We start from the raw sequence: 72089 nt of genomic DNA on the forward strand, positions 1-72089 counted from the left end.
AACACAATTGCAGTGATCTGCCACTCTAATGTGCAACAGGGGCTATGCTGAGCACCATATGGAAATATACGCATACCACCTCACTTGTGCTGTTCACCCAAGTGTTCAATGTCCCCTGCAGCCATTCTGGCTACATTTTGTTTTTCTGCCACTCATAAAGGCCTAGCCTGCTGGGTACATGGCCTAATGGCCTTTCGGCCATGCACCCAACAGTCTAGGCCTTGGCCACACCCACCACACCTTAACAGAGCCATGCTTGCCACCGTATAGGCATGTACCCAAATAACAAAGGCAACATAGCCTCCAGCACTTCCACCCAACCACCGCACCGCAATGCAGGGATACAAGGAGATGTATTCCACTTACTGTAGCACACAAACTTATGACTGTGCTGTGTATCGCTACCCACTTGCAATCACAAATCATTGCAAGTATGGCACCCTAGTAGCACATTCCACACAACATTCAGCCTGCTCTGAACACTGCACTACGTGCACACAAGCAATGCTGCATTGCGAACTTGAGCACTTACTACACTTACGCACACTAGGAACCACATAGAAGAAACAGTACCACCATAACAGCATCCATATGTACTGTATCCCATTGTAGCACGCAGCACGCAGTACATACACTGCAGGACTGCTCACTGGAACATCTCCACCCACACACATCTACAACTGTATGTTGTTCCAACAATCACCACACCCATACAACCAGCCACAAACCCACAATGCACCACCTACTTTGAACCGCTGGACATACCTTTTCAGGCAGTGGACATACTTTCCTCACCTACGCCTGCAGCCATGCATCAAAGACACTACAGACTTACCTCTCACAGCATAGTGCACCCTATCATTAAATTATATTGGCCCTCATTACGAGTTCGGCGGTAGCCATGCCGCTATTGGCGGCATGGCTGCCGCCGAAATCGCATCCGGGTCTGGGTCCTCAGAATGAGGAATAACCGGGCTATTCCGAGTTCAGAAGGCCCGGTAATTCCTCCCTCCAAGGACCCGGACCCGGTCCTTCCCCATTCCCATTTCAGCCCCCATAGGGCTGAATGGGATTGGGAGAGGGAGCAAACAACGGGCCATTACGAGTTGGCCCGTTGTTTGCTCCCTCTTCCCCTGGCGGGACCCGGTAAGCACGCCTGGTTTGACCAGGCATTGCTTCCTGGGTCCCGCGAGGGGACCTCGTAATGAGGCGGTACGGGGTAAACGATGCCAGCACCTTTTACGGCACCGTTTACCCCGTACCGCCCGGGTCGTAATAAGGCCCTTTGTCTTGTGCAATGCACTCCCCTTTTCTGAATGTGCCTACTAATACTCTTCACATAAACACATCGCCCCTGCAGCTACCATGCCATACCTAAGGCTCCCTCCAATCTCCACACAAGTTTCTTGCCTACTCAGGTAACCTCCCATTTCCATACGGTGCGCCAATACCGCTGGCACACCACCCTCCTCTTCTCATAACATTTCTCAGACAAAGCGCTGCTCACTCGTGCCCCCTTTCCATCCTTTCTTGCACCCACCTCATGCTGTGCACTGTGTTCTTCAGGCCCTTTCGCTGCCGCATTGTCTTCCCACACAACATGCTTCCCTCCAGCCAGCCACTGGCCGCGTCCACTCTTCACGCCACGACATCACGCCGTACCGCGCACCAATGAAACTTTGGTCCACGGAGCGAACAGGGAAATGGGTCCGTGGATCCAGATATCACAGATTTTTTGGAACATACATTTCAATAGTTTGCAACAAAAGTACTGGTCCGATTTCCACCAAACACACAAAAGCACGCTTTCTGGCCCAATCCCCAGCTCCTCCCACAAATTTGGTGAAAATCTGTCCAGCTGTTCGTCTTGTAGCCATGCGCAAAGTTTTCACCCCATTCAGTCTATGGGAAAAAAAAGAATTGGGACCCCACTATAACTTTGCCCCCCCGCACAAAACCTCACCCAACTTGGCGGAAAAATTCACAGCCAGCCATATACTTTTTTTTGCAAAGTTTGGTGAGGATTCCTCCAGGGAGAGCGAAGTTATAAGCCACCGAAAAAGTGCTCTTCCTATGTGTTTAGCAACTTAACCATAACTACACGGCCGCTACCACGGGGCGTGTAATATAATTGGTTATTTATAGCACGCTTAATGCCCAGAAGTTTCTAAGCACTGTATGAAATGGAGGGAGAGGAGGAGGGCGTTCCAGACAGTGGGTGCTAGGATGGAGAGGGTTGAGCCTACTAGTCTGGAGAACTTGAAAGGGGGGACTACCAGGAGGTGTTCTGAACCTGATTTGAGGGATCAGTTGGGGTGGTAGCATGTAGGAATCAAAATGCTGTACTTAAATTCCAATTCATACAAACATATTAGGGAGGCAACAATAACATTTGTCCTCAGCTAAAAGAGACTTTCTAATTCTCAATAAAGTGCTAAGGAAACTGAACAATGTATATGGTATTAGTGTTGTTTCCACCTTTAAAGGAAGACTAGAGCTGATATACAATGCCTGAAGTTCAAACACTTAAGCAACAGGATTAAGAAGTGCTGACAGGGTTTTGCCTAGACCAGGCAAAGGATAACAGATGCAACAAATCTCCAATAGCCCCATTCCAAATTGTACAGCTTTTGTTGGCATCTCTTTTTCCTGTCCACTTCGCAGTAATCCTCTTGAGCCAGATGGCATTGTAACTTGCTCTGGTAATAAGAACCCGTTCAGTTCTAGTCTTATAACCAGGTGGCTGACCATCAACCAGGACTTTGGGCCTCACTACAAATATGGCAGTGTGGTAAACAAACGGCTGTAATGTAGTGGTCATTCTGTCAGCACTTTATTTGACATTTATATGGCACTGCTTTACTGCACTTCCATACTACAAGTTCAGTGGTAAAGTGGTGGATTTACCTGCAGCAAAGAGCTGGAGATAAATCCACCCCTTTACCGATGGAAATTGCTAAAATCTGTCGAAATCCTATGGACTCCAAATAAATGGGGACTAACACTGCCTAGCACCACTTGTAATCCGGCAGTAAATCCTCTGGACCAAGTGGTGGTAACAGCAATTCTGTTTGGTAGTATTCCCGCGGATTCACCACCAGAATACTGCCAAACTTGTAACTGATTAGCAGGCTTTATAATAGCCAAACGTCCTTTATCCAAACTTCTCCAAAAACTTAAGTCAGCCAAAATTGTACAAGTCAATTATTTTGTTATGCCGCTAGGATTGAAAAAAGAGGAGACAAAATGCACCTCCTGTAGGGATTTCAAAATGAACGCCAACCACACGATTCCCAATATATTTTTTTCCCTACCCACGATGTTGCTTAATATTTCTTTGGTCAATGCTGCCACGTCACTAGACCATACCCTAACCTGAGCCTAACTGGTTCCAATCTTAGATCATCTTCAAGAAATAGACCAGCCAGCTCTTTGTGGGCTGTGTAGTTGGGTATAGAAATAGGATGGACCAGAATGTGCTTCAGGAATGAGTTTCCCAGTGTTATAAGCGGTGAGATATTGACAAACCTCCATATGCTCGCCCCATACGTGGCTATTGCTTTGGATTTGGCTCTATATACTCGAAGCATCATTTGAATAGGTTAAGCTTTATTGGATGTGGCAAATCTCTTCATTCCCCAAGTACACCGTGACATCCTGGCTGCCAGTTTCCCAATATGGATATTTCAATTAAAGCTGCCAGGAAATGACATGGCCAGATAGTAAGAGGATCCCACAATATGCAACTTTTGTCCATCTATAAAAAAGGACAAACATCTTTCATGAAATTGTTAGTGTCAAGCAATGTTTGGAGTGCGCGTGGAGTCCCTGTCAGTAGCACGGTATAATCGGTGTATACTAGGACAGCGATATGTTGTGCGCCAAAAGGAGGGGTGTCCGCATGACAGTTCTTTAAGTGACCAGTAAGGTCATTAATATGAAGGGAATATATTAGGGGCGTGAGCATGACGCACTGCAGTTTCCACTAGGAACCTAGTTGTGCAATGCCCATCAAAGCCAGATCAAATATGCACATGAGGATGTGTTTGCATGGAGGCTAGAAAGACTATGGATGAGGTCCACTGGGCAATTCATTTTCCCGAGACACTGCCATCATTTTACCTTATTAACGTTGTCAAATACTGCACTCAGGTCCATGAATGCCATGAAAATGACCTCCTTTTGCAAGTAGATTGCATTGACATCAATCAAATATAAATTGAGCACCTGCTTGTCCATGCCACTCCCTCCCAGAACCCCAATTTGCTATCTGCAAGAAGAATCTGTTTAATATCCACCCAATTTTGCAGTCATGCCAAACCTGTCCTGCCAAAATTTGAACTAGGACTTCAGCAGGGAGATAGGTCTATAGGCTGATGGTGATTCTCTATTCCCTTTCTTAAAAAGGTGTAGATTATTGCACAACCCCAAGACAGAATGAATGATCCTAACGCCAACGTACAATTAAAGGGGCATGTGAGAACTGGGGACCAGAATACATCTAGAGAGTGAAAAACAAAACTGAAGGAATGCCGTTTATTCGAGGAAAAGAGATTTCCCTGTCACAGACAGCTAAAATATTGTATTTTGTTTTATTTATTTACTTAGGAGGAACAATTTTCTTTTTATCATAAAAGAACTTACAATAGATAAGAAATCATACTTGATGGAAAGCCCTGAGCTTCTTATAATGGGGTGAGCTTGAGGGACATTCTGACAAAGTCATGTAAGGGGGTAAATGGAACAGTCACTGGTGACAATACATAAGTGGACATACATAGATTCACGACAACCAATATTGGATGTTTTTAAGTGCAGGTAGCCCGTACAGCTAGCTGTGCTCGGGATGTGACCATGATGGGTGAAGTGCTACAGTGGAGGCAGAGGAAGTGAGGGACCGACATTGGTTAGAGGCAAGGGAAAATGTTAGCTAGCAGGCTGATGAGAGCTAGGTTAAGAGGGTAACTCAGGGGCGAGGAGGTAGACTTTTAGTATGGTTTTTAACAGATGCTTGTGAACTGTTTCTTGGATGTCTGGAGGAAGAGAATTTCATGTAAATGGAGCAAGAGGAGAGACAGGGTGGAAGCAAGAGGAAGCACCAGGAGGGCGAGGAGCCACAAGGGTAGTCGAGGAGGCAGGGCAGAGATTACGAGAAGGCATGTAGAGTTGGATAGAGGAGGATAGATAGAGTGGTGCTCTACAGTGGAAAAAATTGTGAACCAGCAAAATACATCTAAATCTGGCCCTGGTTTGCATTGTCAATCATTCAGCCTGGTGACAGTACGAGGAGGAAGTTGTGAAGTGAGGGAGTTCAAGGAGAGTCCTGGTAGTGAAGTTAATGATCTTGTCAATAGGATAAAAAGCAATGTTGGAGAGACCAAAGAGGATGCTGACACAGTAGTCGAGTTTAGAGAAGACAAGAGTGGTTAAGGGATGCTTTGCAGTGTTAATAGGAAGGAAGGGTCTGATTTTCCTAATATTTAGGGGTTAAAGCGAGGTGCTGTTCCAGTTTTGGAGATGAAAGTAGAGGAGGTGTGAGAAGGGTCATAGATGACGCTGAGGTTTCTAGCTGAAGAAGAGTAGGGGAGAGTGTCAGGTGGGAACTGGATAGACAGAGGAAGATATGAGAGAGAGCTTTAGGCAGGTCAGACGAGCACCTCTGTTTTGGTAGAGATTAACATCAGGTAGTGCAAAGCCACCAAATATTTAATGCAAGAAAGACAGTTGGACATTTTGACAGAGATATCAGAGGAGATTTCAGAAAAAGAGACAAATATTTGGAAGTTGTCCGCAAAGAGTTGGTACAAGAACCCAAAGGAGGAGATTAGTGCCCCACGAGCAGAGGTGTAGAATGTAAAGAGGAGCGGACTCAAGACAGACCTTGTAGAACACCAACTGTTAGAGGAGTGAGTTGAGAGGTGTTTTTGCGCCAGGAGATAGAGAATTGGCGAGGTGCAAGGTAGGATTCAATCCAAGCAAGGGCTTGATCGTGAATCCCAAGAAGAAGGAGAGTATTAAGGAGCTCAGAGTGATGAACAGTGTCAAAAGTAGCAGACAGGGTGAGGAGAATTAGGATAGAGGGTAGGTTGGAGTGCTTAGCAGAGGCGATGAAGTTGGACACATTCATGAGAACAGTTTCTGTGGAGTGACAGGAGCCGAAAACTGCTGCTAGGGGATCTCTAAGGTTGTGGATGGCTAAGAATTTGGTAAGATAGTTGAACACAACCCTTTCAAGCAATTAAGCAACGGTTTTAATGAGAATGCACACAGCTTAGATTTAACCATCTTCAACACTGTTCTGCAACCTCGCATCTTATCTTGCATACTCAATTTACATTTTACCATGTGCCCTTTGGAGGCGAAAATGAACCCCAGGTAACACAGAGATTCAACTCTCGAAATGATTGCATTGTTCGATTACCAAACCACCCACCTACATTTCCTCGGGAACCAAAGGTGATGAAGTGCGATTTACCTGGATTCATCACTAAATCATTCTTTTTCAGGTAAGTGTCTATACCACCTAACAGTCTTTGAAGCCCAGACAGCGTATAACATATAAAGATTATACCGTTGGCATATGAAATGCAATTTACCTTCAAGTTTCGCCATGTTGCCGAATACCCGCTACAAGTGCCTGCCACCTCCCACACATCTGCAAGATAGAGATTAAACAGGGTTGGGGCAAGATCACACCCATGATATACTCCCTTCTCTAGGTGAAAACAATGTGACAGCTGTCCCAGGCTGCAGCCTTCATAAGTTGAGATAACACTTTAGTATTAGTGTGACTAAAGTGGGAGTTAGAGGCAGAGGATGATGGTAGGGTTCCATGTCATTTCATTGCGGGATGTTTTTTCGCAGGCTTTTTTACCGCAGATTTTTTTTTTTTTAAATCATCGAATTTTTTATTTTTTATTTTGGGGGGGATTTCCCCCCAAACCACCCATCCCCTTTATTTTCCATAAAATCACAGTAAAAAAACTAGCGAAAAAACATCGCGCAACGAAAGGACGTCGTACCGATGGTAGAGTAGGCAGAGTGTAACATGCTGGATGAAGGAGTGTAAGGACGGGGGGGAGAGAGTCTCCAATTCTGGAAATGTTTGCAGTGAAGTATTCAGCTAGGTCATTAGCTGTGAGAGTGGAGTTGATAGTCATACACTTAGGAGGAGTGAGAGGTGGGAATGGCAGAAGGTTTACGTTTCCTTTTAGTAATAGGTGAAGTAAGTTGTGAGGAAAGGTCAGAGGGTGGAAAGGAGATGGTGGTGGAAACCATTCAGTGATCACATATGGATGCTGTGACAGTAGTATTAGTGGCTGAGAGAGAGGTGGAGATGAATAGGAGTTACCCCCTGTGGGGGGTAGGTAGAATATAGATAGAGTGGAGAGCATGGTCACTAAGAAAAGACTGAAATTCAGATTTCTGAGAAGTGGTTGGAGATGGAAGGTTAAAGTCACCTAAGAGAATGAAGTGATGTTTAGCGGAAAGAGAATCAAGGAGTAGCTCAAGTTCATCAAAGAATGGTCCAGTGTGACCCAGAAGTCTATAACTGGAGATGATGTGAACCCGAGTGAGGGAGAGCAATAGCAGAGATGCTGAATTCTAAAGAGGTAGGAGAGGAAGTGGCATTGGAGATTTGAGAGGCATTGTGATGGAAGAGAGTCAGTGTCCGACATCTCCACCTCTGTCAGTCTAGGAGAGTGAATGAAGGATAGTTTGGAGTCGTTTAGGGCCACCAGAGTGGCAGTGGCAGATGGAGAAATATATTAAACGTGTACTGTACATACTAGCAACACTGGGAATCTTTGCTGCAATGGAGTGTGGTGTTTTCCTAACAACAGAACAACTGGATTTCTTCATGAATTAACCCTATAACTAACTTGCTCAAATATAAGTAGGTAGGGTAAAAGTGCATTGGTAGAACAAAGGCATCTAAACTTAGGAAACATTTTAATTTAGACTCATGATAAAGCCCTTCTGCAACATGACTTCCATACCAGCATTGTTCGTTCCAGAGGGATTGAAGAGGAGACATATGCGAAATCTGTCTAATGATGGCATTTCCGGAAACCGCTCCCCTCAGCCAACCATGCCCTGCTCTATATTCACCCTGTGTTTTCGGTACCTACTCTCTTGTAAGTGCTTATTGATGATGCCATGTTTTCCAGTGTCAGGATCAATACATTGCCTAGATAAAAGAACAGAGCATGAATAAACATTACAGTACCTACTGTAAAGGTTCAGTAGTCTGTACACACCAACTGACAGTACTAGGTAGGGTTGATTCCACAGACAATACACTTTTCCAGAATCAATCCTGAAATACAAAGACAGCTTAGAGGCTGGTGAGCAGTGATTTTTACATAGGCCACTGATGGTCAACATCTACTCTACAACTCAGCAACCATTCCACACTTAAAATGCTCTTGAGTTAGCAGTAAGATACAGCTTCAAGTTTAAGAGAGGGACAGAATTAAACATAGAGTAGCAACCATGGTGGGCACTGCAGCAAATCAGTTTGCTCGGAACACGGGCTGAACGTTACAGTATAAGCCCATGTTCTGAGCAAACTAACAGCTGCGTGCTTCTGGCACACCATCTTCTCTTCTGCTCCCCAGTGGAGCGACTTCTTTCTCCCATACCCCTCGCGCCACCCAACTCTCCCCCCATCTACCTATAGGAGTTGCGGTGCCTCTATGCTGGCAGCCGGGCCATCATAGATATGGAAGAGGGGCTCCGCTCGGAGCCTCATTTTCATTTCCATGGCAGCCATGTAGGGTGTTTTTTTAAACAATGAGTTGTGCGCTTGACGCAATCCACTGTTTTAAAGAAATAGAGTCCAACTAGCTCCTGAATGGTCACCTGGGAGTTAATACGCCAGATGGACTGTTCATCAAGCATTGTCATTGGACAATCTGCTGTCTCTGTGAAGTGGTAGAGCACTCTCAATGTTCAAGATGCCACATTCCAAGTCACCTGGCAGTGCAGTGCTTCAAAACAGAAAATTCCCCACGACAGTCCTAGCAGATTTGTGTATTATTAACGTCCCAGTGCTTAAGTATCAACAGTCGATTGGCTGTGACCGCCAAGGTGGATTTTTGTACTAGCAACAGGCCCATGTATTGATACTGGTAGCCAATTCTCCACAATCGCCCAGACAGATTTGTGTACTATTAACAGGCCAAAAGCAGAGTGGACTTTACCCCCAGGAAGTAAAAAATATTAACCTGCATATAACAGCATTACTTGCATCCCCCCGGCACTTTCCCCCTTCCCCATTCCCATGCACTTGCGCGATCTGATTGACACCTGGCCTAGTAGGATCGCTGTTTGTCTTCCCTCTGTTCCCCCTCACTTGCCTCGTCATGCCTTGAATCACTCGTGTATGGGTACGTCGTAAATGCCATATCATATCACATCATATCCACCATTTGAGCCTTTTTGACTCTGTTTCTTTCAAATCAAATGAAGAATGATACGGGCTATGCTAGCTTTATAGAGAACTCCATTGGACAGTTTATTTTATTTTTTATTGGTGTTTATGGTTTGTATCAAACCTTAAATAATTAGAAAAATACAATCTTTACAAGGACATAGATAGCTAAAATAGACATCAACATGTTCATATACAGTACACACCAAGAGTACATCCATAGTGTAAAAACAAAGTAAACAATTAAGATTTTTCAAATAAAGTATACAATTTCCAGATAAATTTAACATCATCCATCAATACATAGTACCAGGCTGTACAATTGATTCATGTCAATTTCCTCAAAAATGCCTTTGAGTAATGTAACTATGGCCGCACATATCGATATTGGACTACCTTCTGTTATTCTCCACCATAAATATCATGGGAGAACTCCGGCTGTAGCATGAACAAACTTCCCTATATAAAATAGAACGATGCTGAACGAGAGCTGGAAAATCCTAACCCACCTGCAGATTCTTTTTTTAAAAAAAAAATGTTTTTATTTGAATTTATATAGCGCACATCGGCCCTGAGGCATCGTGCCTTAAGGATAAACACTGCACTCACCAACAAAATCTCTCGTCTCCAGACTAAAATTGCCAACAAACGGCACCAAATAACCACCGGTAATCTACTCAGTCCAATCACGCCTTCCCCCAAAAACCTTAGTTCAGGCTTTAAATGCACAGATCATAAAAGATGCGGCCATAGATCTTGCCACTTTTATCCCCAAATGAATCAACTCATTTTTCTCTAGCAACTCAGCACCATGCAACTTAAAGGAATCATGGGTGCTCCCATTACTCAAGAAACAAACGTTAGATCCATCGATACCCACAAACGACAGACCGATTACAACGGTCCCCTTTCTTTTAAAATTATTACATAGGGTTGCATATTTGCAAATCCAAGACTAAGGCCCTCATTACGACCCTGGCGCAAAGCGAAAAACTATGGCGGTAAACGATTACCACCATCGTCTTCCGCTAGGGCCGATTACGACCTGTGACCGTAAACTACGATGTCATTAGCGGCATCGTAGCTAACGCTGCCGCTGACTGCGCCAAGGGCGCGCGCACGCGAACATCCACACCGTACTTAGCGCCATGGCGGAAAGGTACGCGAATGCCGACCCAAGCGGACATGCCCCTAACGCCAACACCCAGCCCGTTAAGTACCTTACCGCCATGGTGCTAATTACGCCATCGCGAACCAACCGTAAAGGGCCATGTAAAGTGAATGCAGCTGCCACAGGTGCACAGAAACAGCACAGGTGAAGGCAATACAGACTCAGGAAGTACAAAAAGAGCACACCCCACCCCTTCCCACACCCAGTCACACTCCACAATGATACCAATAGGACAAGCAATGTTGGGGCTGGAGGACCTGATAGCAATCCGAGTGCTACAACAGCAACTACAACAACAACAACAACAACAGGCTGCACAGAGGAGACGCAGGAGGAGAAGGAGGGCAAGGCAGGCCCAGCAAGCCCCACCAGCACAGCCAGTGCCACCACGCAGGCAGCCCCCAATCCCACGCATCAGAGCCAGCCCATTCAACCTCACCGCTGAGCAGATCCACACCCTGTACCGACTGGACAGGGACACCATCACCACCATTGTGGACATGATACACAACGACATCGTCAGCATGATTGAAACACCCACTGCCACCCCCCCCCTACTGAAGGTAGTGTCTGTGCTCCACTTCCTGGCCACAGGCAGCTACCAGCACACAGTGGGGCACTTGCATGGCATATCACAACCATTATTCTCGCGTACACTGATGCAAGTGCTCGATGCCCTCCTCAAGCACACAGATGACCACATCTCATTACCACGGTCTGCCCAGGAGATTGCCAACACCAAAGTGGGTTTCCATGCACTGGCCGGCATACCTGGTTGCATTGGTGCCATTGACTGCACCCATGTTGAATTGGTGGTCCCACATGCCATGGAGGTACCGTACCGCAACCGTAAACATTTCCACTCAATCAACGTGCAAATGGTCTGTGACTCCAACAGGAACATCACACATTGTTCTGCCAGATTCCCCGGATCAACCCATGATTCAATGGTCCTTCGGAACTCCACAATACCACGCTACATGGAGCGACATGCAGGCCCACGATCCTACCTACTCGGTGAGTCTAATGTCATGAGCATGGAAATGCAAAGTGGGTGTTGAATGACGTACCAATGCATATTTCATCTGGCAGATACAGGGGGGTGATGCATACGTCACATGGGTGCAACTAGCAGTAGCCAGATCATTCCCTGTGGCAGCACCGATATCAACAGAGTAGTGTACACATTATGCCTGACCTAATCATCCCAACATGTGAATGAAAGTGTATCCCAAAAACGACACAACGATCTGCAAGTGCATTGTGCAAATTGTGACCGCATTGACCCTCTAGAAAACCACCAACATGCACGTCACCATGCACCAACTACTGAAAGGCCTGTCCCCCACAACTGCGCACAAAGGAGTCACATGACAGACAGGAACATCAATGCACCACTACAAGACCCACAAACTGTCCCCATTGACACCAGTAATGCTCACTGGGGTCATAATGAGCCAGACATCAATGTTGCTATCATGTGAGCTTCTAGCTCACAGGACATGTGCAAGGTCACATGAATGACGGCCTGAACGGACACAGTGGATGGCCATTCACAAGGCAATCGCCCCCCCCGCATTGTGTTTTTGCATGCAAAACAGTACATGAGAGCCATGAACACATACTGGTTGCACAGTGTAAATCCATTAGCACAACTCTAATTGGTGCACAGTAACAGTCGGAATCAAGGCATGGTTGTGCGTCATGTTCACAAATCAATCTCGTTCCTGACACATTCATTTCTCACATTTTACAGGTGATGCGGGCTATCCCCTGAAGAGGTGGCTCCTCACACCAGTGCGGAACCCATCGAACCAGCATGAGGAGGACTACAACCGTGCCCATGCACGTACCCGTGTGGTGATAGAGCAGGCTTTTGGCCTACTGAAGGCACGTTTCCGCTGCCTCAGCAGGTCTGGCGGGGCACTCCTGTACCGCCATGAGAAGGGTGCAAAGATCGTCATGGCATGTGTCATGCTACACAATATGTGCATCAGACGAAACGTGCCTCTGCCCCCTGACGCAGAACCACAACCACCTGATGATGGGGATGATGATGATGGGGATAGGGCAGCACCTCAGGGAGGCAGCGATGCACAGGAGGGGCATATAATGCGTCAGAATGTCATTGACCGATACTTCTAGCACACACAGCGTGTGTGTAACATATGGATGGCACTTGGGGCACTGTGTGTGTCTGGTATGTCAACACTGTGGACTGTAAAACAATAAAGCACACATACGCAATGAGCAATGTCCACACATTTCGTTTGTGAGAAATGAAAAAGTGTATTGTTCTTCTGAATAGGTATAACAGAACCCCTCCCCCCCCGAACACTCCAACACACCCAATTCCCCCCTCCCCCTCCCCCCTGAACACTCTAACACACCCAAATCCCCCCTCCCCCTCCCCCCTGAACACTCAAACACAACCAATTCCCCCCTCCCCCTCCCCCCTGAACACTCAAACACACCCAATTCCCCCTTCCCCCTCCCCCCTGAACACCCTGCAAACATGTGACAGTGCCCGTGGTGAAGTGTGTATAGTTTTCACACTATTGACTGCCCCCTCTCCCGGAACCTGGGGCCCCCCTGCCTGTGCTCCTCAGGGTCCTGGATGACCTGCGGACGGGAGTGGCTTGTGCTGAACTTGCAGCTGAGGATGTACCGGGCTGCTCAGTACGGCATGTTTCCACAATTGTCTGGATGAGCTGGCTCATCATCTGCCGCACTGCAGCAAGTTCGGTGCATATGTCCCTGCTGGCAGTTTGGATGGCAGACCTGATGCCATCAGCACTCCTCTCCATGGCTGCACTGGCACTTCCACATTCTGCAACATGCTGCGTGAGGAGTGTGCCCAGTACTTCCTGCCTGTTGGCAATCTGCTCCAGCGACAGCTGGAAATCTGGCCCAATGGAGGGTGCCAATGGGGGACCAATGGGACTACTCCCATCTTCCCCAACTCCCACTGGGCTTGGAGTTGCTGGCCATGAATTAGCAGGCGATTGGCCCTGGGTGTCATCTCCATGATGGCTGATTGGTGATAGGTGTGGTGAGTGAAGTTGCGTGTTGTGGTCAAGTCCAGTGTCATCCTCCACATCACTATCGGAGCAGGCAGCGATGGCTGCAGTCTCCCCAACAGTACTGCTCCCTGCTGACACATTGCCCTCAGTGGGCAACAGTGGGTGTTGTTGGGCTGCAGGCGCTGTCACGACCCCTTCCTCGGGGGACTTTGCTGCCCTGGCCTCTTCAGCCTGGCGTGGTTTCTGCCTGGGTCCAGCAGAGGTGGATGCATGGTTCCCTTCTCCCACTTTCCTGGCCTTCTTGGCTGGGGTGCTGGTGCTGTCGTCCCTGCCAGTGTCCGATTGCGAGCCTGTGGTGGAGCAGAGGAGGGTGACTGTTATTGATGGTTCAGCGGACATTGAGCAGGCATTGTGAAGAGTGTAATGGATAGATGGTGGAGTTAGTAGCCCGTGACATACAGGTTGCCTCCCTTTATGTTCGGTTTTGCATGCAGGTGTGTGTCTGCCTACTGTACAGTGTACATGCTGCATGTACGCAGGGTGTGGCTCATCTGCTGATGTGTTGCGTCTGCCACATTGTGATTGTCACGTGCAAGTGTATCAGGGTGTCTTGCAAGGCTGGATATGAGGCACCTACCTGTGTCTCCAGATGTCGGGGCCCCTCTCTCCATTTCGCCGACACCTTTGATGCACTCAATGCCAATCAGAGAGGCACATGTCTCCTCCCATGGCTGCATCTTCAGTGGGGAGTCTGCTCCCCCGCCAGTTCCCAGGGCCAGGTTACGGTTGGCAGACATAATGCCCCGGACCCTGATCCGCAGGTCGTCCCACCTCTTGCGGCACTGTTTGGAGGTGAGTGGGGTGGTTCCAACAGCACTGACACGTTGTGCCACAAGTTCCCACACCTCCTTTTTGCGGCCTATGGCTGGCCGGGTCATTTCAGTGGAGAAGACAACATCGGCCTTCTCCTGGAGCGTGTCTGCAAGCATTTGCAGTTCCTCACGACTGAAGCGCTCCTGCCGCTGCCTGTCACATGCCTTCTTCACAACTTTCGGCATAGTTGGGTGAGGAAATGGGTGGGTTATGGGAATGACAGGGTTTGAGGGTTGGTTGTGGTGTGGTTGGGTAGGATGGCAATGGATTGTGTTTTTTAAGATGGCCGCTGTGCTGTTTCCCGTTCCGCTGCGATTACGCTATTTCCGGTTCCGCCTAATTGCGGTCACCGCTAATTACGGTGACCGCTGACTACGGTCGGCGCAATGATGGGTGGCGGTAGGTCACCCTGCGCTGTTAACGAGGCCGGTAAGGGCTATTTACGGCATGGCGTAGTTTACGTTACCGCCATGGCGTAATGCTCGTGCGCGATGGGTCGTAATATGGCGCTCTTATCGCTATCGGACCATGGCGTTAACGCTCATTACGCCATGGCGGTAATTTCGATTACTTACCGCCTGGGTCGTAATGAGGGCCTAACTTGAGACTAACAAACTACTTGGGTCACGACTATCTGGCTTTAGACCGCAACATGGAATGGAAACCACCCTTGTTGACTTCAAAAGCCAAATTGACGAACTAAAAGATAACGGTAGAGTGGCCATCCTACTCCTCCTTGACTTATCGGCGGCCTTTGACCTGGTCAACCACAAGGTACTTTGTGACCACCTTGCATCGGCAGCTAGTTTTTTGAGCTCAGCTATCAAGTGGATTCAATCATTCCTTGATAACAGGACCATGCAGGTCTTCTCACCCTCGTCAGCTGCCGACCTTATACCCATCACCTGCGGCGAGCCACAAGGCTCATGTTTTTCACCTACCTTGTATAATATCTTTACAAAGCCCCTATTTGATAAACGGGACAATCTGGGTGTCACCTACACCAACTACACAGATGACACCCAGATACTCCTACCCCTATCAGGTACCTACGACTCAGATCTAGCCCGGATCAATGAAATCTACACAATCTTTCAGGCATGGAAGGCCCTCCACGGCCTCTGCCTGAATGATGATAAGACCGAGATCCACCTGGTCGGATCAAATACCAACCTATAGAAACTCAGCCCAAAATATATCAACATCTGCATAGATGGGAACTACATACCCACTGCCAAAGATGTAAAAACTCTAGGTTTTTACTTTGATGCAAACGCCAAATTTACTAAACACGTAAATATGACTGCTTCAGCCACCGCCTACATAGGCAAGCTAATTAGGGCATGCAGACCCCTACTATTACCTAATAGTTGTCTTATGCTAGCTAGAGCACTTATACAATCCAAGCTGGACTACTGCAATGGTCTCTACCTAGGCACCAACAAGTCCAACCTGAACAAACTGCAGATACTGCAAAATAATGCTCTCAGAGCTGCCCTAAACATACCCAGAAGAGAGCACATATAAGCAACCAGAAAACCTTGCAAATGGCTCTCCATACAAGATAAAATCAACTTAAAAACTCTCTGCCTCACCCATAAAGCATTGAACCACAGAGCCCCACCATACCTGACTGGCAAATTCACCATGAGATCTTCCACCCTTACCACGAGATCCACTAACACTTCCTGCCTTTTGGTACCAAGATACAACCTCAAAAGAGCTGGCGGCTCAAGTTTCTGTTATGCTCACCTGGCTCCCACAGAGGCATCGATCTGAACTGGACAGCTGCGGTCTCCACCAATGTGATGTGTAGGGCCGAGATGACGGACTGGACTGTCCCACCTAGCTTCGTTTGCTTGGCCCGTAGAAATATTCTTCTGCAAATGGCGAAAGGGAATTAACCACCCATGGAGTTGTGCGTGAATCCCCTCACCCCTGCTGTTCTCCCCACAGATCACCTTTGATGTCCCCTCTTATAGTCCCACCTGATGGTTTGAAAAGATGAGCTCTCCATCCTGCATTGAGCGCAGCGGCGCGTTGATAACCAGTTACTTCACTGGCTCGAAGGAATTGGTGAGTTCCAGAACAATATTGACTCTGAGATTCCCGGCAAGATGCTGTAAGTATGTAGTTCATAAGAGTTCAAATGCCTGACTTTCACTCTTGTCCGATTCCTTGCAGGTTGCAGCTTGACCCTAGTGAAGAGTTCCTCGTGGCAACCGGTAATATCCTGGTATGGATTTGTATTTTCCAACACAGTTCGATAAAATAATGTCAACATGTAACCTGTTGTTTTCTCCCTTATTCAGGTGCTGAGAGAAAGTATGAAGTCTCGGGGAATAATACCTCCGGCGGTAAAATTAGGTAACTCTATTGTGGTGAGGAGGGTTCCCCTTGTTAATCCCTTTGTTTCACCTTGCTGTCCTTTTGTTTCCCCTTAGGGGCCGGGGTTCGGCGAAGATGCAGTGGAAGCTGTGCCGACCCGTGAAGAGGAATAGTACCCCCGGTGGTAAAATCAGGTAAGTCTATAGGGGGGTAACTAATATTCCTCTGTGTATTCCCTTGGCTCACCTTGCTGTTCTTGTCTTCTCCTTAGGTGCCGGAGTGCGGCGGGAACATGCAGGAGGATGCGGTGGATTGTGAAGATGCTGCGAAGGCCGGTGAGTTCAGCGCGGCGCTGCAGCAGGCGAGGCGGCGCGCATAAAATAACTTCTTTCTTCCAGCTCGAAGGCGCGATGGATCGGGAGTTCAGGTAAGGATCAAAGGTATTGCTCATGTTCTAACCTTTTCTTCTTCTTTCTCCCTTTTTCTAGGAGCTCCAAAATCGAGGCGGGCGTGGCAGAAGACTGGATGCAGACTTGCAGGCACGGTGAGCGTTACGCTGCTGGATGCAGAATAACGCGAAGCGTGTGCTGCTCTTCGGGCATGGTTTAAATAGCCTCCAAAGTAGTCCCAGGTAAGTATTCCTCCCCAGCCCCACCCGAGTAAAAAAATAGTCCCTAGGTAAAGTAGTCCCTTCCAAGCCTCTTTTGGCTTGGAGCTCTTGCAGCATGGTCTGCATCAGGTAACTTTTAATCTATGAGCCTGGCGCCTATGACTCCAGGAGTGCACCCAAATAGCCCCAAGCAAGCCCCTGGGCTTGCTTGGGATAACTTGATGCCTGCATCCGGGGTTGCTGGACTTGGTCTGGGTCCCCGGGGTAGGCCTCATGACAGCACTCCCCCCCAAGGCCCCTCCTAAAGTCGTTCTTCCCTGTGGTTTCGGTTTGTCTGGGAAATTTCGGTGGAATTTTTTCACCAATCGGGGTCCATGAACATGGTCACTAGGTTCCCATGACCTTTCCTGTGGTCTGTAACCTTTCCAGTCGATTAAATAAAAAAGTTTTGACTTTATCAGCTTGGAGTCCAGGATGTTCTTAACTTTAAATTTGGGTTCTCCGTCTACAAGGACGGGGTCTGGTGGCTTGGTTAGTCTTGTCCCTGGTTGCACTGGCTTCAAATGTGAAACATGAAAGACGGGGTGAATTCGCATATTAGCAAGTAAGTCCAACTTGACAGCCACCGGGTTGATAATGGCCTTAATGGAGTAAGGTCCGAAATATCTGGGGTTAAAGGTCCGTGTTCCCTTTAAAGGTATATGTTTTGTGGCTAACCATACTTGGTCCCCTATCTGGTATTGTGGAGTATCACTTCTATGCAGATCAGCATCTTTCTTGTATTTTTCTTTCGCCTGTTTTAAATGTGTAGTTGCTTCCTTAAAAGCTTGTGTAATCGTAGCGTGCAGATGGTCCACGGCGGGCATTTCTAATTGTTGGGGTGAGTCAAGGTCTGAGGTTCGAGGATGGTGCCCATATAAGGCATAAAAGGGGCTTTGTCCAGTTCCAGAGTGTACTGAATTATTGTATGCATATTCGGCGATCCAAAGAATGTCTTTCCAATTACTCTCCGTCTGATGTAACATACAACGAAGGTATTGTTCGAGAGTCTGGTTGGTCCTCTCCGTTTCACCATCGGTCTGGGGGTGTTGACTGGTCGATAACCTTGCATCAATTTGCGCCAATTGACAGCATTTTTTCCAAAAATGTGAAATGAATTGACTGCCCCGGTCAGAGACCAATACGGACGGAAATCTGTGTATGCGAACAATGTTTTCGAAGAACTCCTTGGCCAGGATTGAAGCTGAAGGTAATCCCTTTAAAGGAATAAAGTGGGCCATCTTGGAAAAAAGATCCACAATAACTAGAATGGTGTTAAATCCATTGCATGGGGGTAAATCAGTAATAAAGTCTAACGATAAGGTGTGCCATGGTGTAGACGGAATGTCTAAAGGTTATAAGAGTCCAGCTGGCTTTTTCTTTTGAGTTTTGTTTTGGGCGCAAATGCCACAATACATCACAAATGATTTAATATCCTTTCGCCTGGTGGGCCACCAGAATTGTCTTTTAATTTTAGCTTCAGTTTTTGCAATGCCTGGGTGCCCCTCCATTAGGGTATCAGGATAACGGGAAATGACTAGCTCTTGTAGTTCCTTGTGTGGCAGAAATAGCCGCCCTTGGTAATAAGGCAGATCATTGGTGACAGAGTAGGCCGGGCTTTTCTTTACCCAGTCCTGCAGGGCTGTAGGATCAAAGAGTTGCTGGATCTTTACCTGAATGTCCTCTAGTGTCTGTAGAGTAGTCATGCCAAGAATCCTTTGTTCGGAAATTATAGGTACTGGTTCTGGGTTCACTTCTGCCTCCCCCATCCCTATTCGGGATAAGGCGTCTGCTTTACCATTCTTACAACCTGGTCGATAGGTTATCACGAAATCGAACTCGGAAAAGAAAAATGCCCATTGGAGTTGACGTGACGATTGGGCCTTGGCTGTCTTTAAATACTGTAAGTTCCGGTGATCAGTGATCACAGTAATGCTATGCCTGGCACCGAGAAGATAGTGCCGCCAAGCCTTGAAGGCGGATTTAATGTCTAATAACTCCTTGTCGGTAACCGCATAGTTTAACTCGGGTGCCAAGAACTTTCTGGACCAAAATGCTACTGGATGAAGCTGGCCAGTTTCAGGGTCCTTTTGAGACAGGACAGCTCCCATGCCTAGACTGGATGCATCAGTTTCCACTATGTATGAAAGTTCAGGGCGCGGGTGCTTTAATACAGGTGCAGACGTGAATTTTGCTTTCAGCTCTTGGAAGGCATTTTCAGCTTCTTCAGTCCACATAAAGCGTTTATTTTTTCGCAAGAGTGCTGTGATGGGATGTACAACATGTGAGAAATCCGGGTTGCATCTGCGGTAGAAATTGGCAAAGCTGAGCATGCTTTGTACTCCTTTAACTGAACTTGGTGATGGCCACTTAAGGATTGCGTCCACCTTTCGTGAGTCCATTCGGACTCCCTATGGGGTCAGGATAAACCCAAGGAATTCAACTTCTGTGGCATGAAAAATGCATTTTTCCAGTTTTGCATATAGTTTGTGCTGGCGCAATTTCTCAAGGACTGCTCGGACGTGCTTCACATGGTCAGATTCTGAAGAGGAGTATACTAGAATATCATCGATATATACGACAACACAAACATCAATGAGTTCACGAAGGACATTGTTCATGAAGTATTGGAGGGCTGCTGGTGCATTGCACAACCCGAAAGGCATCACCTGGTATTCGAATAACCCATACTTAGTGTGGTAAGCAGTCTTCCATTCGTCGCCCTCTTTTACACGTACCAGATGGTATGCCCCCCGGAGATCTAATTTAGTGTATATACAAGCGTCCTTCACATGGTCTAGTAGTTCAGGGATCAGAGGCAATGGGTATCAGTTCTTAACAGTTATCTGGTTCAATGCGCGGTAGTCTATGCACGTTCTGAGGTCACCTTCCTTTTTGGGCACAAAGAACAAAGCTGAAGATGCAGGGGACTTGGATGGGCGAATAAAGCCATTGGCAAGGTACTGGTCTAAGTATTGTCGTAGGTGAAGGTTCTCAGGTTCCGTAAGGGCATAGATCCTGCTACAAGGGGGTTGTGCACTGGGTATGAGATCGATTTGACAATCGTACGATCTGTGAGGAGGTAAGGTGTTTGCCTGTTCTTTTTGGAAGACATCCTGGAATTCTTGGTATTCTGGAGGTAGTTGCATGATTGTTGTGGTTACTGTGGCCAGGCCTGCGTTCTGATTTTTCTTTGGGTAACAGGTATGTGCACAATCCGGGAAGGTTATACTCTTCTCTCGCCAATCAATACAAGTATTATGTGTTTCCAACCAAGGTATCCCCTGTATTATTTGGAACTGTGGGGCTTTGATTCGATCAAACACAATAGTCTCTCGATGCCCATCCTGACCCAATAGTGTCATCTCTGCGGTGGAATGAGTTACAGGCCCAGAGGCAATTTCAGTTCCATCGACTGTGGTGATGACATCTGAGGTGGTTTTTCGGCAGAGAGGTAGATTCATCCTGGAAGCCAATTCATAGTAAACATAGTTTCCTATGGCCCCGCTATCAATGTATGCCCTTAATGCGTGCATACGCGATGGGTGCCCTGGATCTATGAGGACCATTGGTATGGTGAAATTCGAGGTCTGAGTATCCTTCTTCAAGCTCGGCATGCGGACCTCTAGGCTTGTCGGGCGTGGTTGTTTCCAGAGTCTGACTCCATATGTTTTTTACAACAGCTCCTACCACCTTTTTGGGTGGTTGTACAGGGCAATCCCGTAGAAAATGCCCAGAAGTTCCACAATATAGACACAATTGCATTTGCCGTCTCCTTTCTCTTCCCTTCTGGGTTAAGGGTCCTTTAACCCAATTTGCATGGGTTCTGAAGCATCTGCTCCTTTGGGGTTAGCGTGGGTTTTGACCAACACCCGATTCTCAAACTTGGCTCAATCAGCCTTTCTGTTCTGAAGTCTGTGGTCTAAATAGACCACTAAGTCTATATATTCAGCGCAGTCTTGAGGTGGGTTCACGACTTGAGCCAAGACATCCTTGCGTTCTCCTTGAAGCCTTCGATGAAATAACGTGATTCGTTTTACCTCAGGCCATCCAGTTTCCACTATCAACCCATTAAAGGTTGCGATGTAGGATAGAAGGTCCTGGTTACCCTGTCGTAAGGACAAAAGTTCGGTATCCAGGGCCTGTCCTTGAGAGTGCCAGGCAAATAGTCTTTCCATGCTCGTTTGAAAGCCCTGAAAATCCAGCAGAATTGGGTCATCCTGAGTAACTAGTGGAATTGACCAATCAGCTGCACTGCCGCTGAGATATGACAATACAAAGGTTACCTTGGCTTGATCATTTGGGAAGGCTCCAGGTCTGCATAAAAAGTGCAGGCGGCATTGGTTCATAAACACGGCGAACCTTTTGGGATCCCCGGCAAAGCGTTCGGGTGGAGCTAATGGAATATTTCCTGGTAGGTTTTTTTGCACAGGGTTACCCGATAACACAGGAGCTGGATTTCCCTCGGGACCAGGTAGGGGTGCTTGTCCAGCCTGGCTTTGCAATAGTTGCCTAGCAAGGTCATCAGTTTGCTCCTTTGACAAAATCAGTTCTCTCCTAAGAGCATTGGTTTCTTGGCGTGCGGAATTCACTTCAGCCCTCAGTTCCCTTAGTAATTGGGCCAATTGGTCAGTCTCTGAGGTATCCATAACGCCAGGGTGGGAATTTGTGTGTAGGCTTTGCGTTCTGTTACGCTCACATCGCTCCCACAGAGGCGTTGAACTGAACTGGACAGCTGCGGTCTCGACCAATGTGACGCGTAGGGCCGAGATGACGGACTGGACTGGCCCACCTCGCTTCGTTTGCTTGGCCCGTAGGAATATTCTTCTGCAAATGGAGAAAGGGAATTAACCACCCGTGGAGTTAAGCGTGAATCCCCTCACCCCCGCTGTTCTCCCCACAGATCACCTTTGATGTCCCCTCTTATAGTCTCACCTGATGGTTTGAAAAGATGAGCTCTCCATCCTGCATTGAGCACAGGGGCGCATTGATAACCAGTTGCTTCACTGGCTCGAAGGAATTGGTGAGTTCCAGAACAATATTGACTCCGAGATTCCCGGCAAGACGCCGTACGTATGTAGTTCGTAAGAGTTCAAATGCCTGACTTTCACTCTTGTCCGATTCCTTGCAGGTTGCAGCTTGACCCTAGTGAAGAGTTCCTCGTGGCAACCGGTAATATCCTGGTATGGATTTGTATTTTCCAACACAGTTTCGATAAAATAATGTCAATATGTAACCTGTTGCTTTCTCCCTTATTCAGGCGCTGAGAGAAAGTATGAAGTCTCGGGGAATAATACCTCCGGTGGTAAAATCAGGTAAGTCTATTGTGGTGAGGAGGGTTCCCCTTGTTTGTCCCTTTGTTTCACCTTGCTGTCCTTTTGTTTCCCCTTAGGGGCCGGGGTTCGGCGAAGATGCAGTGGAAGCTGCGCCGACCCGTGAAGAGGAATAGTTTCCCCGGTGGTAAAATCAGGTAAGTCTATAGGGGGGTAACTAATATTCCTCTGTGTATTCCCTTGGCTCACCTTGCTGTTCTTGTCTTCTCCTTCGGTGCTGAAGTGCGGCGGGAACATGCAGGAGGATGCAGTGGATTGTGAAGATGCTGCGAAGGCCGGTGAGTTCAACACGGCACTGCAGCAGGCGAGGCGGCGCTCATAAAATAACTTCTTTCTTCCAGCTCGAAGGCACGATGGATCGGGAATTCAGGTAAGGATCAAAGGTATTGCTCTTGTTCTAACCTTTTCTCCTTCTTTCTCCCTTTTTCTAGGAGCTCCAAACTCGAGGCGGGCGTGGCAGAAGACTGGATGCAGATTTGCAGGCACGGTGAGCGTTACGCTACTGGATGCAGAATAACGCGAAGCGTGTGCTGCTCTTCGGAGGTGGTTTAAATAGCCCCCAAAGTATTCCCAGGCAAGTATTCCTCCCCAGCCCCACCCGAGTAAAAAAATAGTCCCTAGGTAAAGTAGTCCCTTCCAAGCCTCTTTTGGCTTGGTGCTCTTGCAGCATGGTCTGCATCAGGTAAGTTTTAATCTATGAGCCTGGCACCTATGGCGCCAGGACTGACTCTCCATATGAGCCATAGACGCCAGGACTGCACCCAAATAGCCCCTAGCAGGGGTTGTTAGGCTTGCTTGGGATAACTTGATGCCTGCTTCCGGAGTTGCTGGACATGGTCTGGGTCCCCGGGGGTAGGCATCATTACAGCTTCCCTGTCCTGGCCACCCAACTATGGAACACACTCCTACAGGACATAACAACTAGCCAAGTATTCGAAAAATTCAGAAGTTGTGCTATCACCTGGCTACTCAATAAGAAATAACCTTATTTCCATCCTAGCCTCTTGCTCCTAGCCCCTAGCCTCCTGTTCCTAGCTTGCCTATCTATGTCCCCACTTGTTCATGTATGACTTTACTTATGCTTGAATGTAATGCCTTGTATATTATGTCCTATGTACTATCCTGTATGATCTACATTAAGTGACCTCTGTACTCTTAAAACTATTGTAACACATATTAAGTGACCTCTGTACTTCGCAAAAGGATTGTAACATGTAACCACTCACTTATCTACTAGCGCCCAGATACCCACGGGTCAGGCGCGCTATATAAATAAAATAAACAAACAAATAAACAAACAAATTATATTCTGAGTAGATGCATATCATCTCTTATCCTATCCCAAATCCTCATACCATATTTAACCCTAGGCAATACAGCATCATCTGGAACATTTTCTTGTATAAAATAAGATTTCCGCTCAGTGTTCAAGTCTGATAGTAGCAACGTTGATTTCTTCAGCATCAACTTCCACAATTCATCATGCCAGGAGCCATCTCCCGAATCCCTTATTTTCAAATAGAGGCCAAGTCTTAAACACTTATAATAAGCCCACCATGATTGTAGGCATAATTCCAATCTAATAAGGTTTATAGGGACGGAAGGGGGTAGCCCCATCACTGCTCTCCAGATCTTCCCAGCCTGGATGGCAAACCACTTCCTACTTTTGAAGTGCAAAGGTTGAGCTCCATATAGAGCAGCTGGTGTAACCATGGCTCTATACAACTGCATCAGACACCACAAAGAACATGCACATTTCTTCATTTTAATTACTTGTGTGAGCGAAATAAGCATCAGGATCTTGACCTCCATGTTCTCCTTACTCAATTTCTTCTGAGATAGACGTGCAATTAAAAAGCCTAGGTCAGTAAACCGTGTCACCTCATCTATCTTCTTACCACTGAAGAACCATGAGTTCGCCCCTCGCTTCCTCTTCTTGCTTAAGGAAAATATCCTGGATTTCTCAGTGTTCACCAACAGCCTATTTAAATATTTATCATCCCATCATCATGCTTCCTGCACAATTATTTTGACTCTAAAATTAATACATGCTCTCGCGCCTAGAAACACTTGTGTACAGGAGTGTTATGACATATCATACATGACAGGATGAGGGATGAAACAGACGTCACATGTTCCTATAAGATCAAATGCTACATGCCTGCTTGGAATGATTAGGCCCAGAACCACTGTAAACATCTGAGTGCATCGTTGTGTTTAATTTATTAACATCACATGATCATCGTTGCTTTCAAAAGGAACGCGCTGATCCGTTCGGACTGTTTTGACGTTTCTACTGATTTCTTGCTCCTGTGTTTTTTGACCTCGGACTGTTTCTGGAACTCCTCTTTGTTCTCCTTTGGTACTTTTTCATCGACGGTGTGACCTTTCTGCATTCAACCTCGGCCATTCCTCTGGATTGATTTTGGATTGCCCTACTCAAACTAAGACTCTTGGTACTTTGAAACTCGGACTGCTCATCAGATTGAACTTTGGACTCCCTTCTGTTCTTTTTGTCTTGCTCCCTCTGCATCAAGTGTTAAGGACATTGGATAGGAGTGCCATCCAAGCTACCAACTGTCGCCTATCACCGCCGGCTACCACAGACCCCTGCGGGTTACACCTGTCACTGGGTTCTCAGTCACATACATTGGGTAAGCTGCCTATAATACCATATTGCCTTACTTTGGGACTGTGGGTAGTTTCTAACCCGGTTGCTTGCCTTGCAGAGGTCAGGGGGGTGTGATTGTTTCAAGCACTTCATGGGACTCAGCTGAATACCTTTATAAAACATGTATAAAGCAATCATGGACTTTGTAAAGCCACATATGCCACAGAGAAATCAACAGAAACATTAGTGTTTACTGAAGAAGGTGCTATGAAAATGGTGGGCAATTATAACAAACATGAGTGATAACAGAAGCCTCATCAATAAAACAACTGAAATATTTAGTAGACCAGAAACTGAGTCTAACCAACCATGCATGCTACAACATTTGGAGGACACCACCAAAGTGAGGAGAATCCCTTGAGGTTTCAAGACACTGTTGTAACCAAACGTGTGATGAGTGAATGTGGAATCCATTGTAAAACTTGATGCTGTTAATTAGGTAATACAAGATTTGAAGCTACAAATTTGTTTTTATGTTTTTTATTGTGAATTTTATTCATACAAGAATGTTTTCATAGTTACAAACAATTATCATAAAACCGATATCTACATTATTGTAGCAAAAGAAGCTTTTATTACAACAACTCTAACGCAGGTAAAACAAAAAAATATATAAAGAAGAAATGAGGGTGAGTAAACTTTGCAAATTTAATCTAGATACAAATGACTGTAGATATGTATTTATAATTGGTTACAAGAACCTTCACCAAAGAACAAACAATTTATCTACAAAACAAATAGGAGCACAGTCAAGTTGCTCAGAGCCATTATCAAGCTGGAAATGTCACATGAACTGCTGTTTGTAATGCGTTGTGTGGTGTTGGGAAGGATAAGAACCTATCCCACCATAGGTGCTTTAGAGTAAGACGAATTCCATAACTATAAGTGTGATGTGCCAGGGGGCGTGCTAAGGGACACTGCAGGAACACGATACTATGCGAAATGTAGACACTTAGACTTGGTGCATGCATATAAACAGGCGCCATTTTGTAATTATGGTAGAAACATTCGGGCCCAAGTGCTGACTATAAAGAGACCCACGCTGCTAGCCTCTATAGAAACTTCCCTTTATTCCACAATTGTTGCTAAAACATGTTATCCCAAGAAGGAATGTTCCCTGCAAGGCCGCACGTCAGTACCAGGTGCCTCACAGTGCACGTTTATCGCAGCCAGGCCAAACAAAGCAGGCCCCAAACCCCCACCCAGCCAACCATGAGCTATGACATCCACAACTGTCCCAGTACAAGACACTTACATTCCACGATAGTAGGTGACCCCAGACCACCAACCATAAACCCACTTGCCATAAAAGCTCTAAAAGAATACAAACATTCCACCTCCTTTCATAATGACAAGATTTGTAAGGCTAGGTACTGTGTGGAATAAATTATAGTCCAAAGTGAGGGTGGAAGCCTTGGGTATGGATAGTGCAATGCTGAATGAGTGATGAATATGTGGGACAGCCCGATATTAAGCCTCCCCCTGTGCCAGTCCCCGAGCTTCCCAGGTGCACGTCATAATGATAGAGTTGCATTGCCTTACATAGTAACTAATTGCAAACTCAACCTTGGTTCCCTGGAGATGATGAGCCCAGCAGACCCCACGTGATGGAAGACGGACGGTAGGGCTGGGACCAATAGCAGCCAGGTATCCACTATGGAGCAGGCCACCCATATATAGGGTCTCACCACCAGCCACGCAGGTTTTAACTGTATATGTGCGCATCATTGATGACGATGCTTTTCCTTCTAACATTCTGCTTGTACCATTTTTCCGCAGAACGTTCTTGGGCAGCAGAGTTGTTTGCTGGCATGCCTATTTTTTGTGTGATTAAAACTTGTTATCCTTGCAAGAATCTCTTTGCCTTTTTTCTCTAGCGGGTTGTATTAATCCTGGCCAGAGTGTTTTTGGCCGTGCCTTCAGTAGGTAGAGGGAGCGAGGATGTGATGCATCAAGATCAACTGGAGCGAGGATGTGTAAGTTGGGAGATGTGTCTCTCCCCCGATAAGACATACGTGTGCAAGGACAAGGCATAACAAACTGCTTCTTGTTCAATAGCCTACTACAAAAGCGTTAAACGACATAGTAAAGGGACTGCTTAACTTGCTTGGGGGTTTATTTAGACAGACAGGGATACTCTGCCAGATTGCTGTATTTCAATGCAGACTGTGATTTCCGTTTCAAACAGGAACAGTTTGCTCTAAAAGTCATATCAATGGACACAGAAATGAGTGAAAAGAAAAGATCAGACCAACAAGCTGACAAACCACATCATCAGCACGGTCAAGCAGGCGTACAACTACATTTAGAGAAGAAAGAGCTGGTGTGGTGAGTTCCAATTAACAGCAAGCTCTTTCAAAGACAAGATCCCAGGTCAAGAAAACCTAACTGGTAACATCTCTAGCAGTACACTGGTGTTAATTGAGAGAAAACTACTAAATAATTGACTATGAATAATTCATACGACCAAGATAAGAGTGTTCAAGATTATAGTTGCTCTACAGACCCAGGAAAATTGAAATACACTATTTTGAGCTTTGTATAGCAATCAACCAAAAAAAATATTGGGAATTCATACCAAAAAGCAGTTTTATACCACTTAAACCTTGAGCCAATTTTGCAATATGGTGACTCAGGAATTTACAAACTAACACACTTTGCCAAGAATCCCAATTTGTATAATTCATCAGCCCCAAGAACAGCACGCTTTCTTAACCAATGCATGTCAAAATCCCTCTATTAAAACCAACCCCACCAATAAATGTGGAGCAATGGGGATTAGAGATACTACATAGTGCAATCAGGAGAACGAGAGAAAGCCAATCAAATTAACTACAAAAACAGGCTAACTGAACGGAATATGATTTAGTTATAAATAATCATGCTTAAATTAGACATCTCAAAAATCCAAGTGGACAAGGCATGTGCCTCCAATATTAGCATGGGCATGTTTGCTGCCATAATAGAACTTTTAGAAATGTTTAAAAAGAGAGGAGCAAAAATAGCAGTCTGAAGACCTTAGTGGCAATGTGCCTAATGCGGAGAGATGCTGAGGCCCGAAGTGGGAGAGGCAAGCAGAAGCATCCACCTCAAGCACTTGCTCGCAGGGGAATCTGCTTGGCTTGAGGAAAGGATGGAAGAGCTTCAGGCTGTGTGACACAATGTTCTTTCATATCGTCTTTCTATTGTTCTGACATGGGGAGATGGGTTGGAAAATCGGAGAAAGAATACACTAGCTTATGTGAGAATCTCACTCAAGAATCGTTTTTGCACTTTATGCTGTTCTGCCAATTGCATGCATAGAGCAAACAATTATATTTGGTGCAGATCTGCGACTGGTTGACCCGTATGTGTGTATTTTGGCACTCCTAGCAGACCCAGCTGTACAGTCTTCTCTTACGATCACTTTCAGCATTAGAGGCTGATTGGCTCATAGTATCACCAATGCTCACAAGTTAAATAGTGAGTACTAGTGCATGTAAACCGGAATGATGGTAGTCAGGTCACCCATTGAATGCATTAATAACTAGAACTTGTGTACATTTTTACCTTGTCTTTTTTATTATAACTGATGCATCGCTTCTGTGTGAATATGTTCTCTTCCTTGTGTTGTTTCTAAACTCTCATCAAATAGAGCTTTATTCCAGGATAAAGCTAATTGAATTCACCTAAAATCATTTAATTAAGATGCTGCATAATGTGCAAGGGAAACATGGGCTTTGTGTCAGACAATGCGTTGTACTCTTGTCAAGATGAAGGGTGGAACGGTGTAAACATTGACCGGATGGATCATAATTTCATATTCAAGCTGGATTTCGAACAAAGAAACTTACTTTAAACCGCACTAGGGTTGGAATCGACAGCCACTGACAGAGGCGTTGCTGTGGGAGGGGGGACTGAGGGGGCTATAGCCCTGGGTCTTTTGGTTGCAGCCCCGGATAGAAGCTCAGCAACTACAACCAAAAGGATAGCTAGCACTGAATACCGACAATCCTGACATCGGCATAGCCCCAGGATAGCTAGCACTGAATACCGACAATCCCGACATTGGCATAGCCCCAGGATAGCTAGCATTGAATACCGACAATGCTGACATCGGCATAGGCCCAGGATAGCTAGCACCGAATACCGACAATCCCAACATCGGTGTAGCCCCAGGATAGCTAGCATTGAATACCGACAATCCCGACATTGGGGTAGCCCCAGGATAGCTAGGACCGAGTCCTGACAATCCCGACATCGGCGTAAGCCCCAGGATAGCTAGCACCGAATACAGACAATCCCGACATCGGCATAGGCCCAGGATAGCTAGCACCGAATACCGACAATCCCGACATCAGCTTAGCCCCAGGATAGCTAGCACTGAGTACCAACAATCCCGACATCAGCGTAAACCCCAGGATGGCTAGCACCAAGTACCGACAATCCCGACATCGGCGTAGCCCCAGGATAGCTAGCACCGAACACCGACAATCCCAACATCGGCGTAGCCCCAGGATAGCTAGCATTGAATACCGACAAACCTGACATTGGCGTAGCCCCAGGATAGCTAGCACCGAGTACCGACAATCCCGACATCGGCGTAAACCCCAGTATAGCTAGCACCGAATACCGGCAATCCCGACATCGGCATAGGCCCCAGATAGCTAGCACCGAATACTGACAATCCCGACATCGGCATAGCCCCAGGGTAGCTAGCACCGAGTACCGACAATCCCGACATCGGCGTAGCCGCAGTATAGCTAGCACCGAATACCGACAATCCGTACATCGGCGTAGGCCCAGGATAGCTAGCACAGAATACCGTCAATCCCGACATCGGTGTAGCCCCGGATCTTTTCTAGACCTAGCAACACCCATGCTCTCTGATACATGTTGGAAGGGTCCTGGAAACAGCGGGGAGCTTAACTCAGGCTGCACCCTGAAGATCAATTCATGGCTATCGCTGGTCATGGCTGAAATTGAGAATATTAGCTGCCTTTCCATACCAGACGGAAGAATACTATTGAGTCCAGATCCAAGACCCCTGCAGGACCCGTGCCCTGGTTCACACCCCAGGGGGCAGCAATTACTTGTAACAGTGAAGCAGCTTCTTCCCGCTCCCGGAAAGAAAGCACTGGCGCCGCTAAGATTGTTATGTCGTAAAGAATCCTATGGCCGATCTGGGATATTTTGGCCCACACAGCGTTGGCCGTTTCATTGTTTGCGTTTGGGCTGTTCTTGGTCACTTCTGCGAAAAGTCGGTGCATATCGCCCAACATTCCAGAAACTCGCTGCAGAGGCAGAGAGGTTGCACAACGTGGGAGGGTTTGGGCCGGGTCTACACTGAAAGGTTCTCCGACACGACAATGTTTGCTGGGGGCAGCTCTGTCTTGTTTCTGCCCAATTGCTGCCATGACAACATATGTCGGTGAGAGAACCACGTATTAGCTAAAGTCCGACTGGTGGCTCTACCCTCTCTTGTGCCACTTCTTGCAAGTGTGGTAGACGTAATGTACTCAGTCCTGAATTACACAAATGAACTGGTTAGAAAGCACTTAGGTTAAGCGCTCGTTTGCATGTTTTACTGGCGTCGCTCGTGGAGAATAATTTGCAGTGGATATTATCAACAGCTCGCACTTATTGGAGTAGACCAGTGGTAATTAACTGTAACGCAGCACTCACAGCTGTATTGCATCCAGAAGCTGCACATGAATTGGAAATACCTGCTACACGGCTGCGCATGGACCCTTTGGAGGGCAGCGCTGCGGGTGCGCGACTGCACCAGGATCCTTCCCTGGACTTCTGTCTGGAAGGCTTCTCTGCTGACAAGCCGATCAAGGCGGGTGTGTGTGCACGTTCACACTCTGCCACACGCTACACACGTATGCAATGAATCCCGCACTCCGCCAGTGCGCAAGGCCACACTTTTCGTCCCTTCCTCTCCCAGTCGCACCTGAGGCCGGGGCGGCGGGGATGCAGACAGGAACGCACCTGCGTGACAGAGGTGCTGGCCGGTCAGCTGGGTCTCCAGCCTTCCTCTGCTCAGAGACTCGAAGTCAGGCTCCATTTATTCCCCTACAGCAAAGGCCGAGGGACCTGCACTCCTGGGATGGTGTGCCCAGCCCAGGCACCGGGGTCTATCATTGTCTCGGGAGGATAGCTCAGGGGCAACGCGCTCGCCTTACAAGCAAGACGACACAGAGCACCACAGGTTCGATCCCCTGGTCCAGACTCAGACACCGCTGGGTGTTAAGCTTGTTATAAATAGCCCATCATATCTGTGATGATGCAAGGGTCCACAGGGAGTCAGTGTAATATTGCTTCTGGTCCAGATGTCTGTATCTGACAAGCGCTAAAGTACCGTCCTCGTTAACATTAGCATCGTTCATGTTATTATACCATCGGATGGACTGGGAACCGCAAATGGCCCGTGACGTATTTTTCGAAGTGACCCCATATTGAACTTTGTGAGCAAGTTCAACCTGATTGAGCAAGGTTAAAGGGGGATTCTACCACAAGAACATTGCTACTCACACAAAAGGGACCCATGAGGCTGAGGTCTCCTGGAAAATCACCAGAGTTCCCTGTACACCTGTCTGCCCCTGAAACCAGAACCAGCCGGCACAGACACTCTCAACAAACTGAATTATTATAGCTGCTGGAAGCCTGCATTCACCACAGCAACCGCAAAATCAGGATTCATGTTAATCTTCACAAACACCCACTAAATGCACTGAGATAGCTGACCATATACCTCTCCACTCAGAAGTAAAAATAAAATAACGCATGGGATTGCGAAATGAAACACTGACTGTGGCCACCTGCACGCGTCACGCTGACCCTTCAGCAACACAATACAACTAGTGGTTTACACTAAACACCTAATTTTCACGGCATTCCGGAACATTCTGAACAGATTCCATCATAAGAAGTAGCCTCATGATATTCAATGATCTCCCCCTACAGCTCCGTCTTGACTTCTCTCAGCCCACCCCCCACACAATCCAGGCACCTCAAATGTCCAGGTCACCCTGTTCCATGGTCTTCATCCACTGCCTTGCTTCAAGAAACCTATGAGGAGTAGCAAACACTGCTCCATTTCCTACCCCTAAACACTATGTGCTGGCCATGCAGCCTTCTGCAGCTACACAATGGCGCACTTAATTGCCTTCACCAATAGCAATCAAGCAGCGATAAGCACTCCCTGCCTATCCTGCATCCCCCACCAAGCAGGTGGTTAACCTGCCATCACCTGGCATCATTCACTTTTCAGAAACCATCCTCTAGTCACCATCAATTTCTGCACCACTAGAAAGTGATAGGGCAAGGCAAACAATGTAGGGATTTGATATAAAATGTGACTATACAACTCTGACATTGAGACAAGCAACACTTGCCCATCACATCACCTGTTCCTCTACTTGATGTCCACCGGATGACGCTGCTGCATGACAGCCCATGCAGTGACATCATCAGCCTTTCTTCTGACACTTTAGGGTATGCCAGGGCATACCCTGCCTGCTGTAGATTTCTAGCACACACTGGATTAGTCGGTCCACAGAAGCATAGCTGAGCCCTCCTTGGTCTCCTGAGAATGCCCATGAACCGCCTACCATCCTGTCAATCTCAGACTTGCCCAAAGGCATCACTAAGAACTCACACACGGACGACACACATTTCAATGTCCACGTCGGTGTTTGAGACATCTCCACCACCATGCAGACCTCCTACATGTAGTATTGGCAGGTGTTTGAGACATCTCCACCACCATCCAGACCTCCTTCGTGTTGTATTGGCAGGTGTTTGAGACAGCTCCACCACCATCAAGGCCTCCTTCGTGTAGCATTGGCAGGTGTTTGAGATAGCTCCACCACCATGCAGACCTCCTTCGTGTAGTATTGGCAGGTGTTTGAGACAGCTCCACCACCATCCAGACCTCCTTCGTGTTTGAGACAGCTCCACCACCATCCAGACCTCCTTCGTGTAGCATTGGCAGGTGTTTGAGACAGCTCCACCACCATCCAGACTTCCTTCGTGTAGCATTGGCAGGTGTTTGAGACAGCTCCACCACCATCCAGACCTCCTTCGTGTGGCATTGGCAGGTGTTTGAGACAGCTCCACCACCATCCAGACCTCCTTCGTATTGCATTGGCAGGTGTTTGAGACAGCTCCACCACCATCCAGACCTCCTTCGTGTTGCATTGGCAGGTGTTTGAGACAGCTCCACCACCATCCAGACCTCCATCGTGTAGGACCTCCTTCGTGTAGCATTGGCAGGTGTTTGAGACAGCTCCACCACCATCCAGACTTCCTTCGTGTAGCATTGGCAGGTGTTTGAGACAGCTCCACCACCATCCAGACCTCCTTCGTGTTGCATTGGCAGGTGTTTGAGACAGCTCCACCACCATCCAGACCTCCTTCGTGTTGCATTGGCAGGTGTTTGAGACAGCTCCACCACCATCCAGACCTCCATCGTGTAGTATTGGCAGGTGTTTGAGACAGCTCCACCACCATCCAGACCTCCATCGTGTAGTACTGGCAGGTGTTTGAGACAGCTCCACCACCATCCAGACCTCCATCGTGTAGTACTGGCAGGTGTTTGAGACAGCTCCACCACCATCCAGACCTCCATCGTGTTGTATTGGCAGGTGTTTGAGACAGCTCCACCACCATCAAGACCTCCTTCGTGTTGTATTGGCAGGTGTTTGAGACAGCTCCACTACCATCCAGACCTCCTTCGTGTTGTATTGGCAGGTGTTTGAGACAGCTCCACTACCATCCAGACCTCCTTCGTGTAGCAGTGGCAGGTGTTTGAGACAGCGCCACCACCATCCAGACCTCCTTCGTGTAGCATTGGCAGGTGTTTGAGACAGCTCCACCACCATCCAGACCTCCTTCGTGGAGCATTGGCAGGTGTTTGAGACAGCTCCACCACCATCCAGACCTCCTTCATGTAGCATTGGCAGGTGTTTGAGACATCTCCACCACCATGCAGACCTTCCTCATGTAGCATTGGCAGGTGTTTGAGACAGCTCCACCACCATCCAGACCTCCTTCGTGTAGCATTGGCAGGTGTTTGAGACAGCTCCACCACCATCCTGACCTTCTTCATGTAGCATTGGCAGGTGTTTGAGACAGCTCCACCACCATCCAGACCTCCTTCATGTAGCATTGGCAGGTGTTTGAGACAGCTCCACCACCATCCAGACCTCCTTCGTGTAGCATTGGCAGGTGTTTGAGACAGCTCCACCACCATCCTGACCTTCTTCATGTAGCATTGGCAGGTGTTTGAGACAGCTCCACCACCATCCAGACTTCACCAGGAAAGTCCTAGTTCAGGAGGAGAAAGGGGTACCGGGCATGTGCAGGCTTGTCCACCAGTGGGCAGGGAAGGGGCAGCACAAGTGGAGGTAGCAAGAAAGCAGTTTCTAAATAAGAAAGATGAGTGGAAAAGCAAGCCCGGCAGAGTCTACGGCAAACGCTGGTGGAAAATGGTGAAAGGGCATTTTGGTCTATGGTGCCAGGGACAATGAAAAACTATGCACCCCATGCCTCTTAATCAGTCAGTGCTCACCATTGGTCTTTGTGTGTGTCTTGAAATTAACTGTGTCGTGGAGAAAGTTTAGCTCAGAAATGCAGACCTTCTTCCCAACCAAGTCCCATGACTACTCTACCATGTGCACTTCACGCAGGAACACATACTACCCGACTTGACTGCAGATCTACTTACACGGGCACAGTCCCTACCACTTTACCAGGGCACCACATGCTAGAGCTCATTGCCGTCTCTAGAACACCAGGCCACCAGGCCAAAGCACAATACACCACAAATCCTAACTAGTAAGGTGACGCACAGTATGCCATGCCTCAGCTGGGTGGTATTAGAGGGCGTGGAGGGGGGGGGGGGTTGGAGACCACAGTTGTGTATGGGCTGTTGATGTAAGTGGAAGTAGAAGGGGAACACCGGAGAAGAGATGTAGGGGTCGGGTTTGCGTGGGGCTGTGCAGCAGGAAAGAAGTTGCAGTGGCGGACACCCCAAAATTAATTATGGGAAGGAAGGAAAGGCATCACTCTGTAATGTCACCATTTCGAAAGAGACGTTTGCACAGAGCTCTGCTCGAGCCGCCTCACAGAAGTCCAGAAACACCAAAGCCCCCTCCCTCACAATGAACTCCTTCACCTCTTAGCCCTGATGAAAACCTGGCTCATGGATTCCTCAGCGTCCACCATATCTGGCATGCTAGCAGAACATGGCCGCACCTTCCATAAGGACAGAATATCTGCATGCGGTCGCTGTTTCCCCATGAATTACTGCACAGCAATCTCATGCCAAGAGTGTTAGGCAGAAACGTGTGCAGTTCCCTTAGGGAACACTGCAAACGATTTAGGACTACAGGTGTTAGCAGTAAACCCACTCGGTAGCAGTCTGTACCACCCAGATTTACCTGGTAGCTGTGGCTGAGCAGTCAGACTTCCCTCAAGAAGAGTTAGGCAGTATGTAAAGTATACACAATAGGCACTCAGACACAATAATACAAGCAAACACTGACCAGAGCTTTGGTATCAAAGTATATAATTATTTATTTAAAAACACACTGTTGCAAAACACTCCAGCACTCGTATTGTAAAATATTCTAAACACAGTTACTATTGTAATATATACACCCCTTTTTCCTTATCAGATAAGTCTTAGTAAAACACCACTTATTTTCATACAGAGGTGAGCGCTTAACTAGATGGCACTCCAATAAGTTTGTGAAAAAGGGAGGTAGAAAGACAGAATATGGAAAGGTACACCACTCTAAGATTCAGGAACACTGTTAACAAGGCAGAAGAGCAAAAGTCGCTGGTGAGCCAAAGGCCAAAGGCTGGGCCCACTCTTAGAGAGAGCAGAGCACAAATGCGCCCAAGATCACACAGTTACACTAGGCTTAGAAAGTCTTGCAGAGAGTTCAAAAAGAGTTTAGAGAGGCTTAGGAAAGTTTAGCCAGGGTGTCCCAGGCTAACCCAGGTTCGAAAGCGGGGGGCTAAATCTACCCCGCACAGTCGGTAGGTAGCAAGGGAAGCCAGGCGGGACACGGTACATTAAGTGGGAAGGATCCTCCAGCGGTGGCAGTTGTTCCTGGCAGTGGGTGCAAGTCGCGTGGTGGGCCAGGGGAAGAGAAGATCTCGACTTGGAGGAAAGATGAAGGTCGTTGCACTGCCAGGGAAGAAACCAGCCGCGGAGTTTTCCGGTTAAAGTTGGTACCTTTGTTTCGCGGTTGTGGTAAAACGTGGTATCCCGGTTGCCGGGGTGCTTGGCACAGGCAAGGCGGCCACGAGGTATGCCGGGAAGGCGAAAAGACGATGAAACTGGTTATCCCCACCAGTCAAAGGAAGAAGACTCTCCGGCGGGAGATCTCCTCTGTCGTTGGGAAAAGTGGTGAGACGGTCCAGCAGGGCTCCACCGGTGGTGTCGTCATGGCAGGTCGGCTCAGCTTCTCCCTCGTCGGATTCTTAGGTCCTGTGGCGACTTCTGAAGTTCCAGTCCCCAAAGCCCTGCTTTTATGAAGAAAACCCCCATTCACTCAGCCTAGCTGTCACTCAAACATGCTAAGTGGTGAGCCGGCCGGCTCACCACTTGGGCCAATCAGGAGAGAATGCGACTTGAGTTGCCTAGGCAACTCAGTCCAGGGTGCCTAAATCCCCCTCCACCCCTCCTAAGTACCCCAGACAGAGTGGCACAACTTGGGAGGGCTTCTGTGGAGAAGCCTGCCAAAAAGTGGAACAAAGGGCTCGACTTGGGTTGGAGTCACAGAAGAGAACACAAACGCCATTTTAGAATCAAGTTTTGGCAAAAAATACCAACCAGAGAATTAATATTAATTAAATAAACCGGCGGTATGTTCGAGGCTACCGTAAATAATTAAATAAAGATAGTAGTCTAAAACAATGGGAAATCCCATAGGAAAATATTTGCGGTTGAATATAAAAAGTAGTATCCACTGCCACCAGCCAAAACTCGATCAGGGGGGACGGAGACGTGCCCCCTCGACTAACAGACCCCGGGGCAATTGAATTGCCCCAGCCAGTACATCCACAATATGATGGTTTGTACTGGTTCTGTTCAGAATTTAAGACTAGTAAAGTCAAAGGTGACTTTACATGCCCTGGGAGGCAGTAGTCAGTCCCAGGGTATGGAGTCTATACTGGGGGTCACTATGACACCCCTGTGTTACTGCACTGAGGGTGCTGTGTAACACACATCACAAAGACACATGATGCCCTATGGAATAAAAGACCCCATAGCCCATTAAACACATCTAGATTCAAAGAAACACACTCAAATCATGTCCAAGAGTGAGGGTAAAAGAGTCTCACTCTTGGCAGGAGAAAAAAATAAACCCCACAAATCCAGCAAAGCTGCTGGGGGACTCACTAGGTTCGGAAATTCAGCCTAAACAGAGAATTCTCCCTAACACTCGCCCCCGCCAGACTACGGGACAGGCGGATTTAATCCACTCCTGGATGAACCTCATACCTCTAGTCGATGATATACATCCTAGAGAGTCCTTCAGCATTTTGATGGTGACATCTTGACCTATGTTCTATGGCCCAATCAAAGGTTTTCCTTTGTAAACTATATGACCTACAAACCCTTTGAGGAACATCAGTCTTTTTAAAGTTATAGGCGATCTGGTTGACCAGTCCCTCAGAAGTTGGTACCACTTCTGAACCTGTGTTAGGCTTTTTCAAGGGGTCCTTATAAAGGATTCCCTTAGACCCAGAGGGGCCTCCAAGGTTCCTCACCACCTCTGTTGTGGGAGCAGGTTGGGTCTTAGGCCTCTGGGTTGAAGGGGTTGGGGTTAGGCAATGTACCTGCTTCCCCTTCCTCTTAGATCTAACCTTACCTACTTTAGGAGTTCCCCCCCTAATACTAGGATTTAGGTTGGGGTCTTCAGTAGAAGGTCCAACAGTCTGAAGGTTTTTGACCTTAGACTTTTCTTTCCTGGATTTCCACCAGCATTGAGAATTACCAGTTCTCTCAGGCCTAGGTAAGGGTCCAGTAGGTCTATCCTCCTCTTCCTCAGAAGCAGGGGAGGTCACAGACTCTGAAACTGGGGGAACAATGATGGAGCTTGGTTGGGGCTCCCATTTCCCTAATGTACTAGCCTGAAATGTGCCTGGTCAACTTACTAACACCAGGGCTTGTAGTGGGGGTCTCAGTAGAGGTTCCCACAGGCTTAGAGGGGTCCCTTAAGGTGGCCTCACTGGCCAATTTGGTTAGGTTCTGGGTCTCCATACTGGGGGGCCTGGGGGTATGTGACACTACTCCTAGAGTTCCCAGGTCATTCCCCAACAGGACCTTCCCAGGCACCTCAGTCTGAACACTGACAGGGATCCTCACTGTCATGTTGTTATACTGAATGAGGGCTGGTAGAATAGGAACCATTTGGACAGGGCATCCAGACATTTTAGTGGGACCTTTGGGTGCTTTTGCCACATCCTCAGGTTGAAAGAAGCTTTCATCCACTACTGTTCTGCTGGCCCCAGTGTCTCGCCTGGCAGGAGTATCCTGGCCATTGACAAGAACACTGTCCATATAATACACCTTAGAGTTAACAGGTAGGGAGTTATACACAACCCTATTCTGGGGACTAACCAGACCCATAGGCTCTAAGTTTACAGTTGCTTGAAGACCCAAGGGTTCTTCAGCAAAGAGTTCAAAGTGAGCACTAGCCATCTGTACTTCATCCTCAGGAGTGAAGGCTAAGGAGACTGTGCTGATCCCTGCAGGTTTACCCTTGCATCTGGGATCCCCTTTGATATGGTCAGTAGCCTTACAGATATAGCATTGTCCAAATGCTCTTTGAAAGGGTGGCTTGTTCTGACCTCCTTCTGGTTGTTGACCAGAAGGTACACTAGCCTGATTCAGTTTACCCGGGGGCTTACCCTGGTTATTTTGTTGTTTGTGGCCCTCTTTGGTATGGGAGGTATTAGAATTCTCTGGATTCACTTTAGGTGGCTGCTTTCCCTCATCCTTTTTCTGAGTGAGCCCTGAATCCTTGTGAGTGGCCCTGTTGGCAACCCACAAGTCAGCAGCCTTAGCTAGTTTTCTGGAATCTAATTCATTTGAAACAGCCAAGTGCTGTCTGAGCTCAGGAGAGCAGGCATCATAAATTGACTCCAACATAAAAAGATTTTTCATACCTTCATAAGTGTTCACCTTGTAACCCTTAATCCATCCCTCTAAGTTTTTCAAACATTCACTGACCCAGGTAGCCCAAGGGGTACCATCATTCTTTTTGAGGGTCCGAAACCTCTTAAGATACTGGGAAGGGGTCTTCCCAAATCTAGCTATCAGAGCTAGTTTCACACATTCATACTCTTTCCTATCCTCCTCCCCCAACTCCATTACCACATCAGTTGCAACAGGGGGAAGCCTAGAGAACAACCAGGTGAGTAAGTCATTTCCTGTGATGTTCTGGAGCCCATGATTATATTCAAACAGACAACCAATCCAACAATCCAACTTAGGCTCATACATACCAATCAATTCCTTAGGCATCCAGGGTCTTTTAGGACTGGAACTTCTAGAGGAGCCAGAGAGAGAAGCATTTTCAACAGATAATTTCTTCATTTCTAGCTCATGCTTGAGCTCCATTTCCCTTAGCCTTAGTTCTTGATTCAGTTCCTGGTGTCTCTGTTCAGCCAGAGTATTCAGTCTCTTGAACTCTAGTTCAAGTTTCATTTTCTCTAACTCAAGATATTGAGGACTAAGTGTGGGACTTGGCAAAGGCCCAGTAGGTACAGCAGGTAGAGCAGACAGAGGCCTGGGGGGGGGGGGGGGTCACAGCAGCCTCACCCTCCTCTTCTGACTCTTCATCAAGATTGTCAACATTTTGATCAATCTCTATACTGTTATCTACATTTTCTGGCATGGTAGGTTCCTCTGAACCACCATCCAGACTTTGGTTAGCTAACAACCTTTCTATCAATTCCATTTTCTTGCCTTTAGTCAGGAGATTCTTAGAACTCTTTACAATCAGCAGTTTTTGCAGCAAGGGACTCTTGACTATAAGTTTCCATAGTTGACATCTTAGAAAGATTACTTTTTCAGTGCTAAGCTTTGTGGTTAGTTGTACTAAGGTATCCTAAAGCACTCTACAATGTATACTCAATAAAAATCCCACCGCTGTACACCAGTGTTAGGCAGAAACCTGTGCAGTTCCCTTAGGGAACACTGCAAAAGATGTAGGACTACAGGTGTTAGCAGTAAACCCACTTGGTAGCAGTCTGTACCACCCAGATTTACCTGGTAGCTGTGGCTGAGCAGTCAGACTTCCCTCAAGAAGATTTAGGCAGTATGCAAAGTATACACAATAGGCACTCAGACACAATAATACAAGCAAACACTGACCAGAGCTTTGGTATCAAAGTATATAATTATTTATTTAAAAACACACTGTTTGAAACACTCCAGCACTCTTATTGTAAAATATTCTAAGCACAGTTACTATTGTAATATACACACCGCTTTTTCCTTATCAGATAAGTCTTAGTAAAACACCACTTATTTTCATACAGAGGTGAGCGCTTAACTAGATGGCACTCCAATAAGTTTGTGAAAAAGGGAGGGAGAAAGACAGAATATGGAAAGGTACACCACTCTAAGATTCAGGAACACTGTTAACAAGGCAGAAGAGCAAAAGTCACTGGTAAGCCAAAGTCCAAAGGCTGGGCCCACTCTTAGAGAGAGCAGAGCACAAATGTGCCCAAGATCACACAGTTACACTAGGCTTAGAAAGTCTTGCAGAGAGTTCAAAAAGAGTTTAGAGAGGCTTAGGAAAGTTTAGCCAGGGTGTCCCAGGCTAACCCAGGTTCGAAAGCCGGGGGATAAATCTACCCCGTACAGTCGGTAGCAAGGGAAGCCAGGCGAGACACGGTACCTTAAGTGGGAAGGATCCTCCAGCGGCGGCAGTTGTTCCTGGCAGTGGGTGCAAGTCGAGTCCTTATCCAGGGGAAGAGAAGATCTCGACTTGGAGGAAAGATGAAGGTCGTTGCACTGCCAGGGAAGAAACCAGCCGCAGAGTTTTCCGGTTAAAGGTGGTACCTTTGTTTCGCGGTCGTGGTAAAATGTGGTATCCCGGTTGCCAGGGTGCTTGACACAGGCAAGGCGGCCACGAGGTACATCGGGAAGGTGAAAAGACGGTGAAACTGGTTATCCCCACCAGTCAAAGGAAGAAGACTCTCCGGCGGGAGATCTCCTCTGTCGTTGGGAAAAGTGGTGAGACAGTCCAGCAGGGCTCCACCGGTGGTGTCGTCGTGGCAGGTCAGCTCAGCTTCTCCCTCGTCGGATTCTTAGGTCCTGTGGCGACATCTGAAGTTCCAGTCCCCAAAACCCTGCTTTTATGCAGAAAACCCCCATTCACTCAGCCTAGCTGTCACTCAAACATGCTATGTGGTGAGCCGGCCGGCTCACCACTTGGGCCAATCAGGACGGAGTGCTACTTGAGTTGCCTAGGCAACTTAGTCCAGGGTGCCTAAATCCCCCTCCACCCCTCCTAAGTACCCCAGACAGAGTGGCACCACCTGGGAGGGCTTCTGTGGAGAAGCCCGCCAAAAAGTGGAACAAAGGGCTCGACTTGGGTTGGAGTCACAGAAGAGAACACAAACACCATTTTAGAATCAAGTTTTGGCAAAAAATACCAACCAGAGAATTAATATTAATTAAATAAACCGGCGGTATGTTCGAGGCTACCGTAAATAATTAAATAAAGATAGTAGCCTAAAACAATGGGAAATCCCATAGGAAAATATTCGCGGTTGAATATAAAAAGTAGTATCCACTGCCACCAGCCAAAACTCGATCAGGGGGGGCGGAGACGTGCCCCCTCGACTAACAGACCCCGGGGCAATTGAATTGCCCCAGCCAGTTCGTCCACAATATGATGGTTTGTACTGGTTCTGTTCAGAATTTAAGACTAGTAAAGTCAATGGTGACTTTACATGCCCTGGGAGACAGTAGTCAGTCCCAGGGTATGGAGTCTATACTGGGGGGTCACTATGACACCCCTGTGTTACTGCACTGAGGGTGCTGTGTAACACACATCACAAAAACACATGAAGCCCTATGGAGTAAAAGACCCCATAGCCCATTAAACACATCTAGATTCAAAGAAACACACTCAAATCATGTCCAAGAGTGAGGGTAAAAGAGTCTCACTCTTGGCAGGAGAAAAGAATAAACCCCAAAAATCCAGCAAAGCTGCTGGGGGACTCACTAGGTTAGGAAATTCAGCCTAAACAGAACATTCTCCCTAACAAAGAGATTAGTTGGCCCAGTTGAAAATCCTTTGACCATCTGTTGGTAAACTGTTTTAACATTCCAACATTGTCTGTTGCCTTTCCGTGGATGCCCCATCTCCCTAAGCTTCATGAACTCTTTGGGTTTAACACACATTCCATCCACTCATGCCTGATTGGGGATGTCAACATCTGGGTAGATTTTCCCTCACACCCTAATACAGAAAGTATTAATCCAGAACTTCTGTTCTCATGAATTACCCATATCGGCACTCATGTTCTGAGCACATTATTAATTTATTTATTTATTTTTTTAAATCTATATAGCGCACACATCGGCCCTGGAGCATTGTGGCGCTGTTACAGCAATGCTTACTTGGTTACATGAGGACAAACAGGGGATACTGTTTGTGGTTCTTGGTTACGTTGTGCATGGTATGATACAGGGTGGTTACATTGGTTTCTGGTTACATTGTGCATGGTATAATACATGGTGGTAACATTGGTTCTTGGTTACAGTGAACCTGTTACCTTGCAGATGATGTTTACATTGCACACAGTACGACAGTGTAAGGATGGAAAGGTCTTTTCAGAACCCCCTGACATTCCTACTCGAAATGGATCTCGGTTTTACCCAAATGGAGGGAGACGTCTCCACGTTTGTCTATCGATTCTTATAATTCGGCCTTACTATGATCACAAAGAGACAATAAAGCCATTTGGTGAGACCTACAGACTCCATTTTGTGTGACACAGAGATGGCATCTTTTTCTAGGCCCTGTTATGATTTTGCAAAAGCCCTCTCTACCTCTGCCCAGCGCTGCGCACACCGAGCCCCAACCACCCCCTCCTCCACCTCCTCCTGGCAGCTCCGCTCAGACCCATTTCTCACATAAGCGCTTCGCCATGTATTGTTGCAAATACTCAGTATCCTTCTCTCTTCCTCTGAGCTCATTGCCCTGTGTGTGACCGGAGCAAGCTCTGGCCTGCACGTCCATCTGTCTCCACAAACCTGCCTGTGCCACCTCGACCCCCACCTTTAGGAGTTACAGCTTACAGACCCTTTGCCCACATACACCTCTCTCTCTCTCTTTGAAGTAACTGCCGGATGACCCTTCCCCTCCGGACCTTCCTCAACGGCCCACCATATACCTAATCCAGCGTGACCATATATCCTCCTGTAAAACCAACACCCATCCATCCACTTGTTTGAATAATGTGGCACCAGGGGGAATAGATCACAAATAAAGTTCTTGAAGAAAAGACATCTGAAACGAGGGCACAGAGGACGCGTGCCCCCATAAAGGCATGGGTCAGAATGCACATATATCAATCCACATTTTCTAGCCTCCTCCATTTGAATAGTGACCCCATGTCTAACATTATTCTTTGCATGCCAATGGAAATTGTCTAGTTTAGATTAGCTAGTGGAATGACATCTTGTGAACAAAGTTTGACCTTCACCCTGTGGAGATGAGCCCAGCTAACCCACGTGCTGCGAGAGTGACAACCAAGCCACAGCCAATACTACGCGGTCAGCACTTACATTGCTACATAGTACTGATAATTTAACCCAATGAAATTGCAGAGTTGTGTACTTGGAATATGATGTCATCAATGACCCTTCTTGTCTTTATAATGTGCTGCCCGTGTAATGTTTGGCAGAGCGCTCTTGGAGCAGGAGTTCTCTGCGTGCACAACTTTATTGATATTAACTTTGTTCAACTTGCAATCTATCTCCTGGTTTTATTCCCTACAGGGGTGCGCCCTTTATTTGGTTTAGTTTTATATCGTGTTGGGACCAGGTGCCTTCAACAACGTGGGCATAGTTACAAGCTCAGTGGTTGACAGGTATACTGATGGCTTAGAGATAAATCAAGGGCTCCCTGGGAGGTTTGTCTGAGTGGGCAGCATTTGATGAGGTGCGCTGAAGTGCGCTAATTAAATAGCTTTGTTTTCAGTGATTTGCGAAACGCTAGGTGCGAGGTCTCATTCCTTAGGTTAGTGGAGAGGGCGTTCCACTGTTTGGGAGCTAGGAATGTGAGGCTGGCGCCTCCTGCTTTAACCGTCTTGAAGGTGGTGCCTTTCAGTTGATTCGCGTGATGTGATCGCTTAGGCCTGGCTACATTTTCAGACAGATAGCGGAGGCTGTGAGTGAGAGGCATTTGTGAGTTGTGGCTAGTATCTTGAAGAGCATCCGTTCTTTGACCGGAAGGCAGTGGGCATTGCGTCTCGCGTTGGAGATGTGCTCCATTTTGGAAATGCTAAGGGCCACCATAAGAGCATTACTTTGAATGGTTTGTAGTCTGGTAAGGTTTTTTGCTGAAGTGCTGGTGAAAAGGACATTACAGTAGTCTCATTTGGATCCAATGGTGGCTCTGGCAAAGGATGGCTAGGTATGGGCTGACTGCATTGATGGGTTTGGTCATGAATGGTGGCGAGTATGCAATGGTGCTGACTTGGCGTGTCATGGAGAGAGTAGAGTCAAAGTATACCCCCAGGGATTTCACTACTGTTGAGACAGGGATTTGCCAGTTGTCTAAGTTAAAGGTGTTGTGTTGTTTCTCCAGCTTATTAAGCGTTTCCTCCGGGCCTACAAGGAGGAGTTCGGTTTTATCCCCATTGAGGCACAGACCATTAGCTGCCATCCAAGCTTGGATGGTGGAATAGCTTTGGCAGAGTGTTTCTGCATCTTTTTTATATGAGCCTGTGAGTGGGAGGAGGACCTGTCTATCATGGGCAGAGTTTGTGTAGCCTATGCCGAGATTGTCCAACTTGTTGAAGAAAGCTAGGATTAAAATGTTGTACAACATGAGTGTGGTGCAGAAGCCCTGCGGGACTCTGCAGTGTATCCTGGTTGGTGCAGCACAGGCCTGCTCAAAGAATACCTTCATGGCTCGCCCTTCAAGAAATTAGATGATCCAAGAGGTGGCTTCCTGGGAGAATTGGGGATGAGTTCATGAGTTGTGTGCAGAGTATCTTGTGGTCCACAAGATGAAACACTGCAGACAGATCAAGAAGGAGGAGCAGCGTTGGCTTACCTTCATCGATTATTTCACCAAATTGGTTCTTTAGGTCTAGTTCGGCCGATTCGGTCCTGTGACCTGGACGTAAACCTTATTGTCTCTTTCCTAGGATACTGTTTGTTTGCAGAAATTGTTGGATTTGAATGTACGCCGCTTCGTCTGAATGTCGCATCAGTTTGAATGTGGGAACGGCTGGACTTTTGGGAGTTGGCAGAACATGGCTTCGCTGATGAAGCTCTTACCATTGTTCACACACACTCGGGCGAGAACAGAGTCCTTCCCTTCATTTATCTGAACAGGGATGAACAACTGCTCTCCAATTTGCTGAATATCAGCCAGGCTCTGAGCTGATTTCACCTCTTTCTGGACTATTGGAGTGGGAATGTCGAATTGTGGATTGGTAAAGAATTTCAGAGTGTTTCCTTCCAGTGTGGAATACCACCTTAAACTGGAAGGAAGGTTGATTTTCATAAATAGAGAGGACCCCCCATCACCAGTCTGTTGTCCTACTGCTATTACTGTCACGTCTGGAATTTGGTTGTTCTGGAAGCGAAATTCTACTTGGTCAGATTTTTGTTCAACCAGGTGGCATGTGCCAATTCAACTAACATGGTTGACACTCTGTTTTAATTTTATTGGTCGGCTAGTCTGGGTCCAGAGGACCTTGTTTACACAATCTATTAGGGGTGACAACCTTCTCAGGAGGTAATTCCCTAGTAAACAAGGGGTGCCCTCCGGAGTCACTACTATGACCGGGTGTTTCACCTTGTGTCGCCCAATTTTAATGTCCAAATCCGCAGTCCCCTCAACGGGAATTTCCTTCCTGTCAAAGTTCTGAAGTTGTCCAGGAAGAGAGGTGAGAGGAATCTGGTAATTCTCCCCCCTTCCTGAATTTAGTTCATCAAAGGCCTTTTTGGACAGAAGGGTAGCTTGGGATCCAGTGTCCACCAGTGCCAAAATTGTAGCCTTCCCCTGGACTTGTACCGGGGCATAGTACCTTCCCTCCTTCTCCGCAAGGGGGCACAGATAATGCACATTTTTGGACAACTGGTGGGCTAATTTTCTGGTTTTGGACATTGAGAGAGAAGAGATTTGGGCAGAGTTCTGTGGAGAGTCATGGGAATCTGCAAGAAAAAGTGGGCAACTGGAGATAGGAGAAGTTTTGAGTTCCCCTGGTTCCCGTTCTGGGCCACCCCCCACCCCTTTTTGGAGGGTTACCAGAATGGTTTGAACCAGGGGATTTTGGTGCTGCTGGTTCTGGGATGAGATGATGGGCGGCGCTAGCTCAGTCCCCACATCTACCCACTCTGGATGTGAATCCCTTGGGACCCATTTTTCTTTGGGAGGAGTTCCCCCATCTCTGAAGGAGAAGATCCTTTTCCCAGGATCCTCTGAGGATCCCTCTCCCTCAAATTGGAAGATCTGTACCTCCTCCTCAAAGTGGGTCTGTTTGGGTCCTTTGTTTCTCCTACATCCGATCTGCTCCTTGGGTGGCAGACTTTCATGGGTAGGAGATTTTGTTTCCGGTTCCTGGGTTTCCAGGGGCTGTTTACAAGTGGGGAAGGAAGCTTCCTCCAAGGCTTTACACCCCCCTTCCCCTTGCGCCTCCTCCCTGAGGACTGGTGGGTTATCAGGGTGCTGCCCCCGTCATTGTTCTGGAGCACCAGGCCCAGAGTTTGGGGCATTCTGCACCGGCATGCCCATCTGAGGGTTCTGCTGAGCCCTCAGCATGTGACCCAGCTCCTGTGCCATATTTTGGACCTGGCGCTCTAACTGTGAAACCCGCTCAGGCTGATAGGGGGTTCTGTTTTCTCCCCTGGGCTGATCCCAGGAAGGGTAGCTATCCCTTCTCTGGTAGTACCCCGGGTTGGGAAGATTTGGGTACCCCTCCACCCTTGGCCTCCCCTCTCCCGGATTAGGTGGTCTGGGCTCAGGGAAGTGGGGAAAGAAGGATGGATGATTTTGGGGTTGGAAATTGGGTGGATACCTGGGGAAAAAGTTCTGCCCAGGGTTTGGTGAATTGCTGCCCTCCTGGGGGAAGTTAGGAGGGAAGTTCCCTGGGTTAGGTTCTTGGCTGGATCCCCCCACTTGGGTTGGAGGAGACCACACATAACCCAGGATGGGTCGGTTTCCCTTGTAGTAGGGACTTACATAGTCTGGGGGGTGAGGGACCCCATGTGTGGGACTACCTCCTTGGCTAACTGTCTGTGACTGGCCCGAGGGCCTTCTTGGCTTGGAATTATTCTGTGCAGGCAAGTTTTTAGGCCCCCCCATCTCCAAATCTAAAATGGGGCAACCTTTACCTCTGCCACCTTAGCAGCAGCAGGGGTGCTGGTCAGTTTGGGGTTTTTCTGAGCATTACTTTTATTTTCTATGGGCTTCTGCACCTCATAGATTCGGGTGGCCTGTTCAATGACCCAGTCTAGTCACCTTTTCTCATGAAAATCTCTCACTAGCTGGGTCATGATGTATTTGGGTAAGGCATGGAAAAAAGTGTTAATACATTCTTTGCTATCAGTGCGCACCCTTTTGGTAGTCTGCGCAAAGGCACGCTTCAGCTCCTGCACAAATTCTTGTGGGGCCTGATCCTCCCCACATTGCAAATTGTAGGCTGCCTTGCAAGCCTCTTGGGGATTCCTATGAACAGAAAAGTGCTTTAAGATGGCCGCCCTATATGTGGACCATCTTGAATGGTTATGGTCATCCAACCCCTGCAAAGAAACTGGAGTATTCAGGGGAGAAGGTCCATTTTACATACTGAAGGCAGCTACTGCTGTCCTTCAAATGGAAAGTCTCCATCATTTGCTCAAAGAGCTCCAAGTGTTCCCAAACAGAATACTTGGCGTTCTTGTGATAAGGCGTGATGACGCTCCTTATTGCTTTGATCTGTTTTAAGGGGTCCTTAAGCAAGGCCCTTTTTCCCTTATTGGCCTTCTTGGTTCGAGTAACCCTGGTCCATTCATCCTCTGACTCAGAGGCACTGCTCCCAGAGGTGCCCGTCTGCTCTTCCAGGTTTTCCCTGATTCTGCGAGCCTGGGAATGGCTGGCAGAATGTGGGGACCTGGTCTCCTGTGCCCCCTGTGACGCTCAGGGGATTCTTCAGATTCCTCCTTGCTGCCCGGATTTGATGGGTACCCCCCCACTGACCTAACTGGGCAGAGGTTTTCAGAATGCTCTTAGAGGGCCTACTCTCCCGGGGTTCCCCACTAAATTGCACTGTACTTGGGTGCCCATACCCGGATGCCCGCCCATCCATTCATGGGGGGTACTGGCCTATGAGCCCCATATTTCTGATTGGATAGTAATCTGCCATCCCTGTGGCCCTGGGCTCATGTGCGCCAGGGGATCTGGGGGTGGCAGAGTCCAGGGACTGGGAGAGATGGAGGCCTCTGGTACTAGGGCTCCTGAGGTTATGCTCAGGTGTTTCCCTTTCCGAGCAAACCTCATCTCTATCAGCCCCTGCTCCCTGTTGCCCTGCAAGAGCCTGTGCTTTCAGTTCCTCAATCAAGGCCTTACTAGACTCTATCAGTCTCTCCTGCATGGCTACCTGTTGCGGGAGCCTATCATTGTGCTGGCAGAGAGCCTCATTCTCTTCACTAAGTCAATGCCTAGTCTGGGATGCCCAATGGAAGCCCTTATTAATATATTTTTATGTCAAATTCTTTGAATCTGGATGATGAACCCTTATATAACGCCCCTCTCTTTGAATCCCCCTGACCTCACTGAGCCAAGAAGTAGGTTTGTTTTGCAAATTAAAAGATATATTTGAAGAATTAAACAATATATATATCACGCTTTTATGAATAAATTAATATTTGATAGCACACTTATGAATATAATAGTGATCAACAATGGATAATATTACAATAGCACAATTCTTTAATCACTTAGGAGTTGGTATAGAAAGGATAAGTTAGCAGAGAATACTTTGTATGGTTTCAAGGAAATGCAAGATGGGAACGAATGCAACACAGAAATAAACTCGATATGGTTTCAACAAGAGATACTATGATCACTTTTTCCCCTGTGACTACTCACTCCCCCCTTATGCAATATGAAGAGATGGAAAGGAGAGCACACAGGTTTCCAGAATACAATCAGAAGCAGTTCAGTTCCAGTTCCCCCAGCAAGCTTAGAGAAACAGGGATGATTTTAAAACACAGGCCAAATGCTTTGAAATGTGGTTGCAATGGATGAGAAAATATGCTAAATGCTTTTTAATTCACTAAAGGAGATTCAGGGTAGGTGATAGTTACTTTAGATTGGTACAGGTCAACACTAGCAATGATTCATGAATGATTATCAGATTGAAAACGAAATTCAGCAGTTGCAAGCAAAAAGCAGCTATTTTTACAAATGATGAAATGGAGCTAAGAAGTTGGAATGTCGTTTTGGGTTTCCTGGACAGCTTAGCGTCTTAGCTTTAAAATGACAGTTAAATCTCGCTTCTAGGACGTGCGGTTCAAAAGATACCAATGTTTTTGTTTAGGTAGATTTTCAAAAATAAAGCCAAGATTTCAGAATGACAGATGACGCTTTTACAGATTTGAAATCACAGGATGGACACAAGATTCTGAATGCAGTTCTGGACAGGTTGAAATGGATTGAATAAGATTATTTTAAACTAAGAGATTGATTCTGTACATTTCTAGGCTGGATACTCACTCCTAGTTTTGGACTGGAATGGACCTCGTCACAGATCTGGTCAGGTTTGGACTGCACTCTCGCCACCGGACGGTCAGGCACTGGTTCTGCTCACAGCACGGCCTCTGGTCTGGGTCTGGCGGGTCAGGATACAGCACTGCTCTCTCTGGGTCTGGATATGGGTTCTGGATACAGCTCTGCTTTCTGGGTCTGGATCTGGATCTGGTTCTGGCAGAGGGTTCAAGCCAGAAGCAAAACAGCACGGCAAGGCTGTTTAATAGTTTGTTTAGGTTGCTGGATTCTGAGGCCTGCTGAGAAGAGTTCAGCTTGTGGATTAGGCCTCTGCTTCTCCAAGGTTCTAGAGTTTGGGTTCTAGAGTTTTGGTTCTGGAGTCTCTCTGGGATCTGGAGCCTCAGGAGTCTGGAGTCTTTGTCTGGATATGGTCGGGCAGAGTGCTGCGCAGGAATCGATGAGTAGTGGAAAAATGAGTGTCCCTATCTGGGTCTCAGTGGTTCTTTTTATGTGTTTCCAAAGGGGTGTGGAGGCTGACTTTATATGCCCAACCCACTAAGGATTCTGATAGGTTAAAGGATTTACTGTCCTTTGACTGGAGAAAGGAGTAGTGAGTCAGAATGAGTCAGAGTGATGCTATGTTTATGGCTTGGGTGAAGTCCCTCCCCTTTGCTTTTACTTAGGAAAACAGTTCATAACCAAACATGTTTCCCAGATACACAAGTTGTTGAGAATACATGTACACATCACAGGTTAATTGAGACAGGTCTCTGTTCAACCCTGATCTTTCTAAGAGCTTGGGTTCAGAAATGACAACTTATTTGGGATTTTAGTGGGTTTCACAATATTGGTTTTGCACCAAATCTTACACAGAGGTACACACCCTCTCTGAGCATATTACTGGATGTTCTTAGGTTTCTAGCATAAATACTGCATAAACACTGCATCCACAATATTAATAATTACGGGGGCTTGGCCTCAGAACATCCCAGGGCGTCCAACTTAGTCTTGAACTGTGAATGCATTTTTCATATTAAGAATCCCAAAGTTGTACATTTCTGTCAGCTTGATACAATATTTTAGAAGCATTTTCCTTAAACATGTATTTGGTGAAATATTAAATCCACAACCCAGTCTGGTCCGCCCCTAGAAGCTTGGTGAGTCAGATGGTCACATGTCTTGCTTCTCCAAGAGTAGTGTTGGCAGTTACACCTCAAATCAGCATATTACATTGCCACGGTAGTGGCCATGTAGTTATGGTTAAATTGCTGTTTCCATAGGAAGAGCAATTTATGGGCGGCTTATAACTTCGCTCCCCCTGGACGAATCCTCATCAAACTTTGCAAAAAAAGTATATCGCCCACTCTGAATTAGTGCAAAGTTTGGGGAGGTTTGGTCCAGGGGGGCAAAGTTATAGGGGGGTCCCAAAACTTATTATTTTTTTTTTCCCATTGACACATGCTCATGCCTACAGCCCATGGATGGATGGATTTACACCAAATTTGTGGCGGGAGCGGCGGCTTGGTCCCGAAAGCTTGCTTTTTTTTATTTGGTGTAAATCTGTCCAGTAGTTTTTTTAAAAAAATTACAAAAATGTAAGTGAAAAAAATTAGTGATATCTGTGTCCGCTTTGCGGACACACTTCCCTGTTCGCTCCGCTGATAAGACAGGGATTGGGCAAGCGCTTGTGTGATGTCTGCGGACATGTTACGTGCTTTCCCATTGGCTGCGGTGAAGCGTGCAGAGCATCGTATTGTGAGAGACGCCCGCCATCTTTGTTCATCGGTTCATCAGAGCGTTGCACAGCGCACAGTAAGCTCTGTGTGTTCCTCCCGTTCCCCCCACCCCCGCTCATGCTCCGTGTGTTCCTCCCGTTCCCCAAACCCCCCGCTCATGGCCCGTGTCTCCCTCCCATTCCCCCCACCCCCGTTCATGGCCTGTGTCTCCCCTGTTCCCCCCCACCCCCTGCTCATACTCGGTGCCTCTCACTCCCATTTCCCCCACCCCCGCTCATGGCCCATGTCTCTCTCCCGTTCCCCCCACCCCTCCCGTGTCTCCCTCCTTTCCCCCCAGCCCCCCACCCCCCGCTCATGTCCTGTGTCTCCCTCCTTTCTCCCCCACCCCCCTGCTCCTGCCCCATGTGTGCCATGTTCCGCCCCACCCCCCGCTCATGCCCTGTGTCTCCCTCCCATTCCCCCCACCCCCCGCTCATGGCCCATGTTTCCCCTGTTCCCCCCACCCCCGCTCATCCCCCGTGTCTCCCCTGTTCCACCCCACCCCGCGCTCATGCCCTGTGTCTCCCTCATGTTACCTAACCACCCCCCGCTCATGCCCGTGTCTCCCTCGTGTTCCCCCCACCCCCCGCTCATGCCCCATGTCTTTCTCGTGTACCTCCACACCCCCCGCTCATGCCCCGTGTGTCTCCTGTTGCCCCCCCACCCCCCGCTCATGCCCTGTGTCTCCCTCATGTTCCCCCCACCCCCGCTCATGCCCCGTGTTTCCCTCGTGTTACCCCCCACCCCCGCTCATGCCCCGTGTCTCCCTCGTGTTCCCCCACCCCTCGCTCATGCCCCGTGTCTCCCTCGTGTTCTCCCCACCCGACGTTCATGCCCCGTGTCTTCCTCGTGTACCCCCCACCCCCGCTCATGCCCCGTGTTTCCCTCGTGTTACCCCCCATCCCCCGCTCATACCCCGTGTCTCCCTCCTGTTCCCCCCACCCCTGCTCATGCCCCGTGTCTCTCTCTTGTTCCCCCCACGCCCGCTCATGCCCGTGTCTCCCTCCTTTCCCCCATCCCCCGCTGATGCCCTGCTGTGTTCTCTTTATACACTCCGCCTTCCCTTTCCATGGTGCCATCTTGGTAAAAGATTTTCCTTCCTACACCGGGACGCTGCAGCGTCCCGGTTTGGGAAGAAAAATCTTTTTTTTACCACCTGGGGTTCCCACTTTGAGGACCTAAGATGCTAGTGGTCTTCATCTATTGAAAAGGATGTTATGGTGACGTTGCACTAATAAAAACCTATGAAATTCAGTTAAAACAGTTAAAAAAAAATGTGTTACAGGGACGTTATGGTTAAGTTGCACTAATAAAAACCTATGAAATTCAATGAAAAAACTTTGTTAAAGGGACGTTAAGTTGCACTAATAAAAACCTATGAAATTCAATGAAAAAACTTTGTTAAAGGGACGTTATGGTTAAGTTGCACTAATAAAAACCTATGAAATTCAATGAAAAAACTTTGTTGAAGGAGCGTTATGGTTAAGTTGCACTAATAAAAACCTATGAAATTCAATGAAAAAACTTTATTAAAGGGACATTATGGTTCCAAGTAAAACCGAAAAACCCTTGAAATTCGCCAGTTATGGAAAGCTAAGCAACCATAACTCGCGCCACCACTGTGCACTGCTAAGACTAACACCCATGACATCAACAGCATAACAGCTGTGCTAGGGAGTAGCTAAGAGTGGGAGAAGGCAGCGTGGCAAGAATGGTAAGTTTAGTAACTATGGCAATTATTAGTAATGGCTCGCAAAAGTGGTGGTTAATATTTGAGCCGGAGATCTATGTAGCTCATGAGAGGCATGCACAGGGTGTTTAAAAAAATGAGCACAAGTTAGCGACGGATCCATAAACGTATGGCATGAGTACTATCTACAAAATACGGCACATGCAGCACACAAGTATTAAAACAGATAATGAGGCAAGTAAACTTTACGGGTATCCAGTGATTACATTGCTGGAAAAAAGCAAAGATGAAATAATAGAAGGTGTAATTACATCGAAAAATAAAAAAGGAGTGTATTAAAAACTCGAATCGATGTAAAAAATCTCGAATTGCAAGGAAAAATGAAGTTTTAAGGTGTGACTTTCATATAGAAAAAAGGCAAAATAGAGTCTGGTTTAAAACAATGCATAAAAGAGGGATACAGGGTAGCTTTAGGGGTCGATGTGGGAAGAGGGGTGGGAGGATCCCTGTTAACAGATAATTTTAAGGACAAGTGTAGGAAGAATGAAACTTAGGTTAGGGATCAAATTAAAGGTATTGGCCAATTTGACCAAAATGTTTTACTGTATGGCCCATATGACCGAATTTAGGCTGTACAAAATGATCGTACAACCAAAAAGTCGGTCAAATGGGCCATACGATTCCATTATAGCGGACAAGGGGAACAGGGGTTGCGGTGGTGTGCCCCGCTCCCTTTGCTTGCTATAATGGGAACAGAGGTTGCAGGGGTTTCACCCGCTTCTGGGACATTGGAAGCAGCAGACTTAAAAAAAAAAACAGAGTAAGGGATCCTGCAGTGTCAGTCCTGACTCACGTTGCAGGGACGGAACTGATGCCGCAGGCTCAGATGGAAAGCGGTCGTGAAAGATAAGTGTGGGTTGGAGGTGGGGATATATTGGGAGGCTTGAGGGGGGATGCATTGGTATTTTCTTTGCCCACTGCAACATTGGGTTCTCCGCGAAATTGTCTACGGTCAATTCTGCATCAAACAATTATGCCACGGTCAAATCAAACCAATCCAAATTAAAGGAGTTTAATAAAAGCAATTACATTGCCACAAAATCCACTAGATGGCAGTGGGAGACCATAGATAGTAAAAGGGTGCAGATAATATGCACGCTGAAAAAGGCATCTTGATATTTTTCTGCAATTATTTGCGGATTGTTAAATTGCCATCTCTGTGTTTTAATAATGATTCTATAACATATAACCACTTTAAGATGCATGGAGAAATTCATTCTACCCCGTGAACCAAGCCACAAGGGGATGCAACGCAATGTTCTTTTGAGGGCTCATTACCATATATCCGGGGGTCTTCTCCCAAGCTTTCCACGCCTGACCGCTCCAAACACCAACAGCTTGGACATGTTTCAAAGGGCTTGATCAGGTAGCTTCGATTAGTTTGCCCTTTAATGAAGTTATTCGAGTCCTCTTGGCTACCTGTCCCTTGCGGTGCACCCTTCGGCCCAGAAAAAGGAATAACCAAAATTAACCGGCAAAGAGGTCTAAGACATATCCCTTGATGACAATCCACAAGAAGGGACACGAATACCTCCTGTATTGATACTCCACATGTCACTACATAGAGAACAAATGCAGCTCTGTACTCTGGGATAGCACAACAGGGGTTCCTGAATCCGAGATAGCTCGGTCTCTTGTTTGGTGGCAGTCCTGATTAGATACAGGAAAATCCACCAACATCTTTTTAACTACTGGTATTATACAACATAGGAAATAATAAAGTCTATATTTGTCCACTTGTCGTAACAGTACACACATGACGTATGACATACAACATGTGTTGTTAAAGTTTTTCATCTCTTTTGCACTTACCTGAACATGTCACTGCAAGGGAAACCTCCTCTTTTCCGAGCTTACCATCCCTGTGTGCATGATACCCCCATGTACCGCAAAGGACAGGTAGCCAAGAGGACTCGAATAACTTTGCTAAAGGGCAAACTAATCAAAACCAGTGTTCCCATAACTTGCTGTTGATTGCATTGCCTGAGATCTAATGTGTGAAAATATTGGATAGGGTACGCCTCATGTGCCGTACCCGACCCAGTCCAACATATATATCTATTCCTTGATCAGGTAGCATCGTAGGATGTCTTTAATAAAAATTATGAATGTATTAAACAACAAATAGTTTCAGAAAGTTGCTTTGACCATCACTTTCTCAGGCATTTGAGTGTTTGTTCGATGTTGCTCAGACAAGTTCTCACTCGACTTCCGCAGATGTCACAATGGAAGAGACAATCAGGCCCGGACTGAGAACTAAAAGTGGCCCTGGCAATTGTTTTTCAAAGTGGCCCCATATTTTGCTGAACGAGCCAGCACAGAACGTGAGCACAACCCTTCTATAATGGTATTGGGAGTATCCCTCAAGAAAATGTTGAATACAATTAGTCAAGATTAGTGCATTTAAAACATGTTTTAAACATATATGGATTAAAAAGTCTTGTTTTAAATAAGTTCATGATCTCTCAAAGTAGATCTTCAGTGGTAGAGTGGCCTGGAAAAGGCAGTGTCCTAAACCTATGAATGTGTTGCTTGTAATAGATCTAAACGTTCCTTCTGCTTACAAGTTTACGGAGAATAAGGCAGTGAAGAGCCTAGGGTGGGTGTCCACATCGTGGTCCAGGTCTGGAGACATGGTCAGGGCCAGGCCCTCGCTTGGGAGAGCTTAAGACCTCCGACTTTGAGGCAGAAGGTAGCACTAGTTGTGCTGCCCATCAGGGAGTTCCCATGGCAAAGGTTTGTGATGGCAAGAGCGTGTCAAATTTCTCACCTGGGAGAATGGATTTACATCCTTAACTTTGCGACAGCATCAGAAAACATGCAGAGCCAGAAGACAAAAGTTGCCTGGGCCATGTTAAAATAACCCTATGATGGAACCAAAGCCTGGGATCAATTTGCAGATGGCCCACGCCTCCAGTGATTAGCATGGCACTGTGAAATTAAATACCCCTGCATTGGAGTGAAAGATGCATCTAATGGTCTAAAAGGAGAGTGAAATAGTCATACAGCCTCCTGGGCTCAGAGGCAGGGTGGGTGGAAAGCCCAATAGGCGGATGGGTCGATGCATGATCAGCTTTCAAAGTGTCATTCAGCACCCTCTTGCTCCCCCCAAACTATGAGGCTAGCTCCATCCCTACCTGGAGGGCAGTTCTTGGGTAGATGAGCCACTTCACATTGCTACCCCAATCAGGCAGCCAACTGTTTTGTTTATTATTATAATGTGGGTGAATGGTTTCGCCACAGATGTCCGCATTCCCTAATTCTTTCATCACTGTCCATGTGATAGATCTCACTGCTCTCGTAAACCCACACTGTAGGATCTGATCACCTGGCCCCTTTAAGAGATGACCCTGCACTGGACTGGAGGGGTGCACAAGCCAATGACCCACGAAAACCCCATATTCTTAAAATGATCCTCACATGGGCAAAGGGTGCCGATGTCAGCTATCAGCAAGCACTGTTCATGTATCGGGGAGTTCTCCATGTTTTAGCCAAAATAAAAGTTTCTGAGTTACATGAGAGCTGTTTGGCCTAGGGAGATGAGAATGGTCAACGTTGTAGCTGCAGGCAATTTCCTATTGGCTGGCGGTATTCGCCTTCCACCGGGTCTGGCTTGCTTATCGCGGGCATATGGGTTGTGAGGTGGGGGCACTTTTTCCTACAGAGCATTTTGCACATTCCTTCTGCTCCCAGTTGCCGCTGTTGGAGACCCACTGACAATCACCATTTGTTCACTTTCCTCGATGTGGGTGCTACAGTAACGGGCTGTGATTGAGGCTGCAGACTGGAAAGCCTCATTGCTAGCCTGTGTCACCTGTGCTAGGAGACGACCATGCCCCGTGGCGCTGCGAGTAATGCATGGGCCTGGGCCGCTTTATAAGGACCCAGTTAGTGATGAACTGGGCTGTGACGCTTTAAAAGTGACCCCGCTGACATACAGTCATGGCTTTGCAAGGGGAGGAAAAGGATGTTTGGAATTAATCAAATGACTTAATATAATCCTGAACAAAGGTCAATGAGATCTGTATCTCCTGCCAGCTCAAGCAGAATAAGTGTGTGCCATGCATACGATACGTACGTACTATACCTATTCCTGCCGTGGAAATCGCCTTAATAGCTCACATTATACACAACTGAACTCGGCGCCTCCACCCAGCCAGTAACCCCCCACCCCCCAGGCCTCTACTCTCAATCACTGAGTCAAAGATTCAATGGTTGCTCGTTTATTCGAGATTCAATATATTATCTTTGCTGGTGAAAGTACCATTGTGTAAGAAAATAGCCTGCTGCATGCCGGAGTGGCTTACTGGGGAGTGAGTACCCTGGCGACACCTGCAGGGCTTGGATAACGAGCTGAGGGAATACGCTAACGTCACTTACTTATGTAGGGTAGGGTGGTCATGGCACCGAGTAGCAGAGCCACAGCACACAGAGGGACCCAGTCCAGTCAAATAACCTGTATGACGAACAGGCGCAGGTATACGCCCCGGTAAATAGCTGTATCACACTGCACGGGGGTGGTCCAAGTGATAAGCTTCCCAACCTCACACTGCACGGGGGTGGTCCAAGTGAGAAGCCTCCCAACCTCACGCTGCACGGGGGTGGTCCAAGTGAGAAGCCACCCACCCGCATACTGCACGGGCTGGTCCAAGTGAGAAGCCACCTACCTTCAAACTGCACAGGGGTGGTCCAAGTGAGAAGCCACCCACCCTCATACTGCACAGGGTGGTCCAAGTGAGAAGCCACCCACCCTCACACTGCACAGGGGTGGTCCAAGTGAGAAGCCGTCCACCCTCAAACCTCACAGCGGTGGTCCAAGTGAGAAGCCTCCCAACCTCACACTGCATGGGGGTGGTCCAAGTGAGAAGCCACCCACCCTCATACAGCACAGGGTTGGTCCAAGTTAGAAGCCACCCACCCCCTTATCCTTGTCTTTTATATATAAATGCATTGCTGCTCCTATAGATGCATGCACTCAATTAGCTTCTGGAGGCTCGTGTTCAGTGCACGCTACTCGCAGGTATCATCGTCTCAAATCACTCAGAAACAGTCTATTGGGTCGATCAGGACATTTAAGTATCTGATGCATGTGTGTGCTTTGGGTGTTTTAAAAGGTCCCGCATACGCAGCTCATGGCCAAATGGCCAAGACCCAGGATGGGGGCTAGGGGGCATCATTGGGCGGTGCTGCAATGAAAGGCCAAGGCAAGGTATTGCCATTACATCTGCAGCTGTCAGTGGACGTGTGCAGTTTCATGGCACACAGGAAATTGGCACATGTCTAATCTTCAGTGAGACAGAGAATATGCTCATGGGAAGAGTGCCCTGCATGTTGTGTCTCATGTGTTCCTAAAATCCAACAGTACAGCGGACGGAAGAGAACACGCTTCCAGGATACATTCAAGCAAATTACGAAAGACTCAATGGGCTCACTTAATATGTATTGTTTCTATCACACTGGTATATGCATAGTATTCCTTAAATATGTCCATATGCATAAATGGTAGGCATGAATTCACTGTCACGTGTCCCTGTATCAGGGCCGGCTGAAGATGTGTTAGGGTTGCAAGGGGCCATTTCAACATGATGTTTGAGACCCCCTTGCCTTACAACTGGTAAAAAGACTCAGCTGTGCGCCTGGGGTATTTAAATTAAAATGAAGTCAAAGGAATACAACAAGGTGGTTAATAGTTGCAGAGCATCATGGGACAGGTAGCCAGCAGGGGGTTGGAAAAACAATGTCAGCTGGAAAGCTATTAATCGTTCTTTCCCAGGAGGGTGCCAATGATGGAGGAAACTGTATACGAAAAACAATTAGGTGAATAGAATGTTGCTGGGGAAGTAAGCCTGCAATGTGTGAAGTGCACATGTTTATTGTCCGGAAATTAAAGGAGTATGTTTCTGTGCCATAATACTACCTACACAGGGCAGCTGCTCCGGGAAAAGTCCTCACCATTCCTGTCCTGCATGTCCTTTCGAGTGTCTACCTCCAGGACACTTCTGAAATACAACTGTCCAGGGTCCATGTGTCGGCAGTGTATCAGATGCAGGCTGCCAGGCCACATGGAGGGAGTGGGACAAAACCTCTATGGTTGACTTCAAGCACCCCGTTCACCGTGATGCAACACTTAGTACCCCTCTTCACCTCTCCACACATACACCTCTCTGAAGCCTTCAGTTCGTCTTCCAGAATTCATCCACTTCCCCCCCCACATGACCCCTCGCCTGCCCACCTCCTCCACAGCACCTAGCTCCATCAACACTCCTTTTGAGTTGTGATGCCACTTGATGTCTCATTTCCTAGAACCCCTCAAGCAGCTTTTGGCACCCCCTGAAAAGCTAAGTTTATTGGGAGGAACTGATCCTTTCCAGGTAACCCTCCTCAGCTCTTCCCTTTGCCTCGTTATCTTTCCTTTTCAAACAGTTTGCTTCTGCCTGAGGTCCTTGGTCCCTCTACTTGTCCACCACCAACCAGAGGTAACTGCTAAGCAGGCCCAAGCCTTTTATGCAGATCTTGCTCCCTCCTGTAGAGCCTAGCCCCTCTGCAGATACCTTGCCTGAATTAGTTCCTTCTTCTGACTGGGACACTTCCCTCATCAAGCCCTTGTCCCTCTACGCTTTCTACAGTTTCCGACATTTCCTGCAGTCCTCACTTCGGATATCTCCTCAATCCTCCGCCCCAGTTCATCTTCCAGATCACAAATTATAGTGCAGACTCACCTCCCCTCCCCCATGTATTCTTTGGTCCCTATTGCATCCATCAGCCCTGCCTGCTGTCCCTTCTTCAACCCTCGTTGCCCCGCTCCGCTTGAAGCCTTCAGACCCAGCCCCTCCTGAAACTAGGGGTCCCCACTTCCCCATCTTTCAGAGCGCTGGCAACCTGCAGGCCACTTTTCCGACCTGCACTTGCTCTTCTGGCTAGTTGGATCAAGGTCACTAGTACAGTAAGTGGCTATACGTACCCTGAGAGGGTCAGGTCACTAGTACCATAAGGGAACACAAGAGACTCACTACCATCATGATCGGATATGAAAAGGCCAGCACCACTAAAGGTAGGGTCACTGTACAACAAGCGGACACTTGAGGATGACTTGAACAGTAAGTGGCTATAAGAGAGCACTAGTACCATAAGAGGGTCAGGTCACAAGTCCCACAAGGGAACACATGAGACTCACTAGCACCATAATTGCGTATATAAGAGGGTCAGCATTACTATAAGGAGGGTACGGCAAGCGGACACTTGAGGGCCACCAGTACAGTAAGTTCCCATAAGAGGCTCACTGGGACTGTAATCGGACATGATGGTCACGAGTACGATACAAGTGTCACAAGAGGGTCACCACTACTGTAAGAGGGTCATTAGTACCATAAGCGAATACAAGCGGTTCACTGGCACCATATGGCTGAGGGCCGGTAGAGCAAGTGTGAAAGCAGTGGGGATCTTCTAGAACGTCGAGCTCCCTCCCCTGCCCTGTGATGACCGATCCCTTCTGCTACCCAAAACAATGTTGCTCAGGCGCTCCCACTCACTTTCATCATGCCCTTATACTCCCTGTCTGCTGTCTGCTGTCTGCCTACTCCAGTCTGCTGTATGCACAGTGTTCTTTGAACTGTTCTGCTCCCAGCCCTGCACAGTTCTGGTTCCCTCCTACACAGTGCACCTGCTATTAACTCCTTGCGCATTTCTTTCTGCTCTCGTCCCCTACCCCACGCAAGATTCAAACCCCAATCGCCTAAATGAGTACTTATTAACTGTGATAAGAAAGCCTTCTACCTCACCCTCACAAATTAAACCATTAATAGTAATTTTTTGATCGGCCCACTTCACTCCATAGATTCCCTTCATCACCTACCACCTCGGCAATCGAGTGGGCCCTTTTCGGTCTCCTGTGCACACAGCTGTAGGTGTGAGCGGGCTCCAGGCAAGCCAGTGAGACAGCCCTTGGCAGACGGATCTTTTTACCGTCTGTATCTGTGCGGATCTCCAGGATGCCCTGGCCGCCCTGAGCCGTAGCAGCACATGCACATACCTTTTTGTGTTTTTGTGGTGGATCTGGAACAGACTCCGAATGCAGGTGGCAGCTCTCGACGTTGGAGCAATGTCAGCATAGGCGCCTGGGCTGCACCTGCGCAAGTGCGTATGCAAGCACAGTCAGTCACGTGGGCACTAGGGCATGTGCGGTTTGTTTAATGCACGGTCCCCCACAAATACTCAGGCATGAGCCATCAGGCTGGCGTGCCCCAGGGAGAAATGCAGCAGCCAGTTAACAGCGAATGTCCCAGGCTGGCCTGGATCATGGAAGATGTTTGTTCCCCTTTTGTATCCTCCACCAAGCAAGAAAAGAGGCCCTCTGCCCCCGAGGCCTACCGGGGAAAGTCCCGGTTTCCCGGTGGGCCAGTCCAGCACTGGACGCAGTGCCTCATGGTAGTTCTCGTTGGTCATGTTGTAGAATGATGTGTGATTGTGTTGGCTAGGTATCTGGGAGCCTGGTTCGAAAGAAATGTATCTGTCAGGGACATGGTTTTGAATATTGTTCTTTGATTGATGTTTAGCCATGTTTGGTTCCTGGGGATGTTTAACGCAGCCCAAATAGCATTATTTTGCATAACTTGCAATTTATTCAGGTTGCAACTTTCATTCAACACAGTTCGATTTCTTATCAGTTTTCCTTTCGACTCACTGACTGTGATGAACCGCTCGGATTTTCTTGTCTTTGGAGTCAAGGATACCACGCTAGCAAGCGTCTCTCCCTGTCCTGGTTAACAGTGTAGGAGGGCTCTGTGTACCGTTGACATCTTGTGCAACACATGCTGGCTATTGTTTGCAGTCTTATGATTCCTTTCACAGAGGCTGCATGGGTTCGGCCCGAACAGGGCAAGGCCGCTTCTCTCCTTATTGCGCCTTCGCTTCTCACTGCCTTTCTCCTCATCTTGAACTGCCGCCCCGGTATAGCTGCCTCGTCGCACGTACTGCCTTGCTCATAGTGTGCTCTCATGCTCCACCTTTTATCCCTGTGGTGAAGGGAAAGGGCCGACAGGTGTGTGTGATTCTGGACAATTGCCTGACTTTGCCTGACCCTTGTGTTGGGACATGTCAGGTAAATAGCTCTGGTGTTGGTCCGTTGTCTTTCGTGCCGTGAGAAAGTGTTTGTGTCAGGAAAGAGGGAGGGTAGAGTTTGCGAGTATCCTACATGGTAGGATTGGGAATTGGTGTTATAAGAAGGTTAATACCGTGTCTCACCCATTGGTGTCCCACTTCCACTCAATGAGTAACCCCCATCCAGGGGATCCTCCTGCACCGGTCCAACCCCATGAACTGGATTCAATAGCTATGGCTGTGTCCTGGCCACCTGGATGACAGATCCCCGGGGATTAGTCAGGGAGACACCTTCAGGTTTCTCACAGGTAATACTAACCAATGCATTAAGAGAAGTGGTGGGTGTGCAGAACAATAAACCCAGCAGAGTTCATTGTAGAGAAAATAGAAGGGGACTCTGTACATGACTGTGTAGACAAGGAGTACACAAAGGGGACATTTTACTCACAGACACGACTGCCAAACCATTACTCTGCACAAGCAGCAGAAATGGCGGCCTTGAATGAAGTACTAAACATGTCAGATGGCCAAGCAATGAACATCTTCACTGACTCAGCCTATTTAGCCTTTACATTGCACTCGGGATTAGCAATATGGGAAAGAGGAGGGTTTAAAAGAAGTGATAGAAGTCATGTTCAACATGCTGCATTATTGAGTAAAGTTACAAAAAAGGTAGCAGACGCCCCTCTCTATAAAGAACATGGCATGATAACCTGTTATGTGTTTTTTACCCATTTTGAAAAAATGGAAGGGGAGAGAGTTCTAGATTGTGGGTGCTTCTATTGGAAAGATGTTAGCCCCTGCCCTAGTAGTTTAGGAACCTAGGTATCATTAGTTGGGTGTTGGTATCAGATCAGAGGGATCTGGTGGACCTTTTTTGTAGGATTGCATTGTTTAGGTGAGGTTGGGCTACTTTGGTGACGCATTCATGTGTGACACATAATGTTTTGAATAGGATTCTGGCTTGTATGGGCTTCCAGTGTTTTGTTATCATTAAAGCATGATCCATTGGTAGCCATCCAGTTTTGGATAATAGAGTATACCTTGTTGATGTAGGTTGAGTCATACTCATAGTTCCCTGTGATAGGTATGAGTATCTGGGTGTCATCTGCAAAATGTGTGTAGATGACACACTTGGCACCTAGGGCTGCAAAAAGGAGTTTTGTGTAAGCATTATGAAGACTTGGTGACAGCCATGAACCCTGGTGGACTCCTAGGGAAACTGTCATGGGGTCAGCGGCCTCGCTTCCAATGGAGACTCTTGAGGTACAATCAGCTAGGAAGGATTTGATCCAGAGGGTAGCATCAGTGGAGAAATTGAAGTTTGCTGCTAGTGCTGTGCATAGTTTGTCGTCGTCCCCCAAATCAAACGCGGCTGAGTGGTCAAGAAGGAGAGGGATGCACAAGTTCCCAGAGTCTCTTATGGCATCCATTTGGATTTTTATATCTAAAAGAGCTGTCTAAGTGCTATGATTGGGCCTGAAGATGGATTGTCTTGCTCCTAGCAGTTTATTTATTTCCAGGTGGTTTTGGACTTGTGAATAGGCTATTTTATCCACTATTGTTGTTAGCAAGAAGGGCACCGAGATTATGGGACAGTAGTTGGTCAGAATGGAGGGCTCCAGCGAGGGATTTTTGAAGAGTGGGGTAACCCAAGCTTCTTTAATGCTAGCGGGAACAGAGTTGGTGTTGAATGCGGCATTGACGAAATTGGTGATGATAGGTGTAGTATGGGTGCGCACAGTTTGACTAAATGCGCCGGGAAGCTATCGCCTTTGCAATTGGATGGTTTTAGTGATGATATTGCATTCAAGACCTGGTTCTGGGAATCCAGGGAGAAGTTGAAAGGCGTGTCTAGTGCGCTGGCATCATTGTGAGGCACAGCAAGGGTTGAACTTCTGCTGGCTAAGAGGTTCTTTTTGTCCTGTATTTTATTTTGGAGGGTGAGAATTTTGGAGGCTAGGATGTTTTGGATGGTGGTACACCACTCTTTACTAGAATTAGTAGTATTGATGGCTGGAGTTGGGTATTCTAATTCCGTAAGGATCAAAAATAGCTCTTTAGAATTTGACGCAGCATTGTTGATGAGAGAGTTAAGTGAATGAGCTTTATGGGTAATAAATGCAGTTTTTTAAGGTTTGTTAGCTGACAGGTAGGCATTAGTTGTGGTGGCAGAAGGGACCTTTTTATGTAGCTGTTCCAATGCTCTTTTGTTACGCCGGAGTACCATTAATTCTTCGTTGAACCAGTAGTTGGTTCGTTTGGCAGGACATGGTGTTTTGATTTTGAGTGGGGCTACTGCTTCGATGGTGGCTTTGAGGCAGTTTTGGTACATGGTGGTGATAAGGTCAGGGTTGGGGGCAGAGTGTTAGTAGGTCTTGATCTTCTCTGTGAGGATAGGGATGAAGCTATCAGCCGTGAGACTGCGCATATTTCGCATGGTAATTGGGGCAAGAGAGGGGTAGTTGTACTTCTTTCGTACTGCATGTCGTGATGAGAAAGCTAATTAAATGGTGGTCAGAGTAGTTAATTTCTGAGATGCGTTTGATGGTAAATTGGGCATTTAGGGTTAGAATCCAATCCAGTATTCTTCCCTTAGAATGTGTGGGTGAGTGGACAAGTTTGGTGAAGTACAGCACCAAACATCTGGGTAATTTACAAATGAAACAAGGAAATCTTACATTCCTTAACCATTAGGTCAATGAATGATATCACAATGCAAACGGTTCGTAGGAGAAAGAATACTGCAGACTGGTGTCTAGGGATACTGATTAGAACTTGATGCAGGAGGGGGAAGAAGGTAACCAAAGTTATGTCGTTATCTAGCCCTTATTAGAAGAACACCCTGTCCCTACACAGGGGTGCCTATCCCTAGACAGCGCGTGGTGCAACGCATATCTAATAGGGATAGGGTGGGAAGAAAACTATCCTTCAATCTACCAAATGTGTCGGGCCCCGACCTGCATTAGGGAATTCTGGACAAGAGATGTTAAAATGAAGAGCAACCATAGAAACACCATACCACTCCAATGTTTCTTTGTGCGGCAGTGATGATAATTAGATCACTGCCTAGCACAGCTAAAATGGCTTACATGAGTGTTCAAATGGCCATGGGATTTTCAGTGTCTGTTTTATTAACCCTAAGAAGATTTTGGTTAAGCCTCGTGATGGAGTGATAAATGTTATTCACATCTAAAAAGGCAATTGGTGTTGGTACATCAATGCCTGTAAGTGTAAAACACTTTAAAAGGCTCACGATGTGTGAGTGATGAGCATGGATTGTATTATTTGTAAAGTATTGGCCCTTGTTGTTGGGGATATCTACAAAATGGCCATGGTACCACCGATGGACTGAAGGGTCGAGCGGTTTCGATGGAGTGGGATGTTCAAACCATCTTCTTCAGAACCGTTTAGTCAATCAAGTGTCAAATTTGTCTTCCAAAACGTGCCAAAGGCTCGGTGCACAGTATGGATGGGCTGCTCCGTCTCCTGAAAGGAGACAAAAAATGGGTAGACCAAATGGAGATGTCAGTGGACTCAATGGACTATCTCATGATGTAACACGCAACTGTTAGACACCAGAGAGCATGGGGAAAGTGTAACGGGTGCATAAAGTCATGTGGGAGAGGCATAGTAATATGCATGGCTACTTACTGGATAGCCAAAACAGCAGTGTCTAACACTCTAGGGAGAAGGAGAGGAAAGGGAGTGAGAGGGTGGGGGAGTGCAGTAGGGAAGTGGATGGTGGGAGCAGAGTGATCGTGGTGGTAACCCACCCTCATGGCAATTGCCAAAATGCCCACCTGACTGTCTGGTAACTGGGGGTGCATTCAATCATGCTGCCCAGACCGGAAAAAGGCTCTTGTAGCCAACCAGGTTCTGAAGAGAAAAAATGTAATGGTTCTGAATTGTGGTGGTGTTGGACATGGTGAAGGATGAATTGATGCTTTGTGTCGAGTGTTCACTGGTACAGTAGGGTGTACTCTTGGTGAGTCCTTGATGGAGTCTAGTACGTGAACAGAGTCTCACTCGTCTTGTGAATCTAGAGATGGGGTGAGATGTGAGCGGTGGCGTTTTAGTCAGTCTGGACATGAGGCGTGTTCGCCGTCGGGTACCTGTACATGGTGTAGTGAGTTTAGGTGTGGTTGTGTATGAGATCCTGCATGACGGGGTGAAGAGCTTGGAGAGGAGTGCGGGGTTGGATTTATTAGGTGTTACGGCAGGTGTCTGTTTTACAATGAGTTGGAAGGGGGGGCTTTAGGTAGGAATGGTGTAGGGCAGGGGAGCGGGAAGTCTCGGTGACAATGCAATTTGGCTAGGCCATTGGTGATGTAGATGTAAGTACCTGCTGTGCATAGTGGAGGAGCGAGAGTATTCAAGGCATGGGTCATGATGGTGGTTGCTAGTAGCTAAGTCGTGGTGCTGGTGTGTGATAAGAGGTGAAGTGTAGTAGCAGGGAGCTAGGGGCTTACGTGGAGTGAAGACGCAAGAAGTCCTGAACTTGCTAGAGATGGGATTAGGAGTGGGCTCTACCCTTGGCAATAGGAGAGAGAGTGTACACTGTGTTACACAATATGCGTGAATAGGTAGCTAGATACATTTGAATATTAAGTGGTTGGTAGTGGGTCGGTATTTTTATGTGTTAGCATTTAATTGGTGTCGCAAGGGTGGTAGAAGTAGTAGTTTGGGAAGGCAGAGTGGGGACTGCTAATGGAGGTGCTGCCTTACGCTGCACTTACTAGAGGAGGTGTGTATTGTGTGGAAATTTCAATGAACACAACTCGCTGCAGAGCTAGATATAGATGTGGTGTGGATCTAAGTGAGGGGATGGACCTGGATGCTAAGCATGTCCGGGTGGAGGGGTTGCTAGAAAAGGAGCTAGTACAGTTGGTGGCACAGAGCTGCAATGGTCTTTAGGAAGGAGCATGGGATTGCCAAAAGACGATTTGCTAACTAGGCAAGTGGCATGGCCTGTATTGACATCAAACAATAAGCATAACAATTTGCACAAACATAACAATTTACACACATAAAAGGTGGGCAGTGTGCGTTGTAGATGACACAGGGTAATGCAAATAACAACAAAGGGCTATAGCAGTCTTTGTACCGAATATAATATGGCAACAATAATGTTTGAGCATGAGGCGAATTGCACGGCAAGCATTAACATAAAGCCATTTTGACACATAGCAGGCATAAGGATGGTTAAACAGTATGCATCAGGTACTAGGATTACTTTGGGCAGTTATTGGTGGCACCAAGGGGGGCAACCAGGAGATAGTGGGGCTTGGGGAATACTGCTAGGGCTGTGAAACAGCGATCCAAAGGTTTAAAAGCCGTAATCACTGTTTTATTGGGCGATGTTAGCGCAAAGGTCAAGTATCTCGATTATGTTATGAAATAAAGGTGTACTTCTTAAAAGTGCCTGCTTGCAGTGGTGTGTCCATTCTCACGTTGGCTTGAGGCATGTCCCTGTGCCCACAATGATACCCGCTCTGCAGCTACATTTCTGGTGAAGGAGATATTCCTGAGGTGGGGGATTCCGGATGAAATTCGTTCTTAATAAAGAAAATCACAACACTCCTGGGGTTAAAGCAAAAACTATGCACGGTTTACCATGCTCATGCCAACCGTCTGGTAGAAAAGATGAATGGACTGCTTAAGATGCGATTGGCTAAGCTTGCGCAGACGCTTGGAAGGTCATGGGTGCATGCTTGCCTCTTGCTTTGTTTGTGCTAAGAAACACGCCTGGCGCAGATCACCACCTGATTCCTCATGAGATTGTTACAAGGTGGAGAATGCAAGTACCAAATCCGCCGCCGCCTAAATCTCTGATGCTCACTCTATCTCTGCTCTTCTGGGGGAGGGGAAATTTGATCAATACCTCAAAGAATTTACCAAGTACCTTAAATGTATCTCCTTGCAGAAGAGGCCTAAAAACCAGTCTGGACAATCAGGCGATCCAAACGGACATTTCCCACAAGCAGCACCTCTTTATCCGGGGACCATGTCTTTGTGTGCAACTACTTGAGAAAGTGGAAAGAGGAACGCTTCACAGGCCCAAACACTGTCGTCTATTCAACACCAATAACTGTAAAACTCCAGGGATGGTGAGGATGGGTCCACATCACCGAAGTTCACAGAGACAAGAGCACCGCTTCACAGGGCACAACATAATGTGGATTATCTCTGAGTTTTCTTAGAATGTTTTTTACAGTTATACACATTCACAAAAAAACAGCAAAGGATAGTGATGATGAAGTTTATGATAGAAACTGTTTAGCAAAGAAAATCAACTTTTCAGTGTCTTGGAACTCTGTTTTTTGGGAAATAATGATGCTAATATGTTTTAGTGTAGGATAAATACTTTTGTTTTATTTAACTTTTAAAGAAAAAGGTGAAACACAAATGGTTGGGAAAAGAAACTGGGGCAAAAGAAGTATGATGAATGGGGAGGGCTTCCACCATGGCACTGAAGAGGACCATAGTTCATTAATTGGTAATGTATGGTACGATGAAATGATGCGTGTGGGGAGAGAGGTAGCAAATGGCACATGCCCTGTCTGCTCTCTCATTCCACACCTAGCAAGAGCACCCAAGGTTTTCTTGCCTCAGGGTGTATCTTATGAGGAAGCAGAATGCCTGATGCACTTGTCCCTATGCAAAACTAGAAGTCGGCATCAAGGGTTAACGGTAAAAAGGTAACAGTTCAGTGGGTGGATGAAGGGGAGCAGGTATTTGAAGACGATGTTGTGAAATTAACAAAAATGATGGAAAAATGAAAACTTGAAAAAAGGTAATAGAGTACATGACAACAGGTCCTGAAGAAGGAGTGTTACAAGACTATGGGCCTCATTACGAGGTGGGCGGTATGGGGTTAGCGGTGCCAGTAAAGGTGCCAGTGCCGTTACTGCCCTATTACCAGGTCGCTGGGCCCGCTCTGGGCATCCTTAGAGGGTCCCGTGAGCGGCCCAGCATGCTAACAATAGGCTCGTCATTAACGGGCCCATTGTTAGCATGCTCCCCATTCCCATTGAGCCCTATGGGGGCTCAAAAGGGAATGGGGATGGTCCGGGTTTCCTGAATGGGGAAATATAGGGACCTCTAAGGTCGGAATGGCCCGGTATTTCCCCATTCAGGGACCACAGACCCGGACCCGAGTTTGGAGGCCTCCAAACTCGAAATGAGGCCCTACGTAAGATTGCAGTGCACAGCTGATGAACGGCAGAGTGTCCCCTCGTGTCACACAAGGCCACTGATGAGAATAGAGGCTGCAGTATGGTATGGGGACAGGTGGGAAGGGGGGATAATGAAGTGTTGTGCTGAGGGACTGTTGGGTATTGAGCAAATTGTGACAGCAAAAGTCAATGACCGCTGCCAAGCAACTTGGAGAAATATTTTCATGCTTTAACCTGGTTACATGAAAAATATCACCCAGTTGATATAAGGAGCGCTACACGATTCCCTTTGTTTTTCAGGTCAAGCGATCCATTTTCCTGGGGATTAATTCGTGCTGCACCAAGGTGGTGAAGAATATTGCACTGAGGCGGGGAACATCAGCGATAAAGGGTTATTGGTGGGCCTGTGGATCCAAAGCATATGCACAGCTTCCGCCTGACTATAGTGGAATGTGCACTCTCATCACTTTGCACAGCTCTGCACTAGTGATGCCTCGAAATAGTGCTCCATGAAGATTGCACTGCAGTGGAATATGACACAGCAAAATGAGCAGTAAAATAATGAGGAGAAGGAAAAGAGAAAATTATTACTTTTCCAAGAAGAGTGCCGATAACCTAGCTGCTATCGCAGATGAGTACCGCTTGTTCTCTAATGCTGCTATGTTTTTCCCTTCGTTGTTGCTTCCAGGAGTACAGGCTGCAGCAAATTTTAAATAGTTGCAGATAACCTGTTACGAGCTATTGCAGCTGGCTAACTCAACAGGAAACACATTGAATGCAATCAAGGAAGAGATGTGGGCTTTGAGCTTGGTGGGTCTTCAAAATCAATTTATTTCCGACCCCCTGACAGTCATGGAAGGAGGTGTTTGTGCCAAGCTGGGGACATGCTGCTGCACTGTGGTACCTGACATTGATGTCTCTAATGGAATAGTGCAGCTATACAAGAGATACGGACACTCCAGGGAAAGATGACAAGCAAGGTTAATGGAGTGCAAGCAAGACTGGCTGGACAGAGTATTTGCAAGAGTAGCAAACTGGCTTTCCGGACTGTTTCAAGTGACTGTCCCTGTGTTGGTGCTCATTCTCATCAGCCTCAGCATTATTAAGCACATTCTGTCCCTATGTTGGTGCTCAATTCTCATCACCTTCAGCATTATTAAGAACATTCTTAAAGTATATTTTAACAATCAAAAGGGACAGTTGACGTTACCCTTGAGTGTTGACAAAAATAGTTTTGAAATGAAGAGCAGGAAGAAAATAATGTGGGCAAGTCAGGGGGAGGATCCTGATGGATGGGTTTTTATACACAGCCTGCTGATGTTGAGAATTACAAGGAATGTTTGATACAATGGGCCTCTTAGTGAGTTAGGCCTGAGTGCTTAAATGTGGCGATAACAGAATTATCAACACATTTATGGGCTGGCCAAATCACGATTTGGGCGGAACAAGTTATTTTTACCTTCAGCTTTTTTCTGGTGGTAAAATTTCAATTTTTGGACTGTTTTCTGCCACTTTCAATGCTATTACCACCAATGCGGTAATATAACTCCCCACACCCATTGGGGAATGGGGATTTACTGCCCCCCACAGCTCGTGAACTGAGTTGCGGTAGAACTATTAGTGCTGGAGGGTATCCCAGCAGTTTTACTGCCGGGATATCGCCCAACTCGTAATGAGGCCAATGTCTGAAGGATGGGACAGAGTGTGCATGGGTGGGAGAATATTTGAATGGTTGGGAAAGACATGACCAGACTGGAAAAATCTGGATACATAAAGATGAGTTTGCTAAAACAGACGAGAGGCCCAAAAAGATTTTGTTATTAATGAATTAATAAAAGGAGGAAAAATGTAATAAA

This window comes from Ambystoma mexicanum, chromosome 7q (assembly GCF_040938575.1).
Source record: "Ambystoma mexicanum isolate Mex_15411 chromosome 7q, UKY_AmexF1_1, whole genome shotgun sequence".
Classification (NCBI taxonomy): Eukaryota; Metazoa; Chordata; class Amphibia; order Caudata; family Ambystomatidae; genus Ambystoma; species Ambystoma mexicanum.